At 51.8% G+C, this 67,253-nt stretch overlaps 2 protein-coding genes across 3 annotated transcripts; both read left to right on the forward strand.

Moving 5' to 3' along the window:
* Positions 1-5,309: 5,309 nt before the first annotated feature.
* Positions 5,310-35,795, forward strand: ATP2A3 (ATPase sarcoplasmic/endoplasmic reticulum Ca2+ transporting 3). Of its 2 annotated transcripts, XM_080924566.1 has the most exons (22): positions 5,310-5,563; positions 14,115-14,132; positions 14,370-14,452; positions 15,586-15,690; positions 15,811-15,949; positions 16,212-16,292; positions 16,384-16,469; positions 18,709-19,173; positions 20,591-20,679; positions 20,827-20,929; positions 21,699-21,830; positions 22,165-22,290; positions 23,339-23,557; positions 23,654-23,989; positions 24,905-25,125; positions 25,805-26,007; positions 26,647-26,732; positions 30,831-30,964; positions 31,294-31,411; positions 31,800-31,921; positions 32,182-32,256; positions 34,431-35,795. In XM_080924566.1, the coding sequence occupies exons 1-22, from the start codon at positions 5,446-5,448 to the stop codon at positions 34,492-34,494; spliced, it is 3,123 nt and encodes a 1,040-aa protein (XP_080780692.1). In that variant the 5' UTR covers positions 5,310-5,445; the 3' UTR covers positions 34,495-35,795. The 2 variants fall into 2 exon arrangements, with proteins under 2 accessions (XP_080780692.1, XP_080780691.1); XM_080924565.1 differs by lacking the exon at positions 32,182-32,256 and having other exon boundaries at positions 31,800-31,917.
* A 6,132-nt stretch (positions 35,796-41,927) lies between these two features.
* P2RX1 (purinergic receptor P2X 1) lies at positions 41,928-57,128 on the forward strand. The gene is made up of 12 exons (XM_080922239.1): positions 41,928-42,256; positions 50,128-50,275; positions 50,510-50,581; positions 50,968-51,037; positions 51,222-51,318; positions 51,598-51,678; positions 51,921-52,062; positions 54,496-54,623; positions 54,954-55,044; positions 55,417-55,482; positions 55,847-55,948; positions 56,090-57,128. Exons 1-12 carry the CDS (start codon positions 42,120-42,122, stop codon positions 56,153-56,155), a joined length of 1,200 nt encoding a protein of 399 aa, XP_080778365.1. The 5' UTR covers positions 41,928-42,119; the 3' UTR covers positions 56,156-57,128.
* Positions 57,129-67,253: the final 10,125 nt, after the last annotated feature.

Genomic DNA, 67,253 nt, shown 5'->3' on the forward strand with positions numbered 1-67,253 from the left:
AGCGCTTAGCAGTGAGGCTGAGAACACACAAGGTGTCTACAACCACATGCTCCTGTCTCCCTCCCCAGCCCTCCCTTCCCGTAAAGTTTTCAAGCCTACGGGCCTGAGTATTTTGCTTTGTTTTGGTTTTATAAGACATAGCTGGGTCTGGCCTTGAACTCAAGAACCCCCTGCCCCAGCCTCTTGAGTTCAGAGACTAAAGGAACACACTACCCACCTGGGTGAAATGTGGCAATTCTAAAAAGAATTTAGTGCAGAGCCTTGTTCGTGGTGTAGGTCCTCCCCAGTTGTTTTGATGGCAGACATATCCCTCCCTGCCTGGTGTGCAGGCTCCTCCCATCTCAGGCCACGAGTCTGTGTCTCTGGGGGAAAGGCAGGACTACTCTGTGCATCTAAGAGAAATCAGGATGCTGGACTGTAGCCCCAATGGCAGACACAGGGCTTATGTGGACGGCCTTTCTCTCCGGGAAGCATGTTTTCCATCTCCATGGGTGTTATGCAGTAATGGCCACCATAGGTCCCTCTGCAATTCCCACTAACCTCATAGGTCTCTATTGAGCACATCCTGGTTCCCAACCTAATAGTTAACCCCTGATGTTACTGAAGCCTGCCTTCTACTTCCAGATAGCAGAAACCCCAAAAGACCCCTAGGTGGGATTTTATTGACTGGTCTGAGTAAAAATACAGACTGGGTGTAGGCGGGTCAAGATGTTCTAATGGCTCCCCCAGAAACCCATCTCTTAGGTAATTAACTCTCTGCAACACTGGGGATCAAAGCTGGACTTTAGCTGGGCAGTGGTGGCTCACAAACTCAGGAGGTAGAGGCAGGTGGATCTCTGTGAGTTCGAGGTCATCCTTGTCTACAGTGTGAGTCTCAGGACAGCCGACTATGCACAGAGAAACCCTGTCTTCGAAAACAAACTAAGATGGACTCAGCACATGCCAGGCAAACGTTTCTCGGCCCAGAAATAATCCAGCTCCTTTCTGCTGTGGCCTCCTCTTCCTCCTCCTCTTCACCTCGATTCATATAACTCAGCTGACCTCAAACTCCCAATCCTGTTGCCTCAGGTTTCCTGAATCACGGGTTTTTGAGCCTGTCCTCACTGACATTCCCCGCTAATACCCAAATGTTATCCTTGAGGTAACAAGATGGCTCCCAGCCATCAGTAGATAATAGAACAAAAATATTTCCTCAATATCTTAACAAAAATCAAAGTCAATATATCTGGATGGCTGTGTTCTAGTCAGTGCTACTTCCGAGACAACCAGTCTTTGTGGCCAGACAATCGCAGGCTGTCTTACTTTCTGGGAGAGTCATACACTGGCCTCTGGATCTCAGGATCCAGAGAGTGGGAAGGGAAAGGGAAAGTTCCCAAGATGACAGCTGAGGAAGACACAATGCTGGCTGTGGTTCCATTTCCTGGACCCAAGTAGTGGGCCATTCCGTCCACGGGTGGTTGAGAATACCTTTTCCTCCTCCTCTTCTTCCTCCTTTTTCTAACTTAGATATACTACATTTCCCAGCTCCCCTTGCAGTCAGGTGGGACCATGTGACTGCACTACAGCCTGCAGAGCATAAGAGGAAATGATATCAGAACTCCCCAGGACAGGCTCATGAAAACCTCCTATGACTGGGACCATGTTCTTCCTCCTTCCCTGGCTCTGTGGAGCTAGTGTGGTGGCCCTGCTGCCACAGTGAAGAAAGCAGAGCCACAAAGTGTCACCACCCTGCCAAGTGTTCAGTCGGCTGTATGCTCTACACCATTAGAAGTAAACCTTAGTAGATTGTAGCCCTGATATATTTATTTGGGACTGACTTTGTTGTGGCAATTGGCTCATCCTGACAATTACCCCTGAGCACACTGAGGCTCAGAGGTGTGAAACACTTAACCCAAGGCCACACAGCTGAGAAGATTTGGAGCTGGACTTCTTTCTAGTCATACACAGCTCCTTGCCTCAAAAACCAAACCAGGATGGGGGGTGGGGGTGGGACAGGGGGTGCTGACACACACCTTTAATCCCAGCCCTTGAGAGGCAGAGGCAGGTGGATCCCTTGAGTTTGAGGCCAGCCTGGTCTACAGAGTAAGTTCCAGGACAGCCTGGGCTACACAGGGAAACACTCTCAAAGACCAAACCAACTAACCAACCAACCAACCAACCAAACAAACAAACAAACAAAAAGAAAGAAAGAAAAAAGAGAAAAGAACTACAAATCTCCAGAAATTTGTTCAAATACAGGCGTATCTGTAGAGGAACATCATCTCAGACCCTGTGAAAAGGGTGGAAACTCATCTGCCCATTCTCCTTCTCCTACTCTCCCCTTCCCCACTCTCTCTCTCCTTCTCCTACTCTCCCCTTCCCCACTCTCTCTCCCTCTCCTACTCTCCCCTTCCCCACTCTCTCTCTCCTTCTCCTACTCTCCCCTTCCCCACTCTCTCTCCTTCTCCTACTCTCCCCTTCCCCACTCTCTCTCCTTCTCCTACTCTCCCCTTCCCCACTCTCTCTCCTTCTCCTACTCTCCCCTTCCCCACTCTCTCTCTCCCTCTACTACTCCCTCTACTATTCCCTCCCCTCCCTCTCTCCCCCCCCACCTCCCCCTCCTCCCCACTCTCTGTACCTTAGCTCGCTGTTTCTCCTGCTCTTGATTTACCCTTGCTCCCGGCTCTTCCACCAGACACTGCACTGAGTCTGAAACCCCAATGAACTCTGGTTCCCTCCTGGTTGGAGCTCTGGCCTAAGGCTTACACTGTCAGGAGAGAATCTGCTTGGCTCAGTTCAACCTGTTTTGTATTGCTGGGTTTGGACTTCTCTTCCCATTGGGGTGTGTATGTGTGTGTGTGTGTGTGTGTGTGTGGTGTGTTGGGATGTATACAGGTTGCTTAGGCGCCTCCCAGGAAAACTTCCCAAATAGAGAAGTGTTCTTAAATACCCTGGAGTACCTCAGGCCTCTAAACCCCCCTTGGCCTTCAGTGATGCCCTTTTCCCCAGCCAGACCCATACCCAGCAAGCTGAAACCAGAAACTCTTTCCCCACACCCTCCCCCATCCATCATTTCCCCCAGACTATCTCCATGGAGGATTTTTCTAGAAGGCAAATCTGATTCTATCTCTCACTGCTTAGAAGCCTTGAGGATAAGTCTAATCAAGAATTGATGTCTAAACCTGCCCCCTTCCCGAGTCCCCATATATCTTCCAGATTGCCATCTCCTGCTCCCATGATGCACCTGTGCTGGGACTGGGTCTCCATCAGGACACGAGGCTGCTGTATCCCACATTTAATTCAAACAGCTTGCGACACCCAAACCCTCCCAGGGAACACCTGTCTCCTTCTGACCGTCCCTGCTCCTCACACGGGGCAGCCAGGGTGAGATTCTGCTATCATCTGCCCTGTGGGAGAGTTGGAAAGCTCTGGGGCCAGCTAGGCCTGGAGCTGTGAGGAAGTAAAACAGACAAGCCCTTTGGAAACCTGCTCGTGACCGAGTCACCCTCGCCTCTAGCTGTCAGTCTAGGTGCAGGCAGGGACATAACGCAGAACTGATTGATGGACAGGGAGTGTGGAATGACCATGTGGCAAGTCTGGAGGGGTGCTCAGAAGTTCTGATGAGGACAGCAAAGCAGGTGGGCTTGCTGACAGGTATATTCACCTGCCAGGTGGGAACCACCTTTTTTTTTTTTTTTTTTTTTTGCTCTGCCCATAGAGTTTGAAGACAGGGTGGAGTGGGCTGGAGAAAGGGGTGGGGCTGCCAGAGCAAACAATCAGGCTCCGGGCTCTGCCTTCTAGCAAAGCCAACTCACAGCTGTGGATGGGAAAAATGGGAGAGACTAGGTAGGCAGAGGCGCCAACGTCAGCCCCAGGATGTATACGTAGGAGGATGTAGGAGTACCTGCTGCTTGAATGCCTGTACCCCCATGTCTCTGGGAGTGAGGTCTCTAGTGGGGAATTATCCCTGGGTAGCTCTGTCTCCAGCAGAGTTCTACCAAGTTTCCTAACAACCAAATGGGGAGAGATTGTCTGCCCTGTCCTGGTCAGAGGGAAGAGGATGGAGATGTTGGAGTTGAAGCTTAATATGTCACAGTATGGTACAATACACTTGTAATCCTAGCACTCTGGAAGCTGAGGCAGGAGGATTGCCAAGAATTTGAAGGAAGCCTGTACTACACAACAAGACCTTGTCTTAGAAAAATCCCAAGTAAACAACTAAAATGTCCGTTGGAAGGAGACGCAGCCATAAAAGCAGCATTCCTTTATCCCTGCAACAGCTGAGACCCAGCTGATGTCATAGAATCTGGATAGCCCTTCCAAAGCCACTAAGAGGCCCAACCTGTCCCTGTCCTCACCAGTTAATATTTGGAAAGCATAGAGGGGTGGAAACAGGACAAAAAAAAAAAAAAACCCGACTCTGGGGTGCCCATGCTTGGGCAGGCCGGAAGCTTCAGCAAACACAGTTGCTGTGCGGCCCAGGTGCAAAAGAGTAGGAGTGAACTATCCCGGCAGCCTGTGTCCAGCGACTGCATAGAGACCCATAGGGAGGAGAGGAGAGGAGATTCCGCTGTTCTCTTGGCTCCCCCTCTTGGAAGGTGAGTGGTCTCTACCTCCTCAGGCCTGCAACCCTTTGGCAGTGCTGATATGGAGGAGTTTCCTCTGTCCTTGTCACTCCCTGGGTCAGGGTCACTCCCCCCCAGACACCCCACTCTCCTCTCTCCTGATCTCTCTGAATCCCCACCATTCACCCGCTGGGTTGGTGCGCTTTATCTCTCTTCCCCACAGGGCCATTCTTAGGGTCTTAGAGATGCGAATGTTTGAGGAGTGGGCACTCATTGTCGCAGGACCTTTAGGAAGGTGTAAAGCGCACACATTTAGCACCCGAGGAAAGAAAGCATCAGGTTGTTTCTCATCCACCACCACCACCACCCAGTGCACAGCACCTGCTTCCCGCCAGACTCGGGGGTCCTGCTGTGCAGAGGTGGGGCTGGGAAGTGGGGTGCCACCAATTGCAAACCTCTGTCGTCGCCCCCCCCCCCACTCCCATCCTAGAGCTCTCCTAGGACACAGAGAGGTGGCAACGTGGCAGCAGTACGTTTCCCAGCTCTGCAGACCGGGTTCGAGGCTCCCTGGCTGCAGCTTCCATACGGGGTTCGGTAGAACAGGAGGGCAGCATACTCGCCCCCCCACCCCACCCTCTGCGGGGCGAGGCGGGGCGGTGGCTGCGAGTGCGGCCGGAAGAGGTGTGGGTGCAGGGCGGGTCCCGCGCCGCCCCGCCCAGAGGACGGAGCCCCGGGCACAGCATCCTGGCGCGGGCCCGGCTGCTACAGCCACTGCCGTCGGGGAAGGTCCCAGCGCGGTCATGGCCTCCCGAGGCGCCCGCTCCGACCCAAGCTCACAGCACTCCGCACAGTAGCCACGAGGAGAAGCGGCCTGGACGTCGCGGACGGCCGGGCAGACAGCATGGAGGAGGCGCACCTGATCTCGGCTGCCGACGTGCTGCGTCGCTTCTCGGTGACAGCCGAGGGCGGCTTGAGCCTGGAGCAAGTGACCGACGCCCGGGATCGCTACGGCCCTAATGGTGAGCGTGGGTCCCTACTCTGGGGTGGGGAGCGGTTGTCTCACTCCTGACTCGGCAGGAAGCCGGGGCTCAATAAGCCTCCGCAAATAAGCATGGGGCACCTGGCGGGGCCTTTCGGCCTCCTTCGCGGGAAGGGGCAGGATCCAGCTCTCCACTCCCCGTCACGATGCACCCCTGCAAGCCTTAGCCCCTTTTATCCGAGAGCCTCACTGGATGCCCGCACCTGCTGTGTGGGATCAGGGGACACCCTGCAGGTGCAGACCCTAAGTCCTCTAGCCAGAGACTCTGAGGCGCAGCCTATCAGTGGGCACCGATGTCTCCCCGGAAGGTTCACTAAGGCGCCTGAGAAGGTGCAGTTTGTCAGCTGTCAGCTTTGGTGCTCTTAACCCCAGCCCCAGGTCTTCCTCTTTCTGCAACCCCAAGCGGATGTGGCTGGCGGGAGTTGATGTGGGTTTGAACTGCTGGGGCAAAGACCCACCTTCTTGGGGGTCTGGAGGAGCTCCCTGGGGAGTCTTTTACCCAGCAGGTGACCTGGAGTGGTATGTGCTCCATTTCTGGGGATGGAGGGAGCCCACATACTCTTTCAGTTTAGTGAAAGAAGTATGGCTTCCTCCCCTCCCTCAAAGGAGCATAGGGTTCTCCTTCCTGTCAAAAGTCTTGCCAGTTCCAGTAGGCTCCGTCTAGATGTGGCCCACATATTGCTAGGAGTTTGGGGGGTAGACATACAGAGGTCCCCTGCAATGTCCTCCTGAGCAGGACCTGTCACTCCTGGCTCAGGGCCACAGCACCTGTAAGCCTGAGGGAAAGGGGGAAAGGGAGGGAGGGAGGGAGAAGGAAAAGAAGGAGGGAGGGATGGAGGGAGGGAGAGAGAGAGAGAGGGAGGGAGAGCTCCTACACACTCCAGACTTCTTTCTTTTTGGAGAGTCTCTTGCCCTTTGAGAGTTGCCAGGCACTAGAGGGAATCAACCCTGCTTTGTCCCAGTTGCCTCTCTGCTCAAGGCAGGCTGGGAAAGTAAGAACTGTCCGAAAGGATGCTTTGGGTTTGTATTGGTTTATGAAAACCACCTCTTATGTAAATATTATCTTTCTAGAGCAGAAATCCTTTTTCAAAAAAAATTAGCTGCTATATTTAGTTGAGCTGTGGGAGGAACTAGGAGATAAATATTATTTAATATCCCCCATTAATGACTTGGCAGTGAGGGTGTCCTTTGCTGAAGGAAGACAGGGTATCAGGGTCCGCTTCCGTCCTGGGGGAGAGGAAGGCAGGTCTGGGGTCTGCAGTGCATTTGATGTTACTGCGGTCCTTGGTTCCCATATGAAGTCGGAGGCTCAACCTTTAGTTCTGACCCAGGTCACAGAGTCTGTCCCTGGAGGGCTGTGGCCTAGTTCCCTCTTTCTTCTGGCTCATGCCTTCATTGGTCCAGAAGAGGTAACCCGGGGTGGGGGGAGCCCCTAGCCCCCTTATGCCAAGTCCTATTGTCAGGTGAGGGAATCTCAGGTGCGTAGGTATGTGTGAGGATGGGAAAGGGTACTGGCTTGGCGTGCGTGATGGGACAGGCAGAAAACATTGGCAGGGGTGTTTTGTGTGCCTCTGTGTTGATGGTGTTAATAGTAAAAGCTCCGACTTCAGGCAGGGAACAGTTCTCAGCATTTCTCACCAACTAGCTTGTCTCTTCTTCTGAAGAACTCTGAAGTAAGGACTTCGTTACCAGTTCACCAAGGAGGTGAATGAGACAGTAGAAGCCTAAGTACCCTGCCAAGGTCTCAGCTGGTAGTGGAGGTGTGCTGGGGCCTCTCTTTAGTTGTCCCTGTCTGTACCAGGCAGGGCAGTCACAGTGTCGGTCCTCCTATCATGGCACCTGTGCTAGGTGTCAGGGTTGTATGGGCAGCAGCTATTTCTGCTTCCTTCGGGCTTCTGACCTCCAGGTCCCTCCTGTCACTGGCTTGTTCCTCCGGAAGCTGTCCAGGGCTCTGGAAGTTGTCAGGTGAGCAGAGGGGAACCAGCTGCCTCCCCCTGCCTGTGTGTTGGGGTTTGGGAGGTGGCTCTTGGGTGTCCTCCAGTCTCCGCTCAGCCTCTGGAGTGGAGCAGATGGGGTGAGCACCCTAGCGCTGCTCTGTCATAAGCAAGCCGCTTGGACACTCTGCTGTGGCTTCCTTGTTATGAGGCGACAGTTAAAAAAAAAAAAAAAAAAAACATGTCAGGGTTGTTTGTGCTTAGTGAGGTCACTTACACACAGTCACCCTGCCCTGTAGTGGGGCTGAGCTCTGGGCCAGAAGCTGGGTGATAGGATGGGCAGGGTGTGCAGGCAAAGGGGACACCCCAGGGTCTAGTGTTCCCCCTACCCTAGGCAGCTATGCACCTGCAAGGTCGTTCTTTGCTGGAAACCACAAGGAAGTCATTTGCTTAAGTCCTCCAAGTTTGCAAATTCTGCCTGGGGTGGAGAAATGGTGGGGGCACTGGGGAATCTCTCCCTCCCAACTCCCCCTCCTTCCCCTGATGAAAACCTTAAGGCTGGGTGGAAGCCTCGAACAACTATTAAACAAACCAGCCAGAAGCTCCAAGGCACATGGAAACACACCAGCCTTAGGAGCCCCGCGACCCTGGAATGCGTGGTCTTTCTGCTTCAGCCTCCCGTGTGCTAAGATGATAGTCTTATGTCAAGGAGCTCGACTTGACTGATGTTTTTGTTTTTAACTGTGCTCAGGATTGACCCAGACCTTTGCATGTATCAGGCCAGCTTTCTAACCACTGAGCTACATTCCTAATCCTAAATTTATTTTATTTCTTCTCTTTCTTTTTTTTTAAATAAAAGAGTTCAAAAAGTACACCGTAAGGTCTCCCCATGAATACACACAGAGGGCTGTAGAGGGGCAGTAGAATCCGGGTTTGTTGTTTTGTTGGTTGTTGTTATACAGCGGAGGAGGTAGCATGGATATGCTGGCCCTCTTGCCTAGAGCTCCTCTGAGCTTCCTTGTAGCCTCACAGGGTCTCAGCATGGCTGGCTACAGTGTCTTTACCCTATTTCCCAGGGCTGCTGGGTGGTTTGTGGCCTTTGTGGCATTACAAGAAGCCTTCTATCCCCTTATCATGTCACCACCATGAGTGGCATTCCAAGATGAGCTCCTAATGGAACTGGTGAGCAAAACCAGAGTGTTTATACCTTTAGGGGCTGTGTCTGAGCGGCTGCTCACTTCTGACTTCAACCAGTGGAGTCAAAGCCTGCATTTGACTTGGGCTGATCTGATGGGAAATTCCTCTTCTTGCTCCCCCCCATCTGACATCTGAATGTTCCTAAACATCACAGGCTAAGGCCAGAGGCTAGATAGTGCTAGGCTCATCCTGACACAAACATCCACCCCCAGGACTCTAAAGAGCTAAGGATGTTGGGTCAGGTTGAATCCCAGAAGGACTTAACAGTGCCTTGGCTATGACCTTGTTTTCTGCCTTCAGCCCAGCCCTAGTTGGCACCAGAATGGGAAACCTATATGCATGACCCCCAGAAACCAAGATAATGAGGACAGGGCAGATGTGGCCTCACACTCTGGCTGACCTCTAGCATACTTGCCCCTTCTGGGTCCCAGTGTCTTCAGCATAGCAGAGGTATGACCTGCACCCCGTCTCTTAAGTGTCTCTCAGTATTGAAACTGCCTCTGCTGGGTGCAATGTTGTCTGCAGCCATTTTAGATGTCACCTTAGTTGTCATATTTCCTGGCCCCTTACTGAGGGCTGCCAAGCTGCAGTGAGGACCTCTCACCCTCTGTACCCTGAGCAAGGTGGGGTCTGCCCTGTGATATGACCGAGACACACAGGTGTTGACAAGCCCTTCACCACCAGCTCTGGGTAGGCTGGGGTGCTTCTCTACAGCACGGGAACCACCTCTCCCTGGGTCCCTCACAGGTCCCCCTCAGAGCCACGTCAAGCTATCCACTCTAGGTGGACCCTGGAGACAGAACAGAGCCAGGTGGGCTGGGCGGGCCCTGCCCAGCTAGAACCTCTCCCTGCCTCTGCAAGTGACAATTTAATTGCTCTGTAAATTTGCCTTGGAGGAAGACCTTGGTGAGTGCCCGCCTCTCCCAGCTGGAACTGGCATTCAGAGCCGAAATTCCAGTTTTCAGTGTTAAGAGAAGGAAGGAGTTGGAGGTGGGGGGGGGGGGTTAGAGGAGCAGGTGATGTGTGGAAACCAGGGTGGAGGGCTGGGGGGTAGCCCAGTGGTGTACCCAGCTCTGCACCCTCTGGTCCATAGCTCCTGGGTATGGGCAGTAGGTCCACGCCCTGGCCTAAGCAATTAAATAAACAATGGCCCTGGGGGTGGGTGGGGAGAGGCTAGCTCATACTGCCTTGGTGGCTAGAGGCCCAGTACTAACTACTGGTCAGAGAGTGGTGTACTAACAAGGGTGGGGTGAGCCCTCCCCCCCCCCCCCCCCCCCCGGCTTCCTAGAGTCTTGATGAGGCGATGAGAAAGGTGTACACCTCAGAGGCTGCTCTTGGGTTCTGAAGCTCCTGAGTGGAACAGCAGCAGGATTCCATGCCGAGTGCCGGCGCTGTTCTGGGTGCTGGAGATGTTGCATTGACCGAGTCCTGCTGTGGAGCTGACCTTTGCATAACTGTCGGTGTTTGATGTCTGGTGACTGTTGTGTCCAGCTCAGGAGTCTCTGGCCAATCACTTCAGCCAGCCTCAGGCATTCCTATTATCACAGCCTTGGTGTGAACGGGGAAACTCCCAGATGAGACACGGCCCGTGGGGTTTGCCAGTGGTCTTGGCATAACAAGAATTAGAACAGAATTTGAACTCATGCCCTCCGGATCAGATTTGATGTTCGGAGTCTTTTTGTGTGTGATTCTGGGATAGAGTGGGAATAGGATCCTGCGGAGTTACTTACTGCCTTTGCCCTGTGTAGCTGTCAGCACTGTGGGGGACAGGGCAGGCATCCCTCTATTTGCAAACAGAATATCCAAAGCAAAGCAGGCATGGCATGACGTCAGTCCTCAAGGTCTTAGAAGTCAGTGTTTGAAGCAGACCAGACGTGATTGGGTAGGAGGCAGCGGCCTCCAAACCCTGTGAGGACAGCAGCTCCTCTAGGACCAGGTGGTTTGGGCAGATGGTTCCAGGTAAATATGCAGGATCCCCAGGTCTTTCAGGAAGCCTTGACTGAGCAGTTAAGGGACCAGGGAAGGGAAGGCAGGACTGCCTAGGAGTTACCACAGGAGGCCCAGAGCAGAGGTTGAGGGTCAGATGGCCTGGGTGTAGAAATATCCCAATACTTCCCAGCTCTCTGTGCTCAGGTGCTGTGAAGTAGGAAGGACATTAGCATCTCTGCAAGCAGAGTGAGAATCCTAGAGAATGGGAAGCCTAGAGAATAGCAAGGCAGCTGGTGTGGTCAGTGCTGGCTACAGGTACCGGCATGCATCCTTGCAGGCTACCCAGCAATCTTTCTGTTTATCCTCTGGACAAAGTGTGGTAAGGCCACCTGCTTGAGCATAGTAAATGTGGATTCTGGTGTTGATGGTAACTGTCACAGTAGCCCTTCCTGGTAGCCATGGACACTGCTCGTCTTTCCAGTGGGAGTTACTTGCTTGCCAATTAAAATCCTTTGTGCCGTGGGCAGGGATTGGCATGGCCTTCCCCCGACCACTGAGCTGGCTGAGCCTTCCGCGGGGTGGTTGGAGAGGATCTCATTCGAACAGTAGAGGCCAGACACTGCATTAACAACCACAAAAATCTCAGTCGCTAAGCCAGGTACACACCTGGAATCGCTGCACTTGGGAGACTGATGCGGGTGGGTGCTGAGCTCCAGGCCCTCTGGGCTGTATACAGAGCGAGACCCTATCTCATAAACAAACTGAACATGAAAACAACTCCAAATACAAACCCCTCAGTGGTCTAAGAGGACAGAGGCCCACTCCCTGCTATGTAGGGTGGCATCTTAGATATAGGATGACATACCACACCCTGACACGTGGGTTGCCACCACTACAGTGGACAGCATGACTGGGATACTGGCCCTCAGTTTAAATGAATTAAGTCAATGAAATTGGAAATGTCACCCTCAGTCACACTAGCCACATTCCCAGAGCTCAGTGTCCACATCTGGCTAGTGGCTGCTGTTCCTGAATGGACAGAGACTCCGTCCATCTTCGCAGAACAGTCTATGGGACAGCGACTCCCTAGAGAGTCTTGCACCAAAAACCTAGTCTGTCAACGGGGAACTAACACACATCCTTCTTTTGGAAACTCTCATGGGCCAAGGAATACACAGTCACAATGTGGCTTGGGGGGGGCGCAGAAGTATATGGAGAAATGTAGTGACTTTTAAAGAGTGGGTTACTGTGCATTGGGGAACCAGAGGGGAGATCCAGGTAGACAAGTAGAAAAGGGGAACAAGAAGGACACCCCTAGGGCAGGCAGAATGCAACCCAAAGACTAGAACTGGTGTGTGTGCCTGTGACATGTGTGACCCCCTAGGCATGATCCTGCCCAGTGTATGTCACCAGGGGCATGGCATCCCAGGGGCAGGGGAGGGGCCTGGGGTAGGGGCTTGCCTCACAGCAAAAGACTAGAGAAACAGCAGGAGGAAGTTAGGTTAGACTGACAGCCCATGAGCCTTAGTAAGGCAAGAGACTCCTGGGTAGAGCCTAGTGGAAGCTGCTGATATTTGCTGTGGGGTGGGCACTGCTTTGTTTGATGCAGGGGCATGGCTGAGATGACCTCTAAAGGACTCTGCTCCATTGAAGAGCTGGCCCAGAAACTGAGCCTGGACCTCCCCCTACTTTTCCTATTCGCTTCAGTTAAATAGATCAGAAGGGAAAGTCTGTTTGATTTTAATCTCAATGCAGGACACTGGAGATTACATTTTCCGTGGAAAATGTCAGCCATTGCCTAAAATAGGACTTTAGAGAAAATGCTAGAAAGTGTATTTTTAGGTTATATGTTCCCCTCTTGGATCCCTGAGGGCCAGTGGCTGCTTGCTGCTGTCCCTGGTCCAACTGACAGGTGCAGACCCTACACCTCCCCTGTGCACAGTCTGGGAAGAGTTCCCACAGGAAAAATCGTCTGTGGGCCAAGAACATGTGGACAGATGTGAGGAACTGGGCTATGGTCAGGAAACAGAAAAGGGAGGATGGGAGCTCAAGTCTGTATTACGAATGTGTCCTGGGTGCTGCTGAGGCTGCTAACCTTAGAGTTGCCAAGGACTGAAGGAGTCAGAGTTCAGAGACTGATCACGTCGTGGGAGCTCCAGACAACTTGAGCCAGTGGAAGGGCTCTACCAAAGAGGGGGTTCTCTCAGAACCCTAACTCTGGGGCCCAGCCCCTGCCACCTGCACAGCTCCACACAGACACAGACTTGCTGTGGAACTTTGCTTCAGCTGCTTGTCTATTCTGATCCCCTAGCACCTCCACGTCCCTCGGTCAGATGTTGTTGGGGAAAGTTTACATTCTCAGGTATCTTAAGCAGCCAGCTAGCAATTTTACAGCTGGTAATTTTACAATTTTTAAAAAGATTTTTTATTATATATAACTATACTGTTGCTATCTTCAGACGCACCGGAAGAGGGCACTGGATCTCATTACAGATGGTTGTGAGCCGCCACGTGGTTGCTGCGATTTGAACTCAGGACCTCTGGAAAAGCAGTCAGTGCTCTTAACCACTGAGCCATCTCTCCAGCCCCCTTTACAGTTTTAAGAATTGTAGGTGATGAAGGAGTTTGTTGGGGGCTCAGCAGTTAAAAACACCAGCTGCTCTTGCAGAGGATCCAGGTTCGGTTCCCAGCACCCAACTGTCTGTAACTCCAGTTCCAGGGAATCTGACGCCCTCTTCTGGCCTCCTTGAGCATCAGGCATGGATGTGGTACACTTGCAACGCTCTCACACATAACAAATAAAATACAAATTAAAAATAAACTTTTAGAAGTTAGGCCGGTAAACTGAGGCAGGTGCTACTGGTGTTTCGAGACAGTACTCTTCACAGTGCTGTATGGGATTGGACAGGGACATCTTCCTTGAGTTTGTTTGGAGTGGGGTCCCAAGAGAGACCCCAAGGGGGACCTGAACATGGCTGATTCTTTAGAAATACTAGGAATGCCCAGAGGGGCTGGGTGGGTGGGATTTTAAGGTGGCCTTTTTCTGGGAGCAAAGTCAGATGAGCATCAAACCTGTCATGGTAGGGAGGCTCAGGCCAAGGTTGGCAGCCATACAAGAAAAGTCCATGTGATGGGATTTCAAGAACCGTGGACACTGTAACCCTGGATTCTTTCTCTACCCCAGGCCTCAGTTTCACTTTTGTGAAAGGGGGTGGGGCTGGGAGCCCCCTCCCCTTCTGGTCTCATCTTAAGGTGAGCCAGGCCACACTAGACTACTTAACAGAGTGGGGTGGGGTAAAGGGTAGCCCTTGAGTTTGAACATTGGTTCTATAACCTCAGAGCTGAGAGGACACTTGAGACACTATGGTGGGCCCAGTGGGCTCCATGGGAGGGGCTTTCAAACGTCAGAAGATACTACTAGTAACCAGTCTTCTGTCTCTTCTTCTTCCTATGGCTGCCGGGATCCCTCAGAGCTCCCTACTGAAGAAGGTGAGGCATGGGTTGGGGAGGCTGCAGGGTATAAAACCTCTGAGCTAGACACCTTCAGTCTGTGACACCCCATCCCAGAGAGATGTCTTGAATCCTCAGCTCAACCCTACAGGACTTCGGACTTTTTCTCTGAATAACAGGGAGAGGGTCCCTAAATTCCCTAGTTGTGAGTGGAAAGCGTGAAGGGGATGGTGGGGAGATGATGGAGGACCTGGGCCTCACTCTCTCCTGTTCCAGGGAAATCCTTGTGGGAGCTGGTGGTGGAGCAGTTTGAGGACCTCTTGGTGCGCATCCTGCTGCTGGCAGCCCTGGTTTCCTTTGTAAGTAGCCTCTCCCTGTGAGACAGATCCTGACAGTACTCGGAGCCACAGGCTACCCTCTCTCAGTCATGGACACTCCTTCCCTGGCTCCCACCTGAATTCCTCTAATCCACGTATGCCCTGTCAACCTCAGCACACTTGACATTTGGGCCAGATGGGCGTGGGGGAGAGGGTCTCATAAGCTGAGCATCCTGGTCTCCCTTCCAGGTACCAGCATCACTTCCCAGGGATGTGTCAACTGTGTCTTCAGACATTGTTAGATGTCCCTGGCCTTTTCTTGAGTTATTCAAACAGTCTTTATCCTCTATCTCGGCTGTTCTTTCTTTGTGCATTTTTTATTCTTGCTGTCTAGAGCCCTTCTGGGCCACAGTTCCTGGGTTCAGAATTGGAGGTGGGGAGGGAGACAGTGTCTTCCATGGCTGAGCACAAGGCTAATCCAAGGTGGGCGGGTGTGATGCCTGTTCCTGGGGAGGAGACCTCAGGGTGTGGAGCCCCATGGTACTGGCTGGGACTGGGTCTTCCTGTGCAGTGGTAGTGGCTGTCCTGGTCACTGTCCTTGTGAAAACTGGAACTCTTACAAAACAAAACAAGTCCGCGCATGCAGGTGTCTAAAATGGCAAACCTGAAGGGATGTCTCTACCCTTCCAAGGACAGAAGAAAACACTGAGGGCTTTGAAGGGATGTGACAAGTCCCTACTTGGGCCAAGAAGTGGATGAAGGACTTGACCTGAGTCCCATTAAGACTTAGACTCTGTAGTGGGAAAGACGCTCCTCTGCCTGGAGGACCCTGAATGTGAACACTCACTAAAACTATGAAGGCTTGTTAACAATTTCTGCTCAGGATATTTGGCTCTCATAAGTTCTCAGGAGAATCTGGGGTTGCCAATGAGGACCACAGTGAAGAGCAGAGAAGGCAGGGGGAGGTCTCCAGCTGCCTCTACCCCCTCAGAGGCTGGTTTGGGTGGGATGAGGGCCGTGTCCATCATATCTATAAGGTGGGCATTCTTCTTCCACCATGGCCTTCTCTCTAAGGGCTGGATTCTCCAGGGGAATAGACAGATTTCAGAGACTAAAGGTCAAGGAGCTCATCTCAGGGGGCCCTAACAGTCGGGCTGACAGCTCTGTCCCTGCAGGTCTTGGCCTGGTTCGAGGAGGGTGAGGAGACCACAACGGCCTTCGTGGAGCCCCTGGTCATCATGCTAATCCTCGTGGCCAATGCGATCGTGGGAGTGTGGCAGGTGGGAGGAGCTGGGGGTGGGCTGTCTCTGGGGTCTCCCACTGGCTAGGTGGCCTTCACTCTCAAGGTGAGGCCTCCTGGGACAGCAAAGGTAGACCACCTGCCCACTTCTGCTCTGCAGGAGCGCAACGCAGAGAGTGCCATTGAGGCCTTGAAGGAGTATGAGCCTGAGATGGGTAAGGTGATCCGCTCTGACCGCAAGGGTGTGCAGAGGATCCGAGCCAAGGACATCGTCCCTGGGGACATAGTGGAAGTGGCAGGTGGGTATGTCCAAATTCTTCTCTTCTTACTATGTGACACCGGGCGGGGGCCTTGTTTCTCTTTGCTTCCATCTTGAACTACAGAGGAGTGACTGTTAGAACCCTGTTGGACAGATCCAGAGATTGTGGCCAGAGTGGCTGGGATCTGCCTGAAGGATCATAGCTCAGGACTCCATCTCTGGTCTTGCCTCTGGGAGCCTTCTTGGCTTTGCTGGGGCTAGGGCCCCAGACCTCTCTCAGCCATGCCATTCTCCATGTGTAGTGGGAGACAAGGTACCTGCTGACCTCCGCCTCATTGAGATCAAGTCCACCACACTTCGAGTGGACCAGTCCATCCTGACAGGTAAGCCCCAAGGGCTCAGGTAAAGTGGGGGCGGGGCCAGGTGATGGGCTTGTCTCCAGGTGGAGCTTCTCATATCTCATCCTTTAATCAGGGGAATCCGTGTCTGTGACCAAGCACACAGATGCCATTCCAGACCCCCGAGCCGTGAACCAGGACAAGAAGAACATGCTGTTTTCTGTAAGTTTTTGGGATGCTTATGGCTCAGCTGGGATAGTAAAAATAGTCCTCTAGAAGCCATGGTGGGATGGCTCAGCTGATAAAGGTGCTTACCACCAAGCCTGACCCCAGGGTTCACTGGTTAAAAGGGGATAACAGATTCCCACAGTTGTCTCCCAGCCTCCACACCCACATGGTGGCAAAACCAAAAGTAAAATGTTATACATTTTTTTTTTGTTTGTATCTTTTTAAATTTTATTTTTATTTGGGATTTTGGAAACAGGGTCTTACTATATAACTCTGTGTATATATGTGTATATATATATATATATATATATATATATATATGTATATATATGCACACATACACACACACATACACATACATATATATATATATATATATATATATATATATATATATATGTATACATACTGTTGCCTGGAACTCCTTATGTAGACTAATCTGGTCTCTAACTCAGAGATCTATCTGCCTCTGCCTCTTGAATGCTGGGATTACAGGCATGCACCACCATACCTGACATGTAATTTTTTTCATAACATTAATATTTATTGATTTATATGAATACTGTATTGAAAGCCCAAGCATTCAGTCACACATGAAATCATACAATTATACACCGCTTCACAAAGGCAGTGAGCACATTACAGTCAACAAGATCTACTTTTCAGAAAATTTAGCATTCCAAATATCAAAAGGTACAGCTGAAGAGACAGATATAAATGCAGAAGCCAGTAATTCTGACAGGGATATGTGAACTTGAAAACACTGAGTTTCGAGTAGTAACCAGCGCCTTGTGTTAATCTGAAAAAGGTGACACTGGCTGTTGAAGACTCATGTTCAAAAGTATCAACTCATTCCAAAGCGTTATACAGATCATGGTGGTTTCTGTGCACCCCTGAAACTCGGTCACTTTATTTTAGCTCATGTACATTACTGAAGTACTCTATTAATTCTCCCAGTAAAGTGATGTTTCACACTGTTTTTTTTTTGTTTGTTTGTTTGTTTTTTAACATTTTAAAACTCCTATAGCAATGGACCTCTTGGTTCTTGATAATGCATGCACATTTATAGTAATCATAATGCTTGTGTTTACTGAGGCCCTGCCTGCTTGGCATTCGTCTAAGCCCTTTAAATGTGATAGTTTATTTAAGCCACACAACAGGCTTGGAACGTTGTCTGTACCTTGTTGTCTATCTTGTTATCTATATTTCCCAGGAAGGCCACAGACTGAGGGAGGTTAAATCAGTTGCCCAGGGGCACAGTGAATGAGCGGTAGTGTTGAGATATGAGCTCAGACATCAGGTCTTAGGGATTTCCCTTTCCTGCTAGGACACTGTGCCTCCAACTGGAGAGGGACAGTGTCTGAAGTCACTCAGCGGAAATACTCCAGGCAGGAGAGGGTAACAGAAGTGACCGAGCGAACTACAATTCAGTTAGACCATGTGCCAGCACACCGAGGCATAGGGGGCTGAGGAGCACCCTTGGAAGTGCACAGAAATGGAGACCACCATGGGACCTCAGAGCTCCTGCCTGAGTTCAGGGCAAATGAGCTGCTTTGAATGGGGAGGAAGGTGAGACACATGTGGGGGTGCCTGTGGCTTGCTGTGGGTCTTTGCTTTAGTTGTGGGCAGCTAGCGGGGTAAAAATGCGTTCCTCTGAGTGAAGGAAAGGCAGGGTTGCCTGCTACAAACACCTGTGCTTGTGCCATTTCCCTTCCACATCCACCCAAAGGGGCGCCAGGCAGCCTCTCAGGGGACTGCGTCGTTGTGGGCTTCTTAAGGAGCACTTTGAAGAATGGGACACTGGGATACAAGGCTCCTGTCCTCTACACTAGGAGTTGGGGTTTTTGCCCAGGGCCTTGGGAATGTGAGTGCCAAGTCTCAGGTTTTGTGGAGTCTTCAGTAAATATTTCTAAACTACTTGCCTGAGATCATTTCAGTCACTCTCCTTCCTTTGTGGCCACAGTGACTGTTTGTGAGTCCTATTTTGATGGGTTTTGTGGGTTGGACTTGAGACATGTGGCTGATGTGAGTCCTAAAGCCGCCTTTGTGCCAGGCACTATGCTAGGCACAGGGCAGGTGGAGCCCTCTAAATCCTCGTCTTCATTGCAATAAATACCAAACTATGTAAGTCTGGAAAGACTGACCGCACAGAAGAACCTGCTCTGGTTTGGAGTCAAGGATTCCAGGCCCTGGCCAGAGGCTGAGCAGAACTTCTTTGTCTTTCTCTGGCCAGGGCACCAATATTGCGTCAGGCAAAGCCCTGGGTGTGGCTGTGGCCACAGGCCTGCACACAGAACTGGGCAAGATTCGGAGCCAGATGGCGGCTGTGGAGGCCGAGCGGACACCACTGCAGCGCAAGCTGGATGAATTTGGGAGGCAGCTGTCCCGTGCCATCTCTGTGATCTGTGTGGCCGTGTGGATCATCAACATCGGCCACTTTGCCGACCCGGCCCACGGTGGATCCTGGCTCCGTGGTGCAGTCTACTACTTCAAGATTGCTGTGGCCCTGGCTGTGGCTGCTATCCCCGAGGGCCTCCCAGCTGTCATCACTACATGCCTGGCACTGGGCACAAGACGTATGGCGCGTAAGAATGCCATTGTGCGGAGCCTGCCCTCTGTGGAGACTCTGGGCTGCACCTCAGTCATCTGCTCTGACAAGACAGGGACGCTCACCACCAATCAGATGTCTGTCTGCAGGGTGAGTGGCAGCTGGGGTGGGACCTGCTGCCATTAGGTGATGTTGGGCTTCCTGACTTTTGGGGTGAAGGATGGAGAATCTGTCTCCCGGTTGGCGGTGGGGAAAAGCAGATGAGGTCTTCCATGTGTAAACCCTGCATTGGCGCTTGTCCTGTTGTGTCTCCGGGGCTCAGTGTCACTGCGGTATCCCAGGCAGGTCATTTCCAGTCTTGGACCTTAGTCTCCTCATCTGAAACCTACATCTGAACCCTGCCTTAAGGATCCAAGAGACAGTGAAGTGCAGTCCCCATGTCATTGGACCCACATCCTATCCTGCTCTGGCTTGTCTGTTCACCCGATGCCTGTCACCAGATAGGCTGGCTCTAGTGACCTTGGAAGGGCTGTAGAGCAGCAATTATTTATTTCTGGGCACTTGATCCCACATCCCGGGCCCACTGTCCATGTGTCCAGGGAGTCTGGCTGGAATTCCAAGGGACAGAGGTCCATCCCAGCTTAGCAGGGAGAGCTGGGGAGGTGGTGACAGCGGTGGGTTTCACGCCTCCCGGGCACTTATCATGACTCTCCTGCCCCTGCTCCCACAGTCTGCCTAGGAGGCCCTAGGAACTGGTTCAGGACTCCTGAGACCTTACAGAGCCTGATGTAGGAGAGCGGCACAGGCAAGATCTGCTGGCCTGCATCCTAGGACTAGATCCGAGCAGGGTTTTACCTATTCCGTGTTCCTTGACTAATAAAGATTCAAGCATGGTACAAGGAGGTGCCAGTGCTGAGCAGAGAGGACAAGAAGGAAGGGATGGTATGAAGTAAGTACCTCAGGAAGCTAGACTGGTCACTGCGCTGCGACAAATCTATCTCAGCTGGCCGATAGACCAGGAAATGGGCTGTCCTGATAGGGAATGTGCAGGTAGGCACTGGCTCTGAGAATTGTCATTCTCTGGGGTCACCTCTGGATTGGAGGAAACTATCTCAGGGCAAGATATGTGTTTCTCCCTTGAAGGTAGAGGGGTTTTTGTGCAGCTAGGCTCTGGGCCCACTTTCTCCCTCTGTCACTGGTGAAAAAGTGAGGCTCAGATGGTTGAAAAGGGCGTTGCACAAAGAGATGGACGAGTGTTCAGGTATCCTGCTCAACTAGGGACCTAGTGCTGGCAGCTGTCTCGGGCACTGAAAAGGGGGCCACAAAACCCTCAGGAGTCCCGAGCATATAGCCAATGAGAGCCAGATGCGTCTGGGAAGAGCAGAGGCTCATCTCCGGTGCTAGCCTGGACCTTGGACTCACTCCTTCACTCTAGTGGAGAAGAAAGACACTTCCGTGCTTCTCTTTGAACTGCCTCAGACATCCTCCTTGGTCAGACTTTGTTTTAGCTGATGGCAGAAAGAAAAGAAAGCCATCCATTAACCTGAGCCCACTTTCGTGCTTGCAGATGTTCGTGGTAGCTGAAGCAGAGGCAGATACCTGTCGTTTGCACGAATTCACCATTTCGGGTACCACGTATACCCCCGAGGGCGAAGTGTGAGTGCGGGCATGAGGCCAGGGTAGGATCGAGTGGGCGGAGCTACCAGAGGGGCGCTTGGCAGGGGTTTTTCTGGGGGCGGAACCAATGCAGGACATCACTCAGGGGCGGGGCCGGGCCCATGCTGACCTCTCGCTCTTCTGCAGGAGGCAAGGGGAGCAGCCTGTGCGCTGCGGGCAGTTTGATGGACTTGTGGAGCTCGCAACCATCTGCGCACTCTGCAATGATTCTGCACTGGACTACAATGAGGTGGGCCCCCACTCTTTTACATGTCCTCCCTAGGTTCCATTTTTCAAGACAGACCTCTTTCCTTTCGCCAGAGACTCATTATTTCGGGTTGGTGGTCTTAGCTGCTTCAGTGGGCCACACTCCAAGAACATGATCACCCCTGTACACCCTCACTTCCAAACCTCCTCCTCATTCTGCTCAGATTGTTTCTGTATCCTGGCCCCCTGGGTCTCGTCAGATAGGAGGGAGAGGTGGCCATGTAAGAGGCTGGAAGGCCAGGGATGCTTTGGGAATTCACTGGGTGGTGGACAGGACTAGAGTGGACTTTAAAGCAGAAAGCATAGCACGGAAAAGGCTCATTCTGCAAAAATTTAGATGTGACACACATTGAACGTCATTTGTGTGTCTGGAGCAGGGGAATGGAACATTTGGGAGGATGCTTCTGCCTTCCAGGAACACTTAGTCAGGCCCGGTCAGCTTCCATTCGAAGCCAAGGGCAAGCAGACAGCCACTGAAGGTATAACCACATTACCTCTTCCAAAGATGCTCTGTGTAGACAGCAGCACAGAAGGTTACAACACAGGAGCCAGGGGGACCTGTATGGTGAGGGAACAGCACTGAGACGAAGCAAGAACCTGGAAGCCCTGATGAACTCATACAATTCTCCAGACTCAGCACTTGGAGAGTCAGTTATGAATCTGAGGCCATCCTGAGTACACAGCAAAACCCTATCTCAAAATAAGTAAAGAGAGCAGGAAGCCCTCACACTCTGTGCCCTGTGACCCTCCAGGCCAAAGGTGTGTATGAGAAGGTAGGAGAGGCCACAGAGACAGCCCTGACTTGCCTGGTAGAGAAGATGAACGTGTTTGACACAGACCTGAAAGGACTGTCGAAGGTAGAGCGTGCTGGCACCTGTAACTCGGTGAGTGGGACGGGCTTAGCCTCGGCGGCGTAGCCAGGGGTTCTGAGGTGTCTGGAGATGTGAAAGAGAAAGGCACAGGTTTGGGGAGGCTCCAAGGAAGAATAGAGGACCTCGGGCACCTTGAAAGATGAGTCTGTAGAGCAGAGAGAGAAGGCTGAATGTGCACACCGGCTTCCAGTTGGGAAATGCACACATTCTGGGAGAGGAGGGTGAGAGAATGCCAGAGTCAGAGAAGTACAGAAATAGAACGCAGAGGCTTCTCCAGAGGCTAGTGAGGAGCAGGCAAGAGCGGCCAGCTCCGTCCTTTACGCCCTGACCTGCTTGGACCCTGCAGGTCATCAAGCAACTCATGAGAAAAGAGTTCACCCTCGAGTTCTCCCGGGACCGGAAGTCCATGTCTGTATACTGCACACCAACTCGTTCTGACTCCAAGGCCCAAGGCAGCAAGATGTTTGTGAAGGTGGGGGGTCTGCCTGCGTGACCTGGGGTTACTCTATGGATTTGGGGAGTGGAGGGGGTAAGGGGGAGACAATCTGGTCTACAGTCTCTAAAAATACCTGAGGGGGTGTAGCTAAGTGAGTGTTTACCTAGAGTGCAAGGCCATGCATTTTGGGTTGAGCGTTACTGCCTTGTCATGGTCACGGGTGCTCCGCTCCACAGAGTGGTACCCTATGGGAGTGACAAAGTTACACTAGAATCTCTCTGAAGCCCTTTTGCCTCAGATGGTTGGTGGTTATTTGGTTGGTACTCTTAGTCTTTGGAAGCTGAGACCTGGGAAGGGAAATGAACCGATCTCATCCCAGCCTTCCGGGGCCACTTTCAACCCTGACAAAGGGACTCCATCCCTAGCTTTGTTCCAAACTGAAGGTCTAAGTGCCTGAAAAGGACAAGGCTTCCATCTTGGGAACCCTGGCTATTCAGAGAAGGTAGCTCTTGGGTTTTCAAGCTAAGGGAGAGGAAGATGCTACTGATGGGCTGGAAGAAAGCAATCCTAGGCCCAGGCGAGGTTCATGGTGAGACCCGGATGAAACTGAGGAGTCAGTCGCCTCTCCATCAAAGCTCCCTTGCCAGGGTCACACCTGCCATACTGCATGTTCTTTTTCAAGTGCCCAGGTGAGGCTTAGCATGCCTCTGTGATGCTGTGGGCGGGGCCGGTACAGAATGAAAATCCCATTGGTACCGGGCAAGCATGGAGAGACACAGGTTCCCCTGGGCGATGCTGATCTCACCCAGACCTGCAAATATAGCAAGCCTTCTCAGTTGTGGGCTGGTAGAGACAGGGGGCCACCAGTGGTCAGCTGTGACCTTGTCTGCCCATCTTGCTTAGGTTTTCTCATAGTGAGGCCCACCAGGTTCCCTCTTTGAACTTACAAAGAATGGTCAGTTCTTTCCTTCTGTGCGCTCTCTGTTGGCCTTTGTCTACAATGGCTTGCGGTTTTCTCTCTTGAGCAGCAGGGAAGGTTAGGGTCCTGGCTTAGTAGAGTTGATTCCCCTCCTTCCCTCTGCAGGGAGCTCCTGAGAGTGTAATTGAGCGCTGTAGCTCGGTCCGAGTGGGTAGCCGAACAGCACCCCTGAGCACCGCCTCCAGAGAGCATATCCTGGCCAAGATCCGGGACTGGGGCTCAGGCTCTGACACATTGCGTTGCTTGGCATTGGCTACTAGGGATACACCCCCAAGGAAGGAGAACATGCAACTGGATGACTGCAGCCACTTTGTACAGTACGAGGTGGGTGCCGTGAGCCAGGTTCTTCTGGCAGTGGCTGGGCTCGAAACAGGACAAGGATAGACTCAGGTTGTGCCTACCTCTGCCTCCTCCCCACAGACAGACCTGACCTTCGTGGGCTGTGTGGGGATGTTAGACCCACCGAGACCAGAGGTGGCTGCCTGTATCACACGCTGTTCCCGGGCGGGCATCCGAGTGGTCATGATCACAGGAGACAACAAAGGGACAGCTGTGGCCATCTGCCGCCGACTTGGCATCTTTGGGGACACGGAGGATGTATTGGGCAAGGCCTACACGGGCCGTGAGTTTGATGACCTCAGCCCAGAGGAGCAGCGCCAGGCTTGCCGCACCGCCCGATGCTTTGCCCGTGTGGAACCTGCGCATAAGTCTCGCATCGTGGAGAACCTACAGTCCTTTAATGAGATCACCGCCATGGTGAGGCTACAGGGGTAGAGCCTGGGAGCGGCTAATTTGATTACAACTGTGACCTAGTCTTGTTGTCAACCTTGACTCTACACTGACCTTGATCTCCAACTGTTTTTTGTTAATCACCTGCTGTACGGCTGAGGTGAACTCCAGCCCTTTGAGCCTCCTATTGTTTACATTAAGCTTAATCCTGATATGTGCTTGAGTGTTGACCTACTCCAGAACTGATCGCAGACACTGACTTTGATTCCCCTGTACTGTTCAGTACTTTATGCCGACTTCAATCTTGACCTGGTCTCCAATCTTGGCTTCCAAACTTGATGGTGATGTCATTGGTCATGAGGACAATGACCTTGACTCCAACTTCTACTTTAATTTGTGTTCTTTACCTTCAGCCTGAGTCCTGTCTAAAACTTGTCCTTCACCTGGACTCTAGCTTGGGCCACAACCATGACCTCATTCCTGGATTGACTTCAGCTTTTTCCCTAATCTCAATCTGATGGCCTACTCCATATTCAACCTGAGTTTCACGCCTGTCCTCAGTGTTGCTCCACCTCGTCCCTATCCCTGTCTCATCATCATCTTTAGACCTTGTCCAGTTTCACCCTAGCCCACATTGCTTGCCTTCTCAAATCTCATTCTCAGACCAATTTATAAGATCACGTTCTTCTTTCTCTTTTTCTTCCTTTCCTTCTTTCTTTCTTTTTACACTTTCATTTCAAGGCAGGTCTCAAGTTGGTCTTGAACTTGTGATCCTCTGAGTGGCTGGGACTACAGGCTTGCTCTCAAAGCTCATTCTTGACCCCACTATTTCTTTTGTCCATCTGTCTGAGTCGTTGGGGACATCCCCTAACACTAGGATTATGTGGGGTAAGAGAAAGTAGACAAGTTTCTCAGGTGTGTCCTACCTGGCCTGGCCCACAGACTGGCGACGGGGTGAATGATGCACCAGCCCTGAAGAAGGCAGAGATCGGCATCGCCATGGGCTCAGGCACTGCTGTGGCCAAGTCAGCAGCAGAGATGGTACTGTCTGATGACAACTTTGCCTCCATTGTGGCTGCAGTGGAGGAGGGCAGGGCCATCTACAACAACATGAAGCAATTCATCCGCTACCTCATCTCCTCCAATGTTGGCGAGGTTGTCTGGTGAGGCTCCATGCTCCCTCCTCCTAAGCCCCTGTACCAACCAACTCTGTCCCTTAGAGGGCCACCCCTGGATTGTGGTGCAATCCAGCATCCTCTACCATACCCCCAGCCATGGTCTTCCTCTTCATAGCTTCTCCCGTTGAGACCCATAAGACTGGAGAAACAACTTCACCACAGGGCAACAGAGTGTCTACGTGTGTGCATGCATTGATCTGTGTGTGTATGTATAGTGTGTTCAGGTGAGAGGTCTGTGCTCAGGAATGCATGCGCACTCTAATGCACCACTGAGTATAAACACAAACAGGATGCAGAACAGAGTGTGCTTATGTTCACCTTTCTGTTTGCCTGGAAGAGACGCCTGTTGGATGCTATGAGCTCATGTGTACTCAACGCATGTGGATTCTGCACCTTTGCACTTTTGGGCCAGCACTTGGGCGAGCGATTGCTTGTGTTTATGTGATTCTATGACAGGTGTCAGGTGTTTGCACATCTCTGATACTTGGGTGTGTGATATGTCCTTTGTTAGGCCTAAACGGCAGATGTCCTATTAATTATGTCCCTCCGTCACCCTTGGGCTGCAGAGGAAGCTGCGGAGGGCCCTTCCTGGGGTGAGAGCTGGAGCTGGACCCTCTAGTGGGGACTGGCCTGCTTGGGCTAGAGCCCGTGACTCTGGTTTTAGCATCTTCCTCACAGCAATTCTGGGCCTGCCTGAAGCCCTGATCCCTGTGCAGCTGCTCTGGGTGAACCTAGTGACAGATGGCTTACCTGCCACAGCCCTTGGCTTCAACCCGCCAGATCTGGACATCATGGAGAAGCTGCCTCGGAACCCTCGGGAGGCTCTCATCAGTGGCTGGCTCTTTTTCCGCTATTTGGCTATTGGAGGTGAGCAGGGCTCAAGCTTTCAGGAGCATCCTAGGTTTGCAGGCTGCAGAGGATGCAACTCAACCAACATCTGCTGACAGACTCGGTGGGCTCATGTGATGGGAAAGATTAGGCGCAGGCTATGGTTGGATCCAGGCCGTGGTCCAGTCTATCACTTTCTACCTTTTCCCCTTCAGATGGGGTCTTTCACTAACATGGAGGTTGCCCTTTTTAGAGGGTGGGGTGGGGGAGGGTTAGGATGACTGGCCAACAAGCTCCAATGATCCTCTTGTTGATATCCCCACAAACCCATAGTCCTGGGACACATAGTGACATCTAGCCTTCTACATGGGTGATGGGAACCCAAACTCAGATCTTCAGTTGTATCCACTGAGTCATCTCCTGAGCTCTGGGAGAATTTGGGATGATTTTTATAACAGTCACAAGCCTGTTTTATTAGTACAAATTGGACTAGCCACTATGCCTAAAAGTATGACCTATCAGGTTACCCACTGAGGGCCTACCATTGGCACAGGATGGATGTTAGCACACCATGGCTTAGGGAGGGAGAGGAAAATTCAGGGGATGGCTGGGAAGGAGAAGTGCATAGCTGCGAACCTCAACTGCCTAGTACAGTGTCTCCTTCTTCCCTGCCCACAGTGTACGTAGGCCTAGCTACAGTGGCTGCCGCCACCTGGTGGTTCCTGTATGACGCCGAGGGACCTCAAATCACCTTCTATCAGCTGGTGAGCAAGTGTAGGTGACTTGGCTGGTGGGACTGCAGATTCTGAGGTTGAGGACGTTTTAGAGAGAGACTCAGCCTCCGTGGCTGGCCTGAAGCTCTCCTTTCCCATCTCCAGTATGAACACCATCCTCCAAGTAGCTTGGTTGGCCCTGGAAGCCCACAGGGCCGGCATAGCCCCCAGCTCAAGGAAATATTACTCTCTGACAACCATTCAAGGGGACCCAGGGCCACAACTATGCAGAAGTGCCTTACTTTTACCACAGAACCCCGAAACATTTAGGGCCCAGAGGTGTGAGCCCTGAAATGGTAGGACTTCAGGCTGAGGGTCACACTGAGGAGACCAAAGGGGAGAGAGCCACACCATCCACACAGTCCTCCTCAGAAGGGACCCACTGACCTCTAGAACCCCGTGACTGACAGGTACCTACAACCACACAGCACAGTGTGGAGTAGCCTTAGCTTAGTCCAGCTCTGGAAACAAGCCAGACCCCTGTCGACTGCTGTCTGACTGTCTGGCCCTTTGCTTGAAGCAGACATTACAGACCCATGTGCAGGGACCGCCGAGGGAGGCGTTGAGCTCGTTCGAGCATGCTATCTGCATTACTGGAGAGGAGGCAGCCCCAGGGTCACGTTCTGGCACTCAGCAGTCCTCTAGCCCATGAGACCAGCCCTTCCAGCTCAGCACAGTATAGAACATAGCCCCGCCTCTTTTAAAGGCTACTATCTCTCTCTTCTGGTCCTCAGCCAGGGATCAGGTCATCCTTGGTCACTCTAGCACCTCTGGCTCCCATGGTAGCTTTGGGCTGTTCCTCCGCCCATCACTGTACCTGCACCTTTTAGACCAGTTCTCAACTCTCCTAACGCTGTGACCCTTTAATACAGCTCCTTACGTTGTGCTGACCCCCAACCGTGAAATCATTTTTGTTGCTACTTCATAACTGTGATGTTGCTACTGTTATGAATTGTGCTATAAATACGTGATATGCAGATGGACATAGGGTCCATCATAGGGTCCTATGCTAAGGGTCAATTGACGTCTCCCAGGGCGGGGGGGGGGGGTCCGCTACAACCCATGGGTTGAGAACAGCTGCTTTAGAACAAGGATCCCAAATCTCTAGGGATCTCCTTTCTCCCTTCTGTGATCCAACCCCATAAATGGTATTTACCTCCTCTGAGATTCTCACAGGCCCTGTGCAAACCCACAAGGCCCACACCCAGGCTGTCTCCCTACACTGGTCTCTCTTCCATCTCCTCTCAGATCTACTGTCTGCCTGGCCACTGAAGCTGACACCTAAGAGTCACATTAGACATCTCCTTAAGTTTTCAGGCAGCCTGATGGAATGTTTTCTTTCCAGCAGTCCTTAGATCCTTCCTTTTCTCACTCAGCCACCTGGTTGGGAAATGTCCATCACTCACTGAGCCTGGGCACAAATCACTGAGGTTGTGGAAGTGCTAGTCGGAGGGTCTCTACAAAGAGCTGGCAGTCTGAGGGATGGCCTGTGGAAGCGGGGAGGAGGCAAGGTTTTCAGTGGGGAGTCTAGGCAGATCTTTAGACTAAGAGTTTGCTGGTGTCTCTCAGTGTGTCTGTCTGTCTTGTCAATCTGTCTGTCCGGCTGAGTGTGTGTCTGTCTGTCTCTCTCTTTCTCTGTGTGTGATATTTGTTTATGTGGGTACATGTACACACGTGTGCAGAGGCCGGACATTAACACTGGGTGTCTTCCTGGACTACTCACAACCTAACTTTTTGGAGACAGAGCCTCTCACAGAACCTGGAACTCATAGATCCGTAGATATAGCTAAGCTAGAAGTCAGTGAGCCTGCCCATCTCTGCCATCTTCCCAGCCTTGAGTTGTCAGATTTCAAGAGAGGGGGATCCTTGGGGATGCTCCCAAAAGAAAACACTCTGATTCATGACTTCTTATAAAGTTTTTGTTTGTTTTTAACTTCTTATGTAGGGAGTGTTTTACTTGCTTGTATACCTGTGTACTGTGTGGCCGTGGTGCCTGCAAAGGCCAGAAGAGGGAGTCAGATTCCTGTAATTGTAGTTACAGTTATAAGTCACCATGTGGGTGCTGGGAATTGAACCTAGGGCTTCTGGAAGAGCAGCCAGTGCTCCTGACTACCAGGGCATCCCTCTAGCGTCCTGGTTCATGACTTCTTAAACCTTTTCTACTTGAAAATCCTCACTCAAAAAATTTTGTATATGACCCCAAGCATATAGGTTTTAAAATACATATACAAATTAATTACTTACCAATAGTAAATCATAAGGAAATGCATTTTAAAAGAATTCTGCCAACTGGAACCTTAATCCCAGCACCTAGGAGGCAGAGGCAAGTGGATTTCTATGAGTTTGAGGTAAGTCTGGTCTACAGAGCAAGTTCCAGGCCAGCCAGAGATACATGGTGAGATCCTGTCTCAAACAAAATCAAAAGCAGACTGGAGAGATGGCTCAGCAGTTGAGAACACTGGCTGTTCTTATAGAGGACCTGGGTTAGAGTCTCTGCTAATGTGTTACTGCTTACCACTGTCTGCAACTCCCGTTCCAGGGGTTCTGATAACCTCTGAGGATACCAGACATTCATGCAGGCAAAGCACCTATACATATACAATTATATATATATGTATATGTATATATATATATATATATATATATATATATATATATATTTATATTAAAACTCAAACCAGGGCTGTAGACAAGGCTCTCGTTAGGAGCACTGACTGCTCTTACAGAGGACCCAGGATTCAGTTCCCAGGAGCTCACCACTGTCTGTAACTCCAGTTTCAAGGGATCTAACACCTTCATGCAGATATGCATATGCCAATGCACATAAAATAAAAATAAACAAATCATTAAATAATCAAAACCAACAATAATACCCAGTTCTCTGGTATAGATCTAATTTCACCGTTGAAGAGAAAAGTGGGTGCATGCTTCTGACCTGGAGGTGTTTGCTCTCTCTGTTTTCATATGGTCTAGGAAATGGTATTGCCTGGTGTCACACTGGGACTCCCACACTGATTAGCATAATCAAGACAGCCCCCAACAGACGTACCCACAGGCCAACCTGGTCTACAGATTCCCTCACTGAGACTCTTTCTGAGTGATTCTAAATTGTGTCAAGTCAACAATTAAAAGGAACCGGACATCCTCAGTCATGTGACCCCTTCAAGGATCCAACCCAGTTTCAGAAGCTGAAGGTAGAGCTCAGTTGGTAGAGTGAGTGTGTACCTAACTCGCAATGACAGTCTGTGTTTTGGTTCATGGTACAGTAAACTGGGTGTAGGGGTGTAATCTCAGCTTATAGGAGGGATCAAGCCAAGCCATAGTTGTCAAGAGGGTTTCTCCAGTGCAGCAGCAGGGGCTCATGCACAGAGCCAAGGGTGTCCATCTGTCCCTGGACAGAAGATCTCTCTTGGAGGATTTATCTCTACAGCACAATGCCTGTCGCTAAGCGCTGGCCTTAAAGATCCTCAGAAGATCGTCAGAAACAGACCTGTAAAGATGGAATGCTGTGCAGGAGAGACCCAAGTTCTCCCAGACATCCTCAAACATCTTACGGCAGGAGACTCTGAGCGAGGCCAGTGAGGAGAAGGAAAGGTCCCTGGAGATGAAGGGTGGGAGGAGCACTTCCTTTATGGCGCTGACAGCTGGTTAATTACAGAGGAAGTGTGTGTTAAGGCTGAGCCCCAGCAATCATTCTCTCTGTCCTAAGCAGGGAGCAGAGCCAGATAGGAATGGATCAGCTGAAGAGGGTACTGTAGGTTCTGTCTACTCCAGAGGTCAGTCCTATTTAGGCTTAGTTGTACTGATTAAAATGCCTAATTGCTTCATGTAAGGTCTCTTTTCATCACCTCCCCAACTTCTACATTTCAGAGTCCCATGAGTCCCAGTCCAGTCCTTCTCCAGCCCCATGGCCTCCTATTGCCTTCCCCAGTCTAAAACCAGCTGCTCCCATGATCCCACCCAGGATAGTGACTCCCTGACCCCTTGCAGTGCTGAGCTCTCTACTCACCCTCAGTTGTGGGGAGGCTTCCCTCTCCTCTGCCCAGCACCTCAGTAACAGCTGTCCTTCCGGACCCACCTTACCCTCAGAGGAACTTCCTGAAGTGTTCTGAAGACAATCCGCTGTTTGCCGGGATCGACTGCGAGGTCTTTGAGTCACGCTTCCCCACAACCATGGCCTTATCTGTGCTTGTGACCATTGAAATGTGCAACGCCCTCAACAGGTAGGTAGAGGAGTCCAAGACAGGCCGGATCTAGGGCCAAAAGAGGCAGGAATTGGACTGAGATCCAAGCAGATTAAGATTGAGGTCTCTGGATCGGGGAGGTCAATAATAGGTTCAGTGGGGCCGGAACTAGAATTCGGGAAGGGCCTGGGGTGTGATGGAATGGAGGTCCAGGACTGAATCTGAGGGAGGGCCTCTAGGGTCAATAGGATGCGCAGCAGAAATACCCACCCTGGCTCTACAGCCTGGGTAGAGAGGTGGTTGCTAAGGTGGGTGAGCCCATCATGGCCTGACATCCTGTCCTGAGTGGGTCCCTGTGCCTTTCGTAGCGTCTCAGAGAACCAGTCACTGCTGCGTATGCCGCCATGGCTGAACCCTTGGCTGCTGGGGGCTGTGGTCATGTCCATGGCTCTGCATTTTCTCATCCTCTTGGTGCCGCCTCTGCCTGTGAGTTCCCTCCATGCCTCCTCCCTCCTTGGTTCCTTGGGTCACAATCAAGTAGTCCGTGGACATTAGAGGCCACCCCAACTGAGTGCCGGCCTTCTTAGACCTCGGACTGGAGAGACGGTAGAGAGAGATATGTCTAGCCAGCATTCCACAGATAGGTTCCCACCTTTGGGGGGGGGACAGAAAAGGTGGAGCCCTTTTGCTGAGGGGACCGCCTGGGTCTGACTGGAAGTCAGGGGAGGATTGGGTGGGCAATGGGAAAACCCAGTAGGCAAAGGTGTAAAGGAAGGGTTTCCTAGGACACGCCCCTCAAGAGCCCATTGCAGTCCAGGTGGGTGACACAGGTGTGTGGCTGGCACCTGTAACCGGCCCTCCCTGCCCCCACCAGCTCATTTTCCAGGTGACCCCACTGAGTGGTCGGCAGTGGGGGGTGGTGCTTCAGATGTCTCTGCCTGTCATCCTGCTCGATGAGGCCCTCAAATACCTGTCCAGGAATCACATGGATGGTAAGTGGGAGGCCCAGCCCCTTCTTGGTGGCTATGACCCAACGATTTGACGGGAGAGGTGTCTTGCACTGTAGGAACCTTGCCTGGGCCTATTGGGGACACTGCTCAGGACCATGCTGCCTCAGCTTCCTCACTTTGCCATACCCTCTTCCCCCACGAGCCCTTACTGCCCCACCCTGCCTTATATGCCCAAATGTGGGTAAGATGCTGCCGTAGTCCTGGCCTTGGCCTCTGACCTCCCTGTACTGGCCTGTGTTTATCCAGGACATATCTCGGGACATCTATTCAGGCCTGGAGTAGGCAGTCGCCAACCACTTCCAGGACCCCATACCACACTGGGTTGGCTTTTTGGGTGTCATTTTAATGGGTGGTGGAACAGAAGGAAGGGTTTGTCTTCACCTGGGAGTGATAGGCAGTATCGGGGTTAGGTCCAGAGAAGAAAGCTAGCAAGCTAGAGAGAGACTCGGGTTGGGCTCAGCAACTAGCTAAGACCTGCTTTGGGCATCTGGGACTTTGGGGGCCACTTCTAGCTGGAATGTGACCCCTGATCCAGGAAATGGTGGAGGCTATAAATAAATTCCATGCCTGTCATTCCATAAAGGCCCCCACACCCTACATGCTAACCAAATCCACCGGACACTGGAAAAACAATGTCCTTTTTAAAGGCCTCAATAGCCTCTCCCTCTTCTTTGGAGAGGTCTGAACGGGGGATGGCAGACTCACAGAGCCTATGAGTGAGGCTGAGGGCAGCTGAACCAGGCCATTCAGCTCCCTCCATATATGGTTCTTTTGGGCTCACCATTGGTGGACTCTGGGAGAGGCCTGGAAGAAATGGGTATGATACTGGAGATTCAGAATTGCATCTCTGGCCAGACAGCATAGGAGGGCCCCCCCAGGAAACCCCTCCCTCCACACTCAGCCCACAGATATCCCTTGTGAAGAATGGCCTCTGAGAAGCATCTAGGGGATGTTTTGTCTTCCTTGAGAGACAGCACTCATCCCTGGTGTCCACAGCAACCAAGGAGCTCAGCACATTTGCTTGAAGAAACTTGAAAATGAAAAATTTGTCCCCATGGCTAAAATTTCTTATTCCCTTGGGGGAGCCCTGTGTCTGGGATACAAATCCACGCCAGATTCCTGGGCTCAACAGGATGGGGGATGCTTAGATGGGGGAGGTTAGAGGACTGCCCGGTTGGTGCTACAGGAAATTACTGGAAGATTTGGATTAAAGTAGATTACATGGGTAGGGTGGAAGCTGGCGGGTGGAGACTGGGGGGGGGTCTAATAGAGCTGGTACCTGTGACAGGAAGCCCAGAGGACACTGAAAGCCTAAAACGACAAGACAAGGCCTGGTTATGCTCAGGGAGTAGAGCCCACAAAAGGTGTGTAAGCTTGGGGTAGGGGGTAGGGTAGCAACTGGAAAGATACTGAGGCTGGAGTGGAAGCTGAAGAGACTTTAAGGCTTGAGAAAGAAACTGAACCCCGGTCCAGGGTGAATTGACCCCAAGCCACACCATTACCAACCTTCTTGACCTGAAATGTTGGCCACCATGGTCCTGAAGAAGTTTGATTTGAAAGGGAGTGAGCACAGGTCTTCAGGAGGGACCTGGGCTGGGCACCTGTGGCTTCCCCTGGGGAGCGGTGTGTTTGCTGGGAGTCCAGACAGCTCTGCCTTGGGCCGGCAGGCGGCCGAAATCCCTTGGGCCTCCTAAAGCTGGACAGGGCGGGGGTGAGAGAGGGGACCCTTTACGTTCCCAAGCCAGCTCAGTGGCCTTTTAGGGAAGTTTTACTGAGGCCCGGACGCCTGTGGTTTTTATGTGATTTATGAGGATGTGTCCTGGGGAGAATTGTGGATGGAGGGTCAGCTCTGGGACTAGGGGTCCTCTCTCCACACTTGGCGCTCTTCAGGTGTGACTGAGTGGCTGTCAGGAGGCCTGCAGGCTGGGATGGGGAAGCTGAGAGGGATGGATCTGGGAGAGAACACGGTACAATGGCAGATCCAGAATTCATTTAAGGACGTGGGAGCCATGGAAAGGTTGGTGGGGCCTGATTGGGGATTAGTAAGATGCCAGCATCAGAAGGGAGGTAGTTAGGCAGGGTAGATAGTTAGGCAGATAAACTGAGGTGGGGCCTCAGTCTCTGCATTGGCTGCAGAGATGAAGGTTGGCTTGAGAACTGTGTTCTGTTGAAATCAGAGCACATATGGAAGGAGGAAGAGGCAAAAGGAGGACTTCCTGCTTGTGGACCTAACAGCAATGGGGAACACTCCCCAAACAGTTTTCTCTGGGCATATAGAAGGGACATGGAGCAGCAGGATTCCTGGGGGCTGTGGCTCCGGAGTGCCACTGAGGCTAGGGATAGACCATGTGTAGAAGGTTCCAGGCCCTAGGAAGTGGGGAAGGTAAGAGGCTAAAACAGGAGCTGAAGGGAGCAATCTAGGATATCTCACTCCTTGTCTTAATATCATTTCTCGGTTTTGTTTTGTTTCGTTTTGTTCTCCTCTTTCTCTCCAGAAAAAAAGGACCTGAAGTAAATCCTGGGAGCAGAGGGGGATCTCCAGTGTGGCCCTCAGACTGATAGTGTCCAAGTATTTGTCCCTCCCACCCCTGCCCCTGCACTCAGCCACCTGTCTCCTGGACCCTGCTAAACGTAACAGGCCTGAAATAAGAATGACCATCTCTAGGTCTGGTCCCAGAGTCCTGTGTCCATTTCTGCCCTTCCCTGCTGCTCTGGCCCAGGAGTTGAGTCCAGGAAGGGAAGCTGAGAAGCCAGAGCTGCCTGCAGGGCCACCACACATTCCCCCACAGATCTGCAACCTTTCCCCTGCTTGGAGGCGGGCGTTTGCTCCGTAACTAGTGCCTCTGCCCTGACAGAGGACTCATGGGCGCCTTCTTACTGACTCTGACCTCTTGCTTAGTTTGGGTCTGGAGCCTGGTCAGCTATGGGAAGGAGGAGTCCGAGGGGACCATCTGGGTCCAGCTGTGAACACAAGGAGGGGCAGCCCCTTCCACTTGGCTCAGCTTCCACCAAGTCCACTCCTGTGTCTGTTTATGTGTGTGCTGGCCCCAGAGGGTTGAAGGATCACAGACAGATAGGAACGTAAGAAAGTGGGGAAGGAGGGGGGCTGGACAACGTCTCCTTTCCCAGGAGTCAGCCTGTGCTGGCTGGCTGGGCTCAGCCCTGGTCCCACCTTGAGGCTCACTTCCTCTGCTCAGGTTGACTCAGGGTGCCCTAACTTTACTGTCTGTGCCCCTGGGGCCTGAGACTCCAGGCATCCCTGGGTCCATGTCAACTTCTCCTGCCACCCAGCCTGGTGTGATACCATGTCACTTGCTATAGGGCTGGGTGATTCTAAATCTCCTGGGCCCCTTGCATTATTTTTTGTGTCTTTCTTCCTATCATACAGAGTCAGAGAGATGTCACTAGGAAGTGACTCCACAAGGGACTTTCTCTCCTACCTCCCCACTGAAAGAAAACATCTCGTGGGGAGTCTATCAGATGAACTTGTATTGGTGTTCTTTGGGATCTCTTTTTTCTTCCCCTCTCTTAACTCTGCTGTTGCTCCTTTGACAAAAGCTAGCTAAGTGTCACGGGAAACAGACTTAGCCCTTCCTTGAGTGTGTACAATATGATTATTTTATATGTAAATCAAGATTCACATCACTGTCCTGAACCCCGGTAACAGAAGCCCCCTCAGCCTACCTTGCAGACAGATGAACTCCATGCTTGGCTGCCCAGTCTCCTGCCCATCCTCTCACCCCTCTGGCAGGTTCTGGAGGGGCCTCGGAGAGAAATAGAGTTTGGAGGGATGGCTTGGCAGGAACAGAGCCCTGTGCCCACTTGCTGATGGTTTCTGATGGAGAAATAAAGGCGTGCGTCTGGGGGATTGGAGCTGGTAGTGTCTTTTCTGAACCCTGTGGACCCCTAGTTCTGTGGCCACTGGGGGGCATCTACTTGGAACTAGCAAAGTGAAAAGTCTGGGATCCCATCCCAGAGCCAGAGCCCATCTCTTACTGAAAGATGGGGCTTTGAGAAACACTAAGTTGGAATCTCAACTGAAACCACACCCCAATAGCAGAAGTGGAGTGAGCCTGAGCTTCATGAAGCAGCCTGCTTTCTGCTCCACTCTCGGCAGTTTAAGAGCAGCGCTCAACGGTTTAATCACATGTTTTATGATTAACACATCATCTCAAAGTAGAAGGAGCTGGGGGTGGAATGAGGCAGAGCTAGGCCTGGAGCCTGCATCCTAAGACCCCTCATGTCCCTCAGAGTCCCTGGCAAATACCTGCTGGCAATTCTGTGGTGCCTGTGGTTCTCACCAGGGTTTCTCTCTCTATGTGTTTATCCCCTTAGATCCAGCTATCTATCTCATTTCCAGTCCTATGCCCACCTCAAAGGGTTCTACCCCTTTCCTACAATTCTTCTCAGCCCCTGCCATCCAGGCATATCTCTGATGGTGTTTAATATGGACCCAGCTTCCTCAGGTGGTCCTGGGAGACAGCTATGAGAAGGGACTAGCCATGTCTCTGAAGAGAAGGCTCACCTCGAAGGTTTAGCTTCTAATCCTCTATCTAGTTGTCCTGGGATGGAGATCTTGGATACCCAGGCCCTGAAACACAGGGAAAGAGGCAGGACCGACTATATCATTTCTAGAGCCCATTGCAAAATGAAAACCTGGAACCCCTAAACTTAGTCATGGTCCTGGGCTGAGCTCTAGCTAGTAAGATAAAATGGACAAAACAGCTCAAGGTGTTTCTGGGCTGCAATAGAAATCAGTGGGAGAGCACTTTAAGGCCACAGGGCTGCGGGAAGGAAGAAAACCACAACTACAGTGCCAAGTGCAGGATTTTCTGTGTTTGGGCCTGGTATGTTATCTAAGTCACACATCTGTGAAGCTAATTGTGACAGAAAAGACATTTCACTCCCTGAGGAACTCCCAAGGATTTATTTTTCCAGTGTTCTTGGTCACAAGGTATCTCTAAGTTCTCTCAAATATAAACCCTGCACTCCTAGGGTCTTAAACGAGCATCATGACAGACCGAAAGGGTTAACAAAATGAGGAACCTATGGGCCAATCTTTCTGGCTTTCATCATAACGATAGGGTGCAGAAATGATATAGTGTAAACCTGAGGAGATTTGCAGAAGTGTGAGGCCCCAGCTTCCCCAGCAGCTGGGGCATGGCAGCCCAGGTCATTTTGCCTCCACCCCCACCAGGGCCCAAATCCATTCTGTCCAGCACACAGCATGACATCTACAGCCCTAGGCAAGGCAGCCAAGGTAAACAGAGGTTCCCTCACCTCACCCAGGAGGGAATTCCCAGGCAAGCCCCACATACTCCCATCTGGTTCCAAGGTGGCAGCTGCCAAGATGTCCCAGGGTCCCCTTGCTTTTCTGGAAACAAGGATGTTGTGCTCTCCAGGGCCCCTGTGCAAGGGGAGGGAGCAGATTGGGGCTGTGTTATGAGACATGGAAGATCAAAATGGAAGGCAGAGCCAAGAAAGGAACATAGGTATCCCAAGACCTGATCCCAATAACAGAACACCTGCATCCAGAACCTGATTCCCAACAGGTTGTTGCCTGTTACAGGACTGGAGTCATCTTCAGATGGATAAACCATCCATGATATCTGTACAACAGAGAGTCTTTAGCAACAAAGAAGCATAAATTATCAACACGTACAGCTACACAGACAGCATAAAATCGTTGTGATCAGTTAGCCATGACAGTGCACGTCTAAAATCTCAGCACTAGAGAGGCTGGGGCAGGAGAATTGCAGCAAAGAGCTGGGCTATCCTGGGCTACCAAATGATATTCTGTCTCAAATAAATAATGAAATAATCATTGCATTGGTTGAAAGAGGCCAGATACTAACAAAGCCCATCCTGTGCTTGCATGGCCCTGGAGTTCCACAGAAGCCAGGATAAGGATAAATCACAGCAAATCAGCCATTTACCTAGGCTGGGCCTCGGTACTGGGGAAGGAGTGACTGCAAAGGGGCAGGAGAACACGGTGTGATGGCACAGTCCTTTAATCCCAGCAGAGGCAGGCGGATCTCCGAGTTTGAGGCTAACCAGGTCTACAGGGTGAGTTCCAGAACTGAGAGACCCTATCTAGAAAAACCAAAGTGTGAGGGGTCAGGAAGGCCCTTCTAGAATTAACGTGTCAGAGAACAGCACATGTATTTGTCAGGACTCCTCAAACTGTCAAAAGTGGAAGCTTAAAAAAGTGAATTCCGCTTGAATGAAGTTTGATTTGAAAGGAGAGAGAGAGAGAGAGAGAGAGAGAGAGAGAAAGAGAGAGCACTAGAGGTGTAGCATGCTTGGCATGGACAAGACCTGGGGTGTGACCTCCATCTCTGTATAAACTGGACTTGGTGGTACATGTCATAATCCCAAATTCAAGGTCACTCCCCACTGCATGGTCAACTTGGGATGTGTGAGACTTCCTCTTAAATAAGGAAAAAAGAACCGTAGAAACGGTTAAGTAAGTCTGTGCTGCCCATGGTAGAGAGGTGGCAACTTTGAGAACTGACCAAGAAACAAGCCTATTCAGTGAGCAGTTGGTGTTGGGGACAGGAACCTGTGTCAGCCAGAAGCCCCTTATTACTGGACAGAAAACATCTGCAGAAAAAGATACAGAAAGGATGGAGGTGGACCAGCAGACTGTGGTGCTTTGGGCACTGAAGGGTAGGCGCCAACCTGGTCATGGCCCACAGTGGGAGGGAAGAGGTCTGGAAAAATCAGACAATGGGGAGAAGCCAAGCTTGGGGCCATGGCTGGTACCCAGCTGTCTCCATAGACCTCCCCTGGACAATTAGGTCAAGAGCTCTGTTCCAACAGTTAGAGGGGCAGTTGGGAGTTGGGGTGACTCCCCGAGGACACCAGGGCAGGCCCATGCGGTGTGGGAGTTGGACTGCCAGGGGACAAGTGGGAACCGATGCCACTCACCCTATTGAGGACTCCGGCTGCCCTCCAGGCCTGGGCAGTGGCTCCAGGATGGGCACTGACCCCCTCCATACCCACATAGCCGCTAAATTTAGCCAAGCAGAGGAGGCTGTCCTGGGGCCGAGTCGTTGGCAGCAGGGCTATGTCTCCCTACAAGGCCCGGCCCAGAACTAGAGCTGGCCACCCGGCCTTTGGGCTTATAAGGCAGCCCTGGCAGATCTCCAGTGTTGGAGTCTTCGGGTGGGACCTGGGCCAAGCCCTTAGACTTTGGGGAGCCTCTCTTCCAGCCACAAGCAAACTCAAGAAGTTCTTGTTCCATGACCTTTGACCAGGTGTTCAACTTCCAGAGCCTTGGTTTCTGCATCTGTATAATGGGCATTCTAGCATCCACTTTGCAGGGCCATAGGAAGGAAAAGTCTGCTGAACTCCATTGTGTGGAATTCTGACATGTGCTCTCTCAACCTGTACTAACAAAACCTAGGGCCACAAGATGTCTGTCCTTAAGAGTGAACCAGTACAAGAGCGATTTATCATGTGCATGTGTGTCTGTGGTGCTTGTCCATCTGGAGGTGTGTGTGCATGTGGAGGGGTGCGTGTATATATGGAGGTTGCAGGTCAACATCAGATGTCTTCCGCAATGGTTCCTCACCTGACTTTTTGAAACAGGATTTTTCATTGAACCTAGGGCACATTTGAGCTTGGCTGGCCCATGAGCCCCAGGGATCCACTTATCTCTACCAGTCCAGTGCTTGGTCCAGTGCTTAGCTACAGATGCATGCTGCTGAGCCCCTGTGAGTGCAGGTGCATGCTGCTGAGCCCCCGTGAGTGCAGGTGCATGCTGCTGAGCCCCCGTGAGTGCAGGTGCATGCTGCTGAGCCCCCGTGAGTGCAGGTGCATGCTGCTGAGCCCCCGTGAGTGCAGGTGCATGCTGCTGAGCCCCCGTGAGTGCAGGTGCATGCTGCTGAGCCCCCGTGAGTGCAGGTGCATGCTGCTGAGCCCCCGTGAGTGCAGGTGCATGCTGCTGAGCCCCTGTGAGTGCAGGTGCATGTTGCTGAGCCCCCCCCCCCCGTGAATGCAGGTGCATGCTGATGACCCCCCCAAGAGTGCTGGAGAGCCAAATTTGGGACCTCGTGCTTGCACCCGTGGAGCCACCTCTATAGTCTCATGCGGTTGACTTGCTTCCGTAGGATTATTATGGAGAAAAGAAAGCCGTGCCTTTGGTCTCACCCTGGGTCTTTCAGTAACTTCGGGTGGTCCTCTTTGCCATGCTTCCTGAGTACAGGGCTGATGCCCCAACGCAGACCTGACAGTTTATCCAACGAGCAATAAACCTGGCTCCTTGGGATGGAGTGAGAAGGGGGAGGAAGAGGAAGGAACAGGAGGCAGAAGAGGAAAAGCAAAAGGAAAGAGGATGGGGAAGAAGAAAAGGAGGAAGAGAGGGAGGAGGAGGTGAAGTGGGGGAGGAAGATGAGGAGTATGGGAGAAGGCAGCTCTGGCGTGAAGTAACATGCTGGACAATGGCTGCCTCCCTCTTCCTTTCTTCTCCCCATCCTTTCTCCCTCAACCGGAGCTGGTCCCTCTCTAGACCATGAGCATTGGTGGGGAAGCGCGAAGATGGCTCAGTCTTGGCAGCCACCCATTCCTATCACAAATGGTTCATCTCCGGGCCTCCTGCTCCAACAGCTGGGCACAAAGTCAGCTGGGAGAGGGACATGCCCTTTTGTTTGGGGTCAAGGCAAGGTCATGGAGCCTGCTGAAGCTCTGGCTCCTTAGGGAGAAAAGGAGAAGGATGTGGTTCCCACCACCCTGGACAGTGGCGTCAGACAGTTGAGAGAGTTCCTACTGGAGTGTCTGTGTGTGTGTGTGTGTGTGTGTGTGTGTGTGTGTGTGTGTGTTCTATCCAGGAGACTGGGACTGGCCCTGGGTGCTGGAAGGGGACAGAAAGCAGCCCAGTTTGCACAGGGCCTCAGTACCCTGCCCAGGGCCATTTGCTCCCTGCTAGTAGCTCATGAGGAAGAAGATTCTTTATCAGCACTCAGCATGGGTCTGCTTGGCCTGGGGTGCAGGGCAGCGAAGGCTACCAAGGAGACCTGTTCTTTAGGCTGGTTCTTCCAGTAGGCCAGGGTGAGACTGTGCCCCTCCAACCCTAAGTGTACAATATGAGCCAACCTGATCAGGTTCTTGGGACTTCCTATGCTCAGGGTCTGGGTTACTGTTGAGGAAGGCAAGAGTTGTACTGGACCTGAACTCCTAATTCAACAGTGTATTCTAGTTCTCCTTCCCTGGGGTTGCTGGGACCATCTCCCAAGTGTTTCTTCACTCTGTGGGGAAAGTGTGATGCTGTTCCACTTTCCAAGAAGCAGACTTAGAGAGGCCAGACAATGTCCCCAAGTCCTCAACAAGTGACACAACTACCTAATATTAGGCTTTCCCAGCTGGGTCTTAGAACTCACTCGGGATAGATGGCCCTAGTCTCCTCTAGATGTCTACCTCCCTGTCTCTTCTGGTGGCAAGGATGAGATGCTCGTGGTGTTAGGAGGTACAGTTGAGCAGGTCAGACAGCGGGAGAGCAAGGCTGCAGATAGAGATGCTAGTCTGAGGCTGAAATTAGTGGGTATGGGCCAGGCGTGGATTTGAAGGGACTGGTGAACTGGGAGTATCCAAGGACAGCTCTAGGCTACAGGACTTGACATCGGCCCAGCTCCCTACAGGTCCCAGGACCAAGCTGTCTACTCTGAGACTGTGGAGGTGGGGATGGAGGCAGCACTCTGAGGGATTTCATCCCAAGTCTTGGCCAGACCCTCCAGTACTGTCCTGTCAGGTTCCTGGAATGGGGGTAGCCAGTAGATTTATCTCTGGCCCTGTGGCTGGTGGCCATGGTGGTTTCCGGACAGCAGCTCCTGTTTCCGGAGGCCCAGCAGGGCCCAGGCGGAGCCTAGAGGGGTAGTGGGGCTGGGCCTGGGTGGCCTCACTGGCTCCGCCTCTGTCTATGTTTGGGAATTTATTTCACGGGCACCACTGGTCGGTACTCCACTGCCTGTCAGCAGCCAAAAGCTGTCTGATCACCCAGGGGTTTTCCTCCCAACTCAGACCCCACCAACGAACTTACAACTCTGGTCTTAACCTAGCCTGTTCTTTGCTTAAGGGGCTGGGAAGCCCCTGGTTACATTGCTGCTATTGTAGATGCAGATGCTGGCCTGCCCTTGACCATTGAGGCCGTGCGGGGGGGCTCATCTCTGAGCCCCTTCTGGCCCACCATGGCTCGGCGGTTGCAGGATGAGCTGTCAGCCTTCTTCTTTGAATATGACACTCCCCGGATGGTGCTGGTACGAAACAAGAAGGTGGGAGTCATTTTCCGTCTGATCCAGTTGGTGGTTCTGGTCTACGTCATTGGGTGAGTCTGAGCCCCCTCCTACCACCTTTGGGTACCAGTTCTCTACATGTGCCAATTCTGAGAGCCCCGGGGTACTGAGGAACCCCTCATCTCTCTCTCTGCACACTGCAAAGCTCTCCTGGTGAGCCTCCATGCTGTTCAGAAGGAATAGGCCCTTGTTAACCCACTGTCAAGAAGGAGACATCAATACAGGATAGGGCATACTACTCTGAGAGCATGGTGACCAAGAAGGCAACACCATTGTGGGTCCTGAGGAAGTGACATTATAAATGGTCCTTTATAGTGAATGCTACTCCCTGCAAGAGCCCTTTTCACCTCCGACTTCCCACATGCAACTGAGACAAAGTCCTTTTTACTCGCCAGAAGACAGGCTCTGTTCCTATCTCTCCAGTCTGAGCAAAGGGCAACCTGGGATATCCGGGTCCCTGGGAACTAAAAGACAATTGGATTCTGAACACTTAGCATCTTGATGGAGGCATGGAAGTAGTCTCCATTCCCAAGTGTGACATCTCCTTCCCTGGCACAGGGTCAGAGCAGCGCGGGTCTCCTCCAGCCATCCGGCTGGCCTGGAAACCATGCACAGGCTATATCTTAAAGTTCAGTCTGGTTTCTTGGAAGCTAACAGGCCAGGAAGGATCTTGCATGTTGCTATGTGTTGTGTGAGATAACATGGTGCTGTGTGACTGTACCTGTATCTTGCCCATGTCCTATATGTTTAGCCATGTACCAATGGTTTCATGTACCTATGTTGGATATGCAAGCCTATGGCTGTGCCTGTCTGCCCTGGGTCTGAGGTAGCTAGGTACCAGAAGAGTCACATGTCACGGGCATCATGTCTACTCACAGTCATGCTAAAAGGAGCCCTAGGGGCTCTGGGGCCACTAAAAGGGTGGGGTCCTAATGAGAGTCTGAGAATACCCAGCACCCCAGCCTAACTGTGCTGTATGGTTCTGGGGGCTCGGCTCATCCCATTTGGGGGAACTGGGACTAAGAGCCCAAAGAGCTACTCACGTGGCACTAACCTCTTGGGAGTGTCTAGCCCCCAGAACACCCTTTCTTCTATTCACTGGTCCCCTAAGATTTAGATCTGGTCAGATGCAGCCAAGGCTAGGATCCTTCGACTGCACTTCAAGCTCTGTCACTAAAAGCCACATGTTGAGAACGTGAGGAGCATAAACAACCACCGTTAATTGTTTTCCAGTTTCTCCAGGAGGGAGAAGTCACTACTCAAGCTTAGCCTCTTTCTCACTTGAGGAGACCAAAATGGTTGTCCCTACTCAGGCCCCAGGGGTTCTCTACTGTTTCCAGAACTGTGGCTGTGAGTAGTTCTTGGCTGTCACAGTGTCAGAACAGAAGAGACAGTATATCTGTCTCAGCCCTGCTGCAAGATGAGTCTTTACTGCTCCTTAGCCCTGATCCACACCTCCTGTGACAGGAACCTCACCCCATCCCTCTTTCCTTTCTTCTGACCTGAGATGGCTTATCAGTTTTAAATGGATGTAGCTCTTGTTGGTGTGAGGGTGGAGGTATCAGAGGTGAGGGTTGCAACTAGTCTCACTAAAATGCTCAGTTCACACAGCAGAGCCAAAGGCTAGGTCTTCAGGTCCCCACACCCAGGCTTTCCTGCCCACTGGGGCATTTACCAACTCCAGCTATGGCACCTACCGTCTCTGTCGCCCTCATCTGGCCACTGCCTGATGCTACACCGACTCCCAAGCCTTGGCACCTCAAGTCTGTTCCCCCATTGTTAGAGAGGACCATGCTGTTCCTTATGAAGGGAAAGGACTTTGCTATAAAGATCCTCCTCTTTGCAGGATGTTTGTCTGAATAGGTCCTGTGGGTGCTGCAGGGAAGTCGGGGGTGCGAGGACAAGAGAGTCAGTCTCGGGGCACCAGACACAGTGACACCCACATTGGAGACGGGCAGTATGGACAGGCAGTATGGAGGTAGAGAGAGACACGAAGCCAAGCATCGGAACACAGATCTGATGAACGAGGCCTGGAGACTTAGGTAGACAGACAGACAGGTAGACAGGCAGATAGACAGACAGACAGACAGACAGACAAGAGACTGAGATGCCAAGACCTAGAACAAGCTCAGAGGAGGAAAGCTTAGGCTGGTCAAGTTCTTCCTGTAAATTCAAGGCAAGTGGGGGAAGAAGCTCTGGAAGATGAGGCCTCTGCAGGATTAAGGTGATATCACAGGTCGGAGGCTCCAGTTGGAGGGACTGGGCTCTGACAGACTGGTCTAGCCCCTCCTGCTGGGAAGCAGAGGGGACACCGGATAAAAACTTCGTTAGGTGGGCTTAAGTAGGCCAGACATGGCACGTATGAAAGTACATGTTTAACCACAGCACTCGGGAGGTAGAAGTAGGTGAACCTCTGTGAGCTGGAGACAAACCTGATCTACATAGTGAGTTCTAAGACGCTGAGGCAGCCAGGGTTACACAGTGAGACCCAGTCAAGGGGGAAAAAATGACCAGTTGTATTTTGTGTTTGTTTGATTTTTGAGACAGGGTCTTTCTACACAGCCATGGCTCTTCTGGAACTCTAGTTCTGGCTTCAAACTCTCAGAGATCCACTTGGCCTCTGCCTCCCAAGTGCAGGTCTGGCTCCAGCTGAGCGTTTTGTTTGGTGACTGGAACTTGCATGAGACCGACTTCAAATACCACAATCTCCTCTCTTTTAATTAACTTTTAACAGAAACTAATTATTATTTTTTAAAAGGTTTATTTACTTTATGTATGTGAGTACACTGTAGCCGTCTTCAGACACACCAGAAGAGGGCGTCAGATCCCATTACAGATGGGTGTGAGCCACCATGAAATCTCTTCAGACCTCAAAAGTAATTGATTTTTATGTGTATCAGTGTTTTGCCTGTGTATATGTCTGTGTCAGACCTGGGAGTCACAGACAACTGTGAGCTGTCGTGTGGATGCTGGGAATTGAACCTGGATCCTCTGAAATAGAAGTCAGTGATCTTAATTGCTGAGCCATCTCTTCAGTCTCCTCTTTTAATTAACTTGTCTTTCATTTATTTGATGTTAGAAACTAAACCCAGGGTCTTGAGCATGCTAATTGCACTCCCTGACCACTGAGTTATTCCGTGGTTTTTATAAACAGACACACAAACACACCATAATTCTGACTCAGTCGGGCATGGTGGCATTTACCTGTAATCCCAGCACTCAGTACCCTGAATATCATAAATTCAAGGTTAGCCTGGGCTACATGGTGAGCTCCAAGCCACTCTGGAGTACAAGATGATACTGTCTCAAATCAAACAAAACCTCACAAGCATGTTGTCCTTATTATTCACAAGGTTGAATAATTACTACTTCTAATTACGTTTCTATCACTCAAAACAACCACACCCCCTTTTTCTCACTGCTTGCCTATTCTGGGCATTTCCTATAAATAGAATCACATGCCACGTTCCTTTTCGTATCTGGCTTCTTTTTCTTGCTGTGTTGGTTATGAGATGTACCAGTACCCAGTGCTTTTTATGGCTAAATAATATTCCCTGTGTTGATTCATCATGTCTTGTTTATTAGACTATGTGTGGTTGGACATTTTAGCCTGTTTCCACTTTTTGACTTCTGTATGCAATGCTACCCTGAGTGTATTTGTAGACCAGTCCTTTGGTGGATTTTTTTTCCCTCTAAGGTAGACAGTTAGTGGTGGCATCAATCAGGTCAAGTGAGATCCCATATTTACAATTTTGAGGAACGTCAGAGCTGCTTTTCAAACAGCCCTGTCACATCAGAGATGCCTTTGGGATGTCTGGTGTGGACGGTGGAGGTGGGTCCCCAAGTATATTGATTACTTCTTTTGTGGTTGAGACAAAGCACCTGACGAGAGCAGCTAAAGGCGGAAGGGGTTTATTTTGGCTCGTGGTTTGAGGATGCAGTCTGTCATGATGGTGAAGCCATGGTGATGGTACCTCTGGCTGTGGTGGCAGGAACTGGGGCGGCCAGTCTCCCCAGCCCTCAGTCAGCAAGTGGGGAGGATGCTGGCTTGCTTTCACCTTTGTACTTGGCTCACAGCCTGGTGCTGCTCACTCTCAGGGTGGGCATTCCCAGCTAAGTTAAACCTTCTTCGCTGGGGATGTAGCTCAGTTGAGATAGTATTTGCATATCTTGGATGAAGCCCTGGATTCCATTCCCAGTACACATAAATGTGGGTGGAGGTGCATCCTTGTGGCCCCAGTGCTCTAAAGGTGGAGGCAGGGATTCAAGACCATCCTCAACTACACAGTGAGTTTGAGGCCAAGCAGGGATGTCTGAAACTTTGTTTCAAATGGTCCAAACAACAAAGTCAACTTCCTCTCAAAAAAAAAAAAAGTTTATTGCTTTTAGATTCAGCCTGGTCCAAGTTCCCAGGACAGAGACATAATGAGGTCACGTTTTTTGCCAGTATATAACAGGAATGACCCAGGTGACCCAGCTTCTATTCCCCTCATGAGACCTCATGATCTTGGTCCTCAATGGATGCATTTCTCTTAGCATCCTTGTCTTCTAAATCCCTACCATCATGGCCTATTAAGCTCTGCTTACAGCAACCAAGAGCTTCTCTAGCCCACAGCTCCAAACTCTTCCACAGACCAGTTTCAAAGGCCGTAGGTATACATGGTAAGCCTTATCTCAGCAATGGCCCCATTCCTCTGTACCCAGATCTGTATTAGAAAAGATCCTCTACAGAAACAACACTGGCAGAATGTATGTGTAGCACTGAAGGGGAGTCGTTAGATGAGCTTAAACAATAGATATGGGCCAGAAGTTTAACTACAGCTTTCTACACGCTGGAGAGGCTGAGAGCCCGGTAGCTGATCAGTCCATGGCCTGGAAGACTCCTGGAGAGTCACTAGTTTTCAGCTCACATTGGAAGACCACAGAAGGTAGGGTCTGATGTCAGCAGAGGACGTTAGCTGCAGCAGTAGTACACACTCCAGGAGGAAGTGAAAACAGGCAGGCACACTGCTTTTTCTCTGACGTCATCTCTGGGCCTGTTACAAGGTACTCTGAGTTAACATGCCCTCTCTGTTAATCCTCTGTGGGCAGGTCCTGTGGTGAGTATGCTAGGTGACTCCAGATGCAATCAAGCTGATGGTAACAGAGATGCAGGCATCTGTACAGACCTCTTGAGGTCAGGCTCTTGGATTTTGCTCACTTTTGTGGTTTTAGCGTCAAGAATAGTGCCTGGCCCAGAAGACGGGCTTGAGACATACACGTTTGTTGGATGACTAACTAGCTGCGTGGCTGAGTTGTAGGGCAGAGCACAGAAGCGGGGTTAGATCTTAAGGCAAGTGTACCTGCAGCAGCTCACTCGGAGCTCTGCCCTGGGCCCCCTCAGGAATGGGAAAGCTCTGATGAGAGAGTTTCATTTCCATGTGTCTACGGCACGCCAGGCACTTTGCTAATTTCCTTGAAGAGAACTCATAGAACCCTCTCCAGGCAATTACCAATATGTTTTCATCTTTGTGGGCCCGGCCTGTGTATACGGCCTTGTTAAAGATTTGGTGAGTGGACATTACCTTCGAGGCAGGGCATCCTCTATTTTACTGTGAAGCTTGGAGGCTCGGAGAGGTTTAGCCTCTAGCTTGAAGCCATACATCTGGCACGTCTAATACATGGGCCACTTCACTGTGTGTCTTCTTTTTGAGAAGGGAGCAGGGGAGTTGGAAAGACTGGCAAGGGTGATTCCTGGAAGTGAAGGGGCTTCTGAAGATGGCACTGCCTTTGACCTCAGACCTCTTTGATGGCCTTTCCATAGTGGTAACCATAAGGCCAGGCCAAGGCATGGCTTTGGAGGAGATGGCTCAGCAGTTAAGAGCGTGCACTGTTCTTACAGAGGGTCTGAGTTCAGTTCCCAGCATGTATTTCAGGTAGGCGGCTCACACTCACCTGTAATTCTGCCTTGTCTTAGTCTTCATGATTATCTGTAGTTAAGTGTATACACACACACACACACACACACACACACACACACACAGAGTTAAAAATAATAAAATCTTTTAAAAAGACATAGCTTTGGGACGACAGAATTGTTGCTGTCATGCCAAAGCCATTATTATCAGAACTGAGGTCACAAATGCCAGATTTGATATTTCCTTTTGACCCCCAAGACCAGCAAGCAGACACAGCCCAGAAACTGTGTAATTGGTCCCAACCCATAGCTGGGACAGGAGAGGAGTCCCTGGCAGACGCACCCACACCAGTGCTGTTCAACCCTGGATGGGAGGCCTCCAGCCTGGGTGTGCTCCTGTGTGACCTCTGACTTCCCGGAGTCAGGAATGACAGACTTCAGATTCTCCACCTATTGTGTAACATGTTGCTACTGGGCAAAGAGAGAAACTGGGGTTCTGAGGATGGAGATGTGAAGGGGAAACCAGTGGCTTCTTTAGGAGGGCTTAGAGTGTGCAGCAGCCCCTTAAAACTGGGGAGCGGAGCAGAGTCCTGACTGCAGAAAGGGACTATGGGCGTGAGGAACCTTTCTCCAAGCGGGGCAGGTTAGTAGACAGCCTCAGAAGAACCTAGACCTTTGTTGGGATTTCACCTGTTGCTATTTGGGGCCTGCAGGGGGCAGCAGTGACCACACTTAGGCTTCTAGACATGAGAGGATTAAAGTAGCCGGACAGTGGTCCAGCTGCTTCCCTGGAGCACAGGACAGGGAAATGACAGTGACTCTGGGACTAAGGGCAAGAGAGTCCTGCCCCCAGAGAATATGACTCCGAGCTCTTTGTTTAGGTAAGGTAGAGTGTGAAGGGAGCAGAGCATACACTTCTACAGTCTTCTCCTTGCAGAGGACAATCATTGCGTGCTCCCGTGGCAACGCCCTAAATCTAAGCTAGTTCAGACAATGGAAGAGACTTCATTGACTCATGTTCTTGGAGAGTCCTGAAACTGGTCCCCCTGTCCGCCCCCAAAAGGGCTCCAGCAAGGAGTCAGATCCTCTTTGTCTTCTGGCTCCACCCCCAGGCTGGTGCTTAGAGAGGACCGGTAGTGTTGTTCTCACAGGCCATCCACACAGAGAAAGTAAATTCTAGTAAATCCCTCTCAGAAAATCCTCAGGAAAAAAAACCAAAAAACAAAAAAAAAAAAATTCGGCGTTGCTACTGACACCTCTTTAACAACAGATTTGTTATTTCTGCCAGAAGGGCGGGGCACTGATTGGCAAGCCTTGGCCATGTGCCCATCGCCGAGAGTGAGGCCAGTCCCACCGAACCTCCTTGAGTAAACGTGAACACAACAATTTGGGTGAGGGGGCTGGATGATAAAAGGTGAGGGTTACAGCCTCTAGCCCGATGTCCTGGCTTCACCCTACACACACACACACACACACACACACACACACACACACACACACACACACAGCTCTCTTCCTCCCTTTCTACATAGTAATGACAGCTCAGCCTTTGCTGGTGCCAGCTAGCATCCTAAGCAACTTCTTTGCACTGATTCACATGACAGACTAGTACTTGTGTCATTCCTGCTCCGTGGATGAGGAAGATGAATCTACTTCACACTTCACAGCACTGAGGAGCAGCGCTAGGAGGCAAAGCCAGTCCTCAGACTTTGATGGAAGTCTGTTAAAGAAACAGGGTGTTGGGAGGAGGATTGGGGTGGCCCTGGCAAACAGCTCCTGGAGAAGGGTTAAAAGGGACAGTTGGTCTCCTCCTTGGCTGAGATGGAGCAGTGGTAAATTAGGTACCAGCCAGCAGGGGGCAGCAGGCAAGGTTGTCTTGGCTCCAGCCTGGGAAACTACTTGCGAACCAAAGTGGACAAGAGGATGCCGGAAAAGACAGAGGCCTTCCCAACCACTTGCATCCCTGAACACCGGACCCTAACTCCCCCTTTCCCTGGCTCTCGGCAGGTGGGTGTTCGTCTATGAAAAAGGATACCAGACCTCAAGTGGCCTCATCAGCAGTGTGTCAGTGAAGCTCAAGGGCTTGGCTGTGACCCAGCTCCAGGGCCTGGGACCCCAGGTCTGGGATGTGGCTGACTATGTCTTCCCAGCTCACGTAAGCTGCTCCATCCTTCCTCCCATAAGCCCCGCCTCAAGGCTCTCTGAGGGACCAGTCCAGCTTCCTGCTCTCTTGGCCTCAGTCTCCCTTACTGTGAGACTCCACTGTGATATCATGGGTCGCTGGGTGTCAGGCAGGCTCCAGCACCCTTCCGGGGCACTGATTTACCACTTTAGAAGTGTTTAAGTTTTTACCAATTCTCACCATCACCTCTCTGCCCTTCACTTCCAGGGGGACAGCTCCTTTGTAGTTATGACCAATTTCATCATGACCCCTCAGCAGGCTCAAGGTCATTGTGCAGAGGTGAGGACCCCATCCTTCTCCTGGACCCACAGGGGAGATAACATAATGGAGTCCCCTGGAGCCTTGGTGGTAATGTGGGTTGAGTTTTCTGACTATGGCTATGATGTAATGTTTGACAGAGTTATACAATATTTTGACAGTGAGAGTGGCATTGTTGGGCGCTGGGTCTCTCCATCCCAACCTCCACCCCCCTGTGCCAGTGGACACTGGCACTTGTCCGCTGGACAGAGTGGTAGAAAAGTGTGGGAGAAAGAGGCTGTGAGCAGGGGTCTCTTACGGAATGTTAGATTTTGCTGTATATCTACACTGTGGCCTTGGGGGTAGGAGAGGGTCCTCCTTCCGACCACACCACAGGGTCTGGGGCCAGCAGCTCTCCCATCCCCCAGAACCCAGAAGGTGGCATATGCCAGGATGATCATGGCTGCAGTCCAGGAAAAGCAGAAAGGAAAGCCCAAGGTAAGACCAACGCGTTCCTGTCATCTCTATAGCAACCGTTTATGAGTCTGCCTCTCTCTGTACCCCACATCCCCCCAAGCTGCTCTCCACTGAGAGTCTACCCTGCTCTTATCCTGGCTTTCCCCTACCAGGAAGTGGAAGCCCAGCATGGGGTGGAAACCCAGGGGTTCCTGTCTCCCCACAGGTATTCGCACAGGCAACTGCGTGCCTTTCAATGGCACCGTGAAGACGTGTGAGATCTTTGGCTGGTGTCCCGTAGAGGTGGATGACAAGATCCCAAGGTAACTGATGTCTTCTCCTTCAAGGGAGCCAGAGACAGGGCTCAAGCCCACAAACATCCGGATCTGGCAAGAATGGGTTTCTTGTACTTCCGGTCCCGCCCCTCACCCTATCCACGTGGCCCAGGCCCAAGAGTCTCCCTGATCTAGGAGCCAGCCTGTAAGCCCCTGTCCCATCTGCAGTATGGTCACTCCAACCTCACCACACATTAGTGCGCTCTGTGCCCCTTGCTTCCGGGCGACTCCCGAGGAAGGGCACTGAGTGAATGTTGTCTCCCCCAGTCCTGCTCTTCTTCGCGAGGCTGAGAACTTCACCCTCTTCATCAAAAACAGCATCAGCTTCCCACGCTTCAAGGTCAACAGGTTTGTGGGAAAGGAGGGCAGAGATGCAGGTGGCTGGTCACAGCTGTAGCGGCTCTCAGAGAGGTCTCCCTCCAGCGTGGCTCCGCTGCTGGCATTGTGGAGGCAGCAGTGTTGGCCTGCCTCCTGGAGAGCGAACTTCTCTGGAGGAGGGATACTCTATAGTTTCTTGGGGGCTCCTAGTGCTGAGTGACCTGAGCACCCTCCCAGCTGGCACATGGCTGCTACCCATGGCCTTCACACAGGCGCAACCTGGTAGAGGAGGTGAATGGCACCTACATGAAGAAATGCCTCTATCACAAGACGCAAGACCCACTGTGCCCAGTCTTCAAACTTGGCTATGTGGTGCAAGAGTCAGGCCAGGACTTCCACAGCCTTGCTGAGAAGGTATGGATGGGATGGGAGGAAGGGTGCCAGCAAGGAGGGTACAGCTTGGGTGTCACAATACAGGCTGTCAGCCCCCTGCCTCTCCCTGGCACAGGCCACGTGGGTGCATGGAACTGTCCTCTAGTACCAGATCTTCTGAGGGTCCTTTGTAGGTCCTCCTGGTCTGAACCCGGCATAGAGGAGGAGGTGCTTAGAATGAAGAGATGAGGGCAGACAACATCACTTGGATATTCAATGGTTCCTTTCTTCCTTTTTCCTTCCTTCCTTCCTCTTCCTTCTCTCGGTCCTTCCCTCCCACCCTCCCCTTCCTTCCTTTTTGTTGTTTTGGGTCATGGTCTCCCTATGTAGCCTAGGTTGGCCTCAAACTCCTAATCCTCCTGCATCCGCCTGCTCAATGAATACAGTGTCACCACACCCAGTTTATTTTTTAATTATCTTTTCTGCTCAGAATGGGCCTCACAATGCTCTGTGGTGTACCCTAACACTGAGCTGTACGACCTAAAATCACTTGGATATTGTGTTTCGTTTTCTCTGTGGTGGGGATGGAACTTAGGGCTTCACATGTCCCCTGGATTCCAAGACCACAGACCCTTTGTAAGGCTCTTAAAGATGCAGCCTGGGTTCAAATCCCACTCTGCCTTCCATCCAGTGTGCCCTCAGATGAGTCTCTTAAGTTCAGCATGTCTGAGAATTGTCACTGATGACCCTAGTAGCACCATCCCTTCCAATGGGATGCTGTGAGGATCAGGTGAGCATGTACCAGTTAGCACTTCAGCTCTGCCCTGTAGGGACAAGTCCTCTATCCTGTCCTTGCTGGATCCTTCTTGCGTCTGCTTCTACAGCTGCCCAGGTGGAAACGGTAACCAGGCTTTTTTCTGTGAGCTCACCAGCACGCCCCACTTACGACACTTGTGCATGGCAGAGCTCTGCAGATGTTTGCTTTCAAGAACCACACGGAGGTGGAAGCAGCCAGACAGTGGTTAACTGTGGATGTTCAGGCACTGGTTTGCCTGACCCTGTTTGTCTGTCACACTTTGCAATCCACCTGTTTCTAGAACCCACACCTCCCCCCACCCACTGAGAGGTCTGGATCTCTGTTCCTGCCTCCCTGCCCAGTGGCTCAGCTCCCTGTCCACTTCTCCAGTCACCTCTCTGCTCTCGGCCTGAGCCGCCCACCAGTCTGTTCCTTGCCTCTCTTCGCCTTCTGAGGTGTTTTCTGCTCAGACTTCACAGGGCTGTTCTCGTTTCAAAGGCTGCCTGCTTTGTGTCCCACAGCACTGTGATTTGAGCCAGGAATGGAGAAACGGTGACAAGTGCCAGCTCTGTCCCCTTGGACCTGACAGTCTTAAAGGAGAGAGGTCAATAAGCAATCAGTCAGAATGCACATATGACAAGCCAGGTGTTTTAGCACACACCTGCAGTTCCAGCGCACAGGAGGCAGAAGCAGGGGATCATGAGTTCAAGGTCAGCCTAGGCTACACAGTAATACCCAGTCTCGAAAAACTAAGAAACTGGAGAGATAGATCAGCAGTTTAAAACTCACACTGTTCATCCAGAGGACAGGCACCCATGTCAGGTGGTTCACAACTTACCTACCTTCAGCCTCAGGGAACCCAATGACTTCTTCTGGACTCCGAGATCACCCACACAGGGCAGACATTCACACAGATGCATACATAAACAAACTTCAAAATAACAAAAACCAGTCAACCAGCTGAACAACTGAAACCAAAAAGGGACCAATGGCCTAGGAGCAAACGTGGGTTTTGTTGAGGAAGGAATAACAAGGGACATACTTTAAACTGGGTTGGGGTTAGTCATGGAAGCCTTCAAGATAAATGACCAAACGATGAGAGAAAGCCAGATTTGTGAAAGAAGAGCAGGTCCAAGGGCCCTGTGGTGGGAAAACTTGGTGAATTCTAGAAATTTTGGCTCAGTGATAGGAGGTGAGGGCAGAGATAGTGACAGACCTTAGTGTCCCTTCTCAAATACAGATATCATCTCTGACATGGTGCAGGTGGGAAACAAGGTGGTCAGATGGGCAGTGTTTGGCTGAAAGCCTAACAGTTTGAATTTAATCCTGGTCCATGGTAGGTGGTGGAAGCCCATCCTTGCCAATTGTCCTCTGACCTCCACAGTCATGATGTGTACAGTGTGTATGTATCTACACACAAAATTAACAGTGTAAAACAATGTTTCAAGTGTTTCAAGGAGAGTAAAGCACCATCTATAAGACAGTTTTCCTTGTTGCTGGTTTTGTGGATAACAGTGTAAAACAATGTTTCAAGGAGAGTAAAGTACCATCTATAAGACAGTTTTCCTTGTTGCTGGTTTTTTGTTGTTTTCTCTTTTAAACTCATGAAGCCATCTTGCCAACCTGGACAGTTTTAGAATCCCGAACGTCCAGATCTTATGTGCCTGTGTTCCTGGCAGGGCGGGGTGGTCGGGATCACCATCGACTGGGAGTGTGACCTGGACTGGCATGTGCGGCACTGCAAACCCATCTACCAGTTCCATGGACTGTATGGGGAGAAGACTCTGTCTCCGGGCTTCAACTTCAGGTATCTGGCAGCCCCTGCCTATTTCTGGAATGACATGGGTTGACAAATGTTCCCAGAGGGGACCAGAGCACCCTAGATGGCTTCCATCCTGGGTGAGTTGTCAAATAGGAAGCCAACAGGAAACAAAACCTTAAATGCTTGAATCCCCAGGCCTGGGTCTCTACCCCTGGAGTTCTGATTGGTGGGAGTCAAGAAAGGGTTGAATTCAACTCTCCTGGACGGAGGCTAGCCCTTCTTGAGCAATGCTGGAGGGTCCATTCCTAACGCTCTGACACCCAATGTTCTTCTGTCACTATCTCCTGCTACCTGTCTGTCCCCCCCACCCCCCAGATTTGCCAGGCACTTTGTGCAGAATGGGACAGACCGTCGTCACCTCTTCAAGGTGTTTGGGATTCGCTTTGATATCCTTGTGAATGGCAAGGTAGGTGTCCCATGTGAGGGGACGGCTGCCAAGGCTCCTTCCTGCTTTGGACGTCCATTGTTATGGGTATGTGCATGACAAGATGGGACAGGTGTGTCCAGAGATCTGCTCTTAATGACGGTGGACATGGGTGAAGACCCTGCCCAGGCTTTGCCACTGCCATGGCTCTTCCTACCAGCTCCTTGGATCTAGGAGAGCAGGGTTAGGGTCAAAGCTCAGGTTTACTAACCTGGAGCTGGCTCTCAGGAGAGCCGCAGCCCTGGACCATTGGCAGTGGAAACAGTGTGGAACTAACTGTGTGGGGAGGGCTTGAACTTTTCTAGCTGGGCCCCTCCTGTTGACCTGGCTCTCCCCTGGGCCCTGCCCCACCAGGCTGGGAAATTTGACATCATCCCTACTATGACTACCATCGGCTCTGGGATTGGCATCTTTGGAGTGGTAAGTATTGGGGATACATGTTTGCTGTCTGGAGTTCAACTGCTCCTCTTCTACGCTCAGTAGCAGAACCCCAAAACGTAACCATAGCTACCTTCCATGAATGAGACAGCAGCCTGCTTTCTCCACCACCCTAGACCCACAATGTACTTGGGGAAACTGAGGCTCAGAGTTAAGGCAGGAGAATGGTAGGATGGGTCGACTGGGTCCCAGGAGGGGCTTGCAGCACCTTCTGTCTTCAGGAAACTAGGGTCTAGATTGGCAGGATTCAGGTAGAACCACAGTTAGTGGGGAACACTGTGGGACATGGAAGTTCTGTATCTGCCCCAGATTCCCATTCTCCATCCCTGCCCCTCCATATCCTCAGGCTACAGTTCTCTGTGATCTCTTATTGCTCCACATCCTGCCCAAGAGACACTATTACAAGCAGAAGAAGTTCAAGTATGCAGAGGACATGGGGCCTGGGGAGGTGAGTGGACTTCCGTTTCCTGAGCAGGTCCCTCCAAAGACCTCAGACTTGGACATGCGTTGCAGGCACTGTCCTGCAGGGCTTGGTGCTGCAGGGCAGTGCTTCTGGGGTCTGACTTGCATTCCCACATTGCATACACAGGGTGAACATGACCCCGCGGCCACCAGCTCCACTCTGGGCCTGCAGGAGAACATGAGGACCTCCTGACCTTAGTCTTGAGCTCCGGACTTGACTCAGTGTGTGGCTTCCGGCAAGGACTGGTGGCTTAGAGCCAGGGCAGAGGCCATTCCCAGAGGCTTCCCTGCAAGGCAAATACCAGTTGCCCTCTGGTTCATAGTGGAGACAGGCAAGACGTTGGAGTTCAGCTCTGGGTCCAGTTCTACATTTCCCCTCCTGAGGGAGGCGCCCTCCAGTTTTAGCCACTCTGGGTTCATATGGCTGGGCTCCTCACACACCTATACCCTAGCTTTGTGCTTATGGCTCAGGATGTCACTGTCTATCTATCCCACAGCCTTACCTGCCTGGATTTGGGCTCTTCCACATGGTAGCCACTAGCCAGTTATGTCTGTCTGAACTTAAATTAATTAAAATATAATTTTAAAAATGGCTAGGTTGAACTAGTTACGGGGACACTTTTGGCCTGTGGCTGCCATACTGGATAGCAACAGATGTTTTCATTGTAGAAAGTTCAAAAGGAATTCCCTGGTAGGCTCATCAACAGTGCAGGTGCCTGATACACACCCTACCTCCCCCTAAACTAGAAACATAGGCCACTTTGTAGCTGAGGCTTAGGAATTGCGACCCCAGAGTTTTCTGACTCTTAAGCTCCCAATCAGTCAGCACCAACTCGCAGGTGTATGCACTGAGCAGGGTCTCGAACACCCACAGGCAAGGATGTCATGTGTTCTTGTGCCACACAGGAATTGACATGTGTACACCCCCTACACGTACAACCCTCCACCCCTACTGTGGGTTACAACAGCTTGGGCACTGCAAAACACAACCATCTGAACACACCTACGCGCCAAGGCAGGGACACATGGTCTCCATACAGTCTCACCCTCCCCCCCATGGGGCGATGCTTCGTCCTGAGGGAGTCGCACCAAACCAGCCTTTCTAGCCACTGAACCTTATTCAGCTACCTCAGGTGGAAATGTAACCCTGATGGCTCCTTGCCTGTGGCCCAGTCTCAGCTTCCACGGCCTGCCCAGCTCGGCTGGGACATGAGGGCCGAGGAAGCAAGGGGTGAGACTCAATAAAAAGAATGAAAAAGAATGAGGATAAATAGCTATGTTTTTTTTTCCCCTTTCCTTTCAAGCCCGTCTGAAGTTCATTGTGCCTGCCTGTGAGATGCACAGCTGAGATCCCTGTGAGAAGGCCAGTGAGCCTACAGCAGTCCCTGAGCCCTCTCTCTGCACAGGACAGGGCACCAGCGCTCTTCCCAAAACCAAGGAGCGGAGTGAGCTCTTCTGGCTGTGGGGCAGTTGAGCACACCAGAAGCAGCTTTGGGAAACATGGTTGAGGGAGGGGCTTGTTGTCCCAGGAATCTGGGGACACGCCCCCAGGCTTGTGGCTGGAGAGTGGAGAAGCCACACCCTCTAGCCTGAGCTCACAGCCAACCAGGGGTTCTGAGTACCTCCACCCCTCTGTCTAGACCAGACTGTCCAGCACAACTACTCATTGGATGGATCTGTCCTGTCCAATGTGGTGGCCACTTGCCAAGGGTAGCCAGTGAACGCCTGGGGTCATTCAGCTTTTAGTTCTGTTTTAAAACATGCCCTGTTATGTGGCATGGTTGTGTGGCATGGTTTAAACACATGATCCTCTTGCCTTAGCCTCTCAAATGCTAAGATCACAGATACATGGCACTATACCCAGTTCTGATTTACTTTTTATTCACTAAAATGGCTCTCCACAGCTACTTTACATGTAGTGGCTAGCAGAGTGGACAGCACAGACCAGTTGTTCTCTCAGACCCTGGCCTTCTGCCAGCTTCCCCAGCCAAGAACCTTCCACCGTGCCTACTGCTCCTCCCCCCCCCCCCCCAGTGGAAGAAAGAAGTATCCAAGCAGTCCAATACCTCGGGCCAAGACGACCTCCTCTCTTACCCTGAGCCCTGAGTGTTTTCCTGTCTTGCTTCCTTCTCTGGCTCATGTCATCCTGCAAACCAGCCTACTCCCTCGTTATTGCCACCCTTCCAGAAAGACCAGTTTGCCCTTCTCAGTAACTGGCCTCCACCCCCATCACGTCTAGATGCCCTTGCCAAGGTCACCAGCAGAGTCCTTGATGCAAAAGCCACAGGGACACTTGGGCCTGCATCCTCCTCAGCTCCCAGCATTTAACGGTTGTTCAATGATTCCTTATAGCAGTAGCCCAGTGCAGCCCCTCCTGACTGGCAAGCAGGGAGTGTAGGGGAAGAAGGCCTCTTACAGCTCTCATAAAGCTCGCCCTGTGTCCTTAGTAAGTGCTTCTCTCCGAGGGCCCTCTATGTGTCAGGGTACTGGCAATCTTTGCTAGGATTGAGGTAAGAGAGATTCATGTGAAGTGTCCAAGGCAGTGCCTGGTACACACTTTTGCTCATTGTCTCTGGAAATCACACACAAACACACACACACACACACACACACTTCTTGGTGCTATAACACACACACACACACACACACACACACATTCTTGGTGCTATAACCCTTGATCTTTGGTAGGACATTTGGTTGCTTATAATGGAGGTTGCATTTCCATGTGTGGTCTTTTATTGGTGTTTTTTTTTTTTTTCCTTGTTTTTGTTTTGTTTTGCTTTGCTGTTTTGAGACAGGGTTTCTCTATGTAGCCCTGGCTGTTCTTGAACTCACTCTATAAACCAGGCTGGCCTTGAACTTGGAGATCCACCTGCCTCTGTCTCCTGAGTGTTGGATTAAAGGCATGCACCACCACTACTCAGCAATTTCTCATGTTCTAGCTCTAGAGACTGGGTCTGGTTACATGACAAAATTTGAGTTAGTGGGATGTACAGGGGATGTTCTGTGGCACTTTCTTTAAAAGAGCTAGTGTTGGGCAAGAGAGATGGCTCAGTGGTTAAGAGCATATGCTGTTCTTACAGAGGACCCAGGTTTTGTTCCCAGTGCCCACAACTATCCATAAGCACACACAGATGCACACACAGATGCACACACACACATACACACATAAATGGAGGCAAACAAAAATGTTTTTTAAAGAAAGAGTTAACATTGATCCTTTGTTATTTTTCTCTATTCCAAAACCTGGAATGAACATGTGATAACTGGAGCTCTGGCTGCTATTCAGAGCCACGAGGACAAAGGCCAACTTCAGGGCTTCCTGGTGCAGGGGGTCGAGGAAGCCATAACTCAAAAGGTTTTGTGGAGCGGAGAACTGTTTCTCAAGGTCTACATGTAAGATTTCTGCTGTTGTTGCTTAGGTCTTGATTCTGATCCTACTTGGGACAAGGATTTTACCTATAAGAGCATTCAGTCCTCTTAGCCTTGTTTCAGTTGATCTGTTTGAGTCTTTCCACAGCTTTACTTATGACCGCGGGTCCTCGAGAACTCTCAAAACTGTCTCTTCGATATCGGGGTATAGCTTGATGGTAGCACACTTGCTTAGAATGCAGGAAGCCGTGGATTCAATCTTCAAAACTGGGGCGGGGGAGGGGTGGGATTTTCCTGTAGCCCAGCTGAACTCCCACCCTATAGATCCAATTCTCCAGTCGCTGGACACAATTATTATTCATTCAACAAACATATATGCTGGGCACTCAGGAGGTCAGGCTGTGCTGGATGAATTCAGCTCAGTCCTTGCTCTCAAGAGTTCCTAGTCGGGCTGGAGAGATGGCTCAGCGGTTAAGAGCACTCACTGCTCTTCCAGAGGGCCTGAGTTCGATTCCCAGCAACTACATGGTGGCTCACAACCATCTGTAATGAGATCTGATGTCCTTTTCTGGTGTGTCTGAAGGGAGCGATAGTCTAGTCACATACATAAAATAGATAAATAAATCTTAGAAGAAAGAAAGAGTTCCTAGTCTAGATGGGACTCGGGTAAAGAGGTGCTGAGATCTGGGAGGCACTGAGGAAGGGCTGCGGTCCATTCTGGGTATCCAGAAGGTCTTGGGGAAGGTTCCTAGCAGTAGAGGTATTGGACTGAGTCCCAAGAGACAAGTGGGGCTTAAGCAGGCCAATGGTGATGAGTGAGTTATGGGGGGGTCGGGGGGACCTATTTTAAAGGTAGTGGGAGCTGCTACACCAAGCAGTGGAGGCATGACTTTGGTGGTAGAGTTCAGGAAGGGGCAGGAGGTGAAGAGAGATAGACTTTAGGCATGTTAAGAGGCAGCATGGCAGAGCCTTGTGCTACACCGGTTGGGTCAGAAAACCTGCTACACAGGTAACTCCTGGTTTCTGACTCCTGTTTGAGACAGAGACACAGATGAGACCAGGTTAGAGATAGCAACATGGGTCTGAGTTTGAGGCAAGCAGTGATGTGGGGGATCCTCAATAGACTAATAATAGCAGGGTGGAACCAAGAGTCTGTGAGGGCCAGAGTCACCAGGCATAACCACAGTCAAGGATGCTTGGTCCTGGAAGGCTCTTTTCCATTCCCTCGGCCCATCTAGGAGCCAGTTGCCTCCCATACTCTCCAAACCTGAGTCCAGCCCCAACCCAGAACTCTGACGAATCTCTCTCCTCCTTTCTTCCTCCTCCAACCCCAGGAGAACACTCAACCCCAGGCCCTTCTCCCAGGGCCTCTGCCTAGCCTCTCCCTGGTACGCACCGGGCCTTATCCCGAGGGAGGGATGCTCTTGCTTCTAGACTAGGACACCGGATTGAGGACTTGGGAAAAGCATCGTACGCGTCAGGCCAGACTGAGGGGCCCACGACGTGGTCTGAGGGACATCGGGTTCCCCTAGCCTGCTTGTCTGCAGGCGCCGGGGGCGTGACGCGTCGGGGCCCATCCGCAGGGCCCCTCCCGAGCCGCCTCCTCCGGATCCCGTCGAGACCCGCCCCCCTCCACCCCTGGGCGGGAGGACCGGACTCTGATTGGACATCTCTGCGGGGCGCTGCGCGGCGCAACCAATGGTCGCGAGCCGGCGCGGCGGCGGGCGGGGGAGCGAGCGCAGCCTGGAGCTGCGGCGCCAGTGGGTTGAGCTGGGCGATCCTAGCCCGGCGAGGCGGGCAGGGCGGGGCGCACGCAGCGGGAGCGAGCCTGGCGCCCACCGCAGAGACTGTCGCCAGGTTCCTAGGTAGGGGTCAGCAGCCGGGACTTGGAGTTGGGAATTGGGGTGCGGACGGCTGAGCCGCCCTGTGCAGCCAAAGTGCTGTAGAGGGGTGGTCTTCGAGGCCGCGTCTACGTGGGCAGCCGGAACCTGGCGTGCAGCGATCCCTGCTGTGTCTGCAGAGCCAGGTCCTTGGGGTGGCTCCCTGAGCCTGCATCTGTCTAAGCCAGCTATGCGGGTGCCCGGCCACCTGCGTCCCTTCCGCAGCTGCTGTCTGCGGGACTGCATAGGAGCCCCGCGAGGTGACTCGGGCCCCGGCTCTGGGTGGAGGCCGTGTCTATTCGGAGTGGGCCTGGACAGGTACACCCACGTGTGGATCTCGGCGGAGCGCTTCTCCCACGGCCCTCCCGTGAGTCTTCCGTGGAGAGCTGGGGGCGGGGTGATGAATGGGACCGATGCGGCGAGCGACTTGAGCTGCTGCGCAGTCGTCCCTGGCTGAGTGAGGGTGGCGGAGGAGGCGCTGTGGTTTCTGGGTCTGGTGGGTACAGGATTGGTGCTCCGAGGGTGCACACGTGCACAGGGAGCTGTGTGTGGTGTTTGGAGGCGGGTGTGTGTCACGTGGACACAAGAGTGTGCCTGTGTACGTGGGGGTGCATTTCAGGATGGAGTGGTGTGTGAGCACGGGTCACGAGGACAAGGGTTACATCCGTCAGGGAGTGTGTGCCTGTCTTGAGGATGTTACAGAGTGAGCAGAACTCACTGTCACATGCCTTGGGTCCCAGGACTGTGTACCAGTGAGCGTTTCTCTTTGCCTTGGCCAGGTTCAGGGTATGAGAGAAGCACACAGCTGTGTCCTTGAAAATCTCAGGGAAAAGGAAGAGACTGGGTCTTTTTCGAATCCCCTACCTCCTCCATCCAACACACACTGTGGGTCAGACTGTTCTAGACCCTACTACTACCTGCCTCTTGGTTCCCAACATTCAGTCCTCACACCAGGATTGGGGCTTATTTTAACCTCATCCAAATGAATTGCTTCCCTGCCTAAAACTCCTTTGGCATTGGAGGCCTCTGGTTTCTGTCCACAAACCCTAAACCAAGCCCACTGCCAGGTTAGAAAGAGATCTCTCTTAGGTACAGGGCGAACTCCCATTTCTCCCTTTGGAATCCTGCTTAGTGGCCAAAAGAGAATCTGAGTGTCACCCACTGCAGGAAACACCCCGAGGCCAGTGTAAGTGGACCTTAGCTTCTCTCTGGATGCACATCTTCTTTATGGAACTTTGCACTGCAGCCACATGTGCCGTGCTGGCCTTCACACAGAGCAAGCACCTACCCACCCCATGGCACCTGCACGGATGGACCAGTCCCTGTGACTCTTCTCCAACTGTCCACGCCATTCACCGCCTTCCTCCTTTAAGAGCTGCTTAGAGCTTGCATGGCATACAAGGCCTCCTGCATCAACCCTGTCCCCTAGCATCTTACTCCTGCCCTGTCTTGTTGCAGTAGCTGTCTTCCCAGGGCATCCCACAGAACCTATTTGTTTCTGGCCTTCTTATAATTTGCTGCTTCCTGACTCTACTGGAAAGTAAATGGTGAGAGCGGGGAGTTTGTCTTTTGGGTTTACCGGTTTACCTCCTAGTACCTATAGAGCAGATACCAGGTGAATAGTTGTAGCAGGAGTGCATGACTCTGGATTTGCATGCCAGAGGTCAGTGTGCCTGTCTGTTCCCTAGACTCACACTAGAGTCAAACTCCAAACATATTTGCATGTTAGGAATTCTCCCGTTAGCAACTGGTGTGGAGGGATGGGTGGGCTATTAATCTGGAGCGGGGAGACCTCCGGAAGTAGTGAAAGGGTAGTGGAGGTCAGAACCTGGCTATTTTATCTCCAGATCTGTGCTGTTTAAGGTGCTTAACTTAGGGAGTTCATCCAGCCAGCAGTGGAGGAGATGTCTGAACTGGTCTTCTGGCAGTGAAGCCAAGGGAGGTGTGTTCCTGTGTTCCTGGCAGAAGGAACAGCTTGTGCAAAGGCCTGGTGACACTGAGCCTGCAGTTTGCAAAGCTTGAAGTTGTGGGGTGCAGCCAGGGTGGAGGGTGGAGAGCAGGTGCTCCAGGAGATGGAGGGGTGGGTGGTGGTGGGGGCAATCCCTGGGAGGGTGGGCGTGGGGGGGGCAATCCCTTTGGTTCTTGCCTATGAAAACTGGGTAAATGAGTTCCCATCTCTGTGGTGGAAACAGAGAATGAATAACAGAACAGGGATGGTGCTGAGTTGGATAGGTCTCTGATGGAGCTGAGCAGCCCAGAAACAAGGAGGTAGGACATCTCTGGAGAGAGGGTGGAGGCTCAGAGCTGGTGTAGAAAAGGAAACCCACAGATGTCAGTTTCCACAGGTGGGCTGAGGGAGGCCTTGAGAACAGCAATGGGGGAAACACGGGCCCACCTGGGTATTTGGGGATCCCCCGAGGTAGTGGGAGGGCCTCGAAGCAGGCATCCCCGAGCATGACTTGGCACCAGACTCCTGGGTCTCCCTTAAGGGGACTGAGTCATCCCAGGCAGGGGCGGGGAGCTGCAGAGGGCACCACTGCCAGAGCCATTAGACCCTTGTCAGAAGCAAAAGCAGGCTACAGTGAAGTGCCCCAGAGACTTCAAGAGCACCTTGATATGCAGCCAACATGGCCACCACCTCCTTGGATTTCCCTCTGACCAGTCCTTTGCTGATCAGGGGTGTTCATCCTCTGGCTGGATGGTAATTGATCCCTCAGTCTGACTCTGGAACATTCTAATAGAACTCTGAAGTCACTGGTCCCTGAAGTTACTGTAGATAGGGCTGCATGAACCAGTGTGGGTGACTGCAGGGTCTTCTTGCTCTTTCTCCTTCTGCCCTCTGTTGAAAGACTTAGATGAATGGATCATGTCCTCAGAAAGAGGTCAGATGAAGTGGGCTTCTGAAGCCAAGAGCTTGTGTACTTGGGAGTGGCTGACACTTGGAGGGCGGGGTGCAGCTTGCAGGAGAAGCCTGAGTCAAGCTAGTCTGGGGCCAGGCACCTCAAGTGGGTTTTGTTTGGAAGAGTGGGTCTCACTCTGAGTTGCTTCCTAATGTACACACATTCCAGCTACAGATTCCTTGGGCACAGACTGCTTCTGTGTCCGCAGCTGGGGCTCACAGAGAAGGCTGGACAATAGCCATCTGTCTGATTCACCTGTGACAAAACGGATGTTTCAAGAAGCTTAGTGTCCTAGTTTAGCATGGTGGTGCACGCCTTTAGTCCTAGAACACAGGAGTCAGATACAGGCAGATCTGTGCAGCCTGGTAGTCCACAAAACAAGTTCCAGGACAGTTCAGGGAAGCCTGTCTCAAAAGGAAAAAAAAAAGTGTGTGTGTGCGTGCATGCATGCATAAATGCATGTATGTATGTATGTGTCTTTAGTGCCCTAACCTAGGCAACAACACAGCTCCCATCTGGAAAAACGGTTTTGCCTAATGAGGGAGGACCTCTTGGCCAGTGGAGGAATCCCTTGCCCACAAGAGTCTTTGCTGTGCCCTGGGTCTGGGTCCCAGCATGTCTGTCCATCTTTCTGTTTGTCCACTTGACCCCTATTTACCTGCTAAGTTGCCTTCTATACAGCATTCTCAAGGCTTTAGTTTAGGTAGGGCCTAGAGAAGACCCATCAGGTGAGCTGCTAAGGAGGAATGGCTCCTCAGGCCAGCCTTACACACTGCCACCAGTTTCAGGCTGGTGGGACAGTTAACCCTGTGCAGTTAACCTCTGGAGCCTGGCTCCCCTGGTCCTGGCAGGGCCTAAAAGGACAGAAATGCACATGATTAGCTGGTAAAGGGGAGCAGAGAGGGGGAGGGGAGGATGGGAGCTGTTTGTCGGCACAGTTGTACACAGTACAGGCAGACCAGCTTTTAGCTTCCTGCAGTATATTCTTCCCTGGTCAGACGCAGGTCCCCATGCATAGAGCGCAGCCACAGGCACAAGACACTGGGCAGAAACTTTGGGCTTTCCCTACTGCCTGTCTTCAGCCAAGCCGGGCTTAGTCACCTGAATTTGATCCAGGGGAGAGGCAGGGATGGAGGAATGGGGAGCCTGACGTCAGCTCTCACAACCTCCTCCCACAGCCACAGCCACCCTCGCATCCATCTGGGCCCCAGCTCATCCCGGTACAATCACAACTCGGTGCTTTGGAGCTTGTTAGTAGCAACTGCTGTTCTGTGTCCCTGACAGCATCGACTTCTTTACACCTCACAGCCCCATGGGTGCAAGACCTGCCTCCTTGGTCCATTTCACCAATGAGAAATGTCCAAAGTTTTCTGCCCTCTGGACCCCTAACAGCCAGGAAGTAGGCACCCCAGCCTGGGTGCCAAGCCAGGTAATAAGTCCTTAGAAGGAAGGCTTCCGTACCTACTTGCTGTGTGATCCCAGACCCATTCTTACGAAAGGGGAAAGAGCTAAAGAAAGACGATGGATGGCCTTTCAGGAGTTGTAGCTGTAGGGAAATTATATGCAAAAGTTATGGGTCAGGCCAGCCTGGGGCTTCTCTCTGCTGGAGGCTCACTTCTGACTCTGTCCTCCATCCCACTGTGGTCTGCAGCCTGAGGCTGCTTGGGTTTCCCTTACTGAGGGTGCTTTCCCATCCATGTAATGGGACCGGGGCTGCAGAAATCACTATGGTGACCACTTGTATTCAGCAAATATTTATTGAGCTCTTACATGCCAGGCACTGCGATCTTATGGGAGACAAAGCAGACAGAACTAATCTCAGGGCTTAGGACCTGGTGGGGAGGCCTACCCTATGGGGAACCGGAGAGAGGGAGGAGGGGAGTCAGGCTTGGGGAGGCTCTCCTCACTCTCCACACCTCTTCCAGGGAGGCTTCTCAGAGCTCTAACCTCACAATCCCCCCCCCTCCATGTTCTTCCTTTCTTCTTTCTAGCTGCAGCTCTGCTGCCTCCGCTCCTACCACTTAGCACTTGTGAGTGTAACATTTGGTCACATGGGCAGGCTGGAAAAAAAAAAAAACAGAAGAAATATAGAAACTACACTAGTGTCTTGTGTGGCAGACCCCAAAGTGGCCCTCCCTCCCCTAGTGTACCCTCCCCTGGGCTGGCGGCTCTACTGAGGCAGGAATGGGGGAGGGGTGAACAGCCAGGCAGAGGCTCTGACCTTTGCCCTATTACAATCTACCTCCAGGCCTGGCAGGGCAGCTAGGTAGGCATAGAATCCACAGTATGGGGGGGCACTGACTTGCCCCAGAGCTGTGTAGGTTGTCAGCAGAGATGGCTTCCTACCAGTGATGAGGGCATTCCAACCAGCCCTACCACCTGTGCCCATTCACAGTAGAGGGTGGAGAGCCAAAGGAAGAGTGCGCATAGCAGCCACAGGACCTGTGTTCTCTGAGCAGTCAGGTTAGAGGAAGTCACCAAGGGACAGGAAGGGCAGGGGTTCAGGCGTCCACTTACTTCCTTTTCTTAGAAGACACAGAATGAGGCCCAGTATGGAGGGAGCTTTGGGTGGGGGCAGAGCCGGCAGTGTGGGCTGTGGCAGAGATACTAGTGGTCCTGGTCTGAGAGTAAGTCGGGGCTTGACCAGGGCCAGCTAAGGGTGATGGCTGAGGTGTGGGTGGGCCTGAGGCTGGGGATTGAGGTTTTGAGCAGGTTGGGGAACCCAGGAAGTGGTAGATGGAAGGAATGTGTGAAGTCAGGCCCAGAGCACCTAGGCTCCAGCAGAGCAGCCATGAGGGGCATTTGGTCACATGGACAGGCTGGGGGAAAGCCGGGAGGAATACAGAAACTGTTAGTGTCTTGTGTGGCAGACCCCAAGGTGGCTCTCCCCTGAGTACCCTCCCCTGGGCTGGCAGCTCTGCTAGGACAGAGGGGACCAGATTTACCTTGGGGTCTTGAAGATAGTGAGAGGAGGTGTTGGAAGCCAGAGACATCAGGAAGTGTTGAGAGGGACTGCAGTGAAGATCTGGGACAGCCAGGGGGCAATCCTGGAGGGGGGGGTGTCTGGGTCTGCAGCTCCAATGCCCTGCCCGCTGCTATGGGACTGTACTGGAATGCTGTCAGGAAGGGTGACAACTGC

Source organism: Micromys minutus (genome assembly GCF_963924665.1).
Source record: "Micromys minutus genome assembly, chromosome: 10".
NCBI lineage: Eukaryota > Metazoa > Chordata > Mammalia > Rodentia > Muridae > Micromys > Micromys minutus.

Excerpts from the sequence above, each read along its gene's own strand:
- ATP2A3 (XM_080924566.1), top strand. The coding sequence starts at position 5,446 with ATGGAGGAGGCGCACCTGATCTCGGCTGCCGACGTGCTGCGTCGCTTC. Across the intron at positions 14,453-15,585 it reads TGGCAGCCCTGGTTTCCTTT|GTCTTGGCCTGGTTCGAGGA; the intron begins GTAAGTAGCCTC and ends CTGTCCCTGCAG. Across the intron at positions 26,733-30,830 it reads AAATCACCTTCTATCAGCTG|AGGAACTTCCTGAAGTGTTC; the intron begins GTGAGCAAGTGT and ends CCTTACCCTCAG.
- P2RX1 (XM_080922239.1), top strand. The coding sequence starts at position 42,120 with ATGGCTCGGCGGTTGCAGGATGAGCTGTCAGCCTTCTTCTTTGAATAT. Across the intron at positions 50,582-50,967 it reads CTCAAGGTCATTGTGCAGAG|AACCCAGAAGGTGGCATATG; the intron begins GTGAGGACCCCA and ends CCCATCCCCCAG. Across the intron at positions 55,483-55,846 it reads GGATTGGCATCTTTGGAGTG|GCTACAGTTCTCTGTGATCT; the intron begins GTAAGTATTGGG and ends CCATATCCTCAG.